Source organism: Hyla sarda, chromosome 3 (genome assembly GCF_029499605.1).
Source record: "Hyla sarda isolate aHylSar1 chromosome 3, aHylSar1.hap1, whole genome shotgun sequence".
In the NCBI taxonomy this organism is placed as follows: domain Eukaryota; kingdom Metazoa; phylum Chordata; class Amphibia; order Anura; family Hylidae; genus Hyla; species Hyla sarda.
The window spans coordinates 256,312,836-256,384,924 of record NC_079191.1 but is presented as its reverse complement, the minus strand read 5'-3'; the positions used below and the strand labels follow the sequence as shown (position 1 = coordinate 256,384,924).

Here is a 72,089-nt window from a genome sequence, read left to right as displayed (position 1 = left end):
TCCTTCTTCTGTCTAGACAATTCTACCTCTTCGAGTAGGAACAGAATACTTGATGTAAATTTCCCTTTTAGGGTGGACAGAAACAGTTTTGGGATAACCTCCTGAATGCTGCATGGTGGCTCCATGATCATAAACCCAGAGCTGACTCAGGTGAACTTTAGCAACAGGAACTGGAATTGACTTGTTTGCTAAGCCAAGGCTTGGTTACTTGCTTCGCAATAGGTTTTGGCTGGAAAATGAGAGAGACTGTACCATACCTAATTTTCATCCTGAAAACTAGCAGGAGGCAGACAGGCACGTCTGCACACTATCCTATGCTAAGCTCTGACTGCTTAGGCAGGTTCCTGACCTCTAGGGAAAGAGGGTTGGACTCGGGAGACTTCTCCTTCAGACTTTCTAGCAGTTTTTACATAGAAACTAATCTGAGGGTTGTCATGTGACCAATCTTCTATATATTCTCACATACACAATCCACTAGTAGGGATCAATACATTTAACGTATCTGCTTTTATTTTCAGACATGCACAGTAGCAAGATTTGAAATAAATTCTACTTTATAGGAAAAATGTATACATTTTTAAGTAAAAAAAAAAAAAAATATATATATATATATATATATATATATATATATATATATATATACAGTGACCCCCCCGACCTACGATGGCCCCGACATGCGATCATGTCAACATAAGATGGCCTCTCAGAGGCATTGCATGTTGAAGGCAGCATCAACTTTTGTATGTCGGGGCCATCGCATAAGCGGCTATCCGGCAGCGCAGACTGTTTCAGCTGCCACCGGATAGCCGTTTATGGTGCCCCGTGTGGTCCGCTGACGATCACTTACCTGTCCTCGGGGCTCCGGCGTGTCCTTTTCAGGATCCCCTGTATCGTCGGCACTCTCCATCATCGTCATCACGTCGCCGTGCACGCCGTCCAATAGGAGCGGCGTGCGTAACGACGTGATGGCGGCGACGGAGAGCGAGGATGCCGGGGAAGCAGAGGCCTTGCCGGAGCGTCGGGGACACCCCGGGGACGTGGCAACAGCGATGGAGGGTGACATCCAGGGCAGTGGTGACGGTCCAGAGCGGCGGGGACACGTGAGTACAACCTTTAATACCAGTGGTCTTCAACCTGCAGACCTCCAGATCTTGCAAAACTACAACTCCCAGCATGCACGGACAGCCGATGGCTGTCCGGGCATGCTGGGTGTTGTAGTTTTGCAACATGTGGAGGTCCGCAGGTTGTAGACCACTGTCCTATACTTTACATTGCACGGATCCCTCAACATACGATGGTCCATTTGGAACTGATTACCATCGTATGTTAAGGGACCACTGTGTGTGTGTGTATGTATGTATATATATATATATATATATATATATACACACACCAAGGTTTACTTTTCATATATATATATATATATATATATATATATATATATATATGCAAAACATACACTAAAACATGATGTAAACCCACATGAGTTAAGTCATTGGTTTAGGTACATCATCTGTTTTTTTCTGCTAACAGTTTGACAGTTTGTCATAGGCCTGTGTCTCCTAAATCTTCTATTCTCTTAGCTTCCACAATCCACCAGAAGATTATTTTTACAGATATTTTTTGTACTGTTTTCAGCTTGTATCCTGCATAGGGGAATATGAAGTATGAAAATGTAATGATTGCTAAGGATAAATGAATTTAGAAGAATAGAATAGCACGCACATGGCTGTATAGTATTTACGGCATATTTGTGGTATGCTGTGTATTTAACAGAGACAGACAGGGCCAGATACCTCATAGCGCTAATACTTCTATTGCCACAAATATTCTTAGAAAACAAAGAATATAATCACTGAGGCAACAAAACCATCTAACAGGGAGGCTTTTCTGCTGTATCAAATAGAATAGCAAACATGTTTCATATATCCAGTATGTCTCTAAAGTACTTCCATGCTAAGATACAAGGTAACAGGCAGATAGAATAACATTGTGGTCAATCTGTCAATAACAGACAACCTTCCTAAAATAATAGTGCTTAATCTAATGCATTAAATAAATATGAAAGTACAGCTGACTGATGGGTGCGGAATGGCTTTTTTAGATATATTTTGCATTAATGCCTCTTATAACTTTTCATGCATCTATAGGCAAAAAGGAAATAATTTCTAGCATCATTAGATTTTTTTTAGTTTATGTAAATATTTGATATACTTTTAATAATATTCAATAACTGAAAATATTTAACCCTTTAACAACAAAGGACTTAAATTTACATCCTGGTGCTCTGATACTTAACGCATCATGATATACATTTACGTCCTGTACATGGAGCAAGCACAGGAGCGGCGCTTGCTTCATGCACGGCAGGTCCCTGCTGCTATCAGTTTCTAATGGCTGATCAGATCGCCCGTGGCATGACCGCGGGGATCATATCAGCCAAGATGGCGGACTGAGGTCCCCTCACCTGCCTAAGCTGCTTTTCTGGCGTCTTCTTCTCTGTTCTGCCTTCTAGCAGACAAGAGAAGTAGTTGGCCAATGATACTGATCTGTGCTATGCCTAAGCATATCACTGAACGATATTAGCAATTTAATGATTGTCCACTATGGGGAAAAAAATATGTAAAACAAATGTTGAAAAAAAAAAAGAGAGAATACGCCCCTCCCCCCAAAAAAAATTAAATCTCCCTTTTTCAGACTTTACCCAAAAAAGTGTAAACATTTTTTTATTTTTTAACGTATTTGGTATCACAGTGTGCATAAATGTCTGAATTATCAAAATATAATGTAAATGATCCCATACGGTAAAAGGCATATACGTTAAAAAAATAAATAAAAAAATTGCTGCTTTTTTGTCACATCACATTCCAGAAAAATGAAATTAAAAAGTCATGTAGTACCAATAAAATCTACAGATCTCTGCGCAAACAATGATCCCTCATACAGCCTTGTATATGAAAAACATTTGAATGTTATAGGTGGTCAAAATATGGCAATTTTAAACATACTTTTTTTGGTAAAAATAAAAAAGATTGAGTTTCTTTGAAAGCAGTACAATAATTAAAAAAAAGTAATTAAACGTGGGTATCATTTTAATCATATAGACCCACAGAATAAAGAAAACATGTCATCTTTACTGTAATGTTTACAGCGTAAATACAAAACCCACAAAATTAATCAAACTTGCAATTTTCATTTCATTACAAAGTACAATTGGTTGTGCAAAAAAAAACTCTTCATATGGGTCGGTGTATGGAAATAGGCCAAAATGGGATCCTTAAGGGGTTAAAATTTTATATATATATATATATATATATATATATATATAGATAGATAGATATATAGATATATATATGTATATATGCATGTATATGTGTATATATATATATATATATATATATATATATATATATGTGTATGCATATATCTGTGTGTGTGTTGTAACAGTGATATACAATCTATCCGTACCTCAAACATACCTTAAACACGCACAGTAACGCTATTGTGATCATGGGACTGGATTGTTTACATACAGCTATCATAGGTATCATAGCACAAAAGATGGGTAAAGCTTATTTTTGACCACAGCACATTCCTCCAACTAAATAGAAATTTTGGAAAATATCTTTCAGATCCTACATGTGGCATTGACAAACCTAAATTGTCTCAGTGGAATGTGGGTTTACCCCCCTTTACCCACTTCATGCCCTTTTACCCGATTTTTGTGAAATTTGAGCTGGGCAAAATCATCCCGCTGTTTTAGGGGTTACGTGCCAACATGAGGTCACCCATAACTCACAGGAATATTAGCAAAAATTGCACAAATGTATTGAGACTTCATTGTTACCCTATAGCTTGGGTATCCAAGCTTTGGACCTCCAGTTGTAGCAAAACTACAATGCCCAGCATGCCCGGACAGCCAGCAGTTGTCCAGGCATGCTGGGCGTTGTAGTTTTGCAACATCTGGAGGTCCACAGTTTGGAGACCACTGCTCTATAGGTTAACAAAATGCTGCTTAGTTGTGACCATCACATATAATCTGAATCTAGTCTTAAAGCATACCTGTCAAAGTGCAAAAAAAAGTGATACCGTGTTTCCCCGATAATATGCCCTAGCTGGATTATCTGGGTGGGCTGCAATATAAGCCCTACCCCGAAAATAAGACCTAGGCCAGTGGTCTTCAATCTGCGGACCTCCAGCTGTTGCAAAACTACAACTCCCAGCATGCCCGGACAGTGTATATGTGGGCCCCTCATGCTCAAGCTACTTTACAAGTACAGCGCAGCAGCTGATAATTATTTGGCAGGGGGGGAGAAGCTGCGCTCGCGGGTGGCATACGGTACGATTAGCATCCCGATGTGGGGTGCAGCACTGGGCTGATAAACTGGCGGGGGGGGGGATGTTGGGGGGCAGAGATGCGCCCATCACATGTAAATAAATAAGCCCTACCCTGAAAATAAGCCCTAGTGTGTTTTTGGTGACTAAAATTAATAGGGATCGACCGATATCGTTTTTTTAGGGCCGATACCGATAATCGGTGGAGGTTAGGGCCGATAGCCGATAACTTATACCGATATTCCGGTATAAGTTATCGGCTATTTATCCCCCCTCGACACCGCTGCAGAGCATTGATTTAAAGCGGGCGCTTTAAATCATTGCACTGCGGTGGCTTTTGCGGTGCCATAGGCCGCCGCCGCCACCACCACAACCCGCTTCTCTCCCCCCTACCTGTCAGGGTGGTCCGGGCCATCCATCCTTCCTGTAGTGTCTGGCAGCATTCCGGGTGGAGGGTGAACCGGTCCGGGCTGTCCTTCTTCTCCGGGGGTCCTCTTCTCCACTCCGGGCAGGCTCCGGCCTAGTACACTGCATTGACGCCGCTGCGCAGTGACGCCGTGCACAGCGACGCACCTGACGTCACGGCGTAGCGACGTCTATGCAGCGTACTAGGACGGAGCCTGCCCGGAGTGGAGAAAGTACAGATGTATTAGGTGAGGCTACTCTATGTTCTAAGCTGAGGTGGGGCTCAAGTGACAGCAGCAGCAGGGGGTTTAAGTTTTTAACAGGTTCCCTACTTGGTGTGAAGGATGCCCCTGGTGTGGATTGTTGTGGAAAATTATTTTAAGCGGGGTGTGATGAGGGCAGATGGCATTAACCCCTTGTATTCGTGTTGCCATGGAGTGGTTTAGCCTAAAAGCACCCGATAGTATATCGCTGGATCCTGGGCTAGGCACAGGGGCAATAAAGACTCCGACACAAAGTTAAAGACAACGGTAGCTTCAACTGTTGGACAGTTGGTAAAGTCTATACAGTTCAGCCAGGGCCCGAGGAGGTGACCAGTGATGCAGAGACCGTAAGGGCTTGCTGGGACATGTAGTAGGACTGGACAATTGAATGCAGACCACAATGACTTGACAGATGACAGGGACTGACTTGACTCATAAAGCTGTGACTTTAGCTAACTTGAAATGATGGTGGCTGCAGGACTTGACTGGGAGTCAGAAAGCTTTGGCTGTTAAAGCATGTTGGGAGTTGTAATTTTTAATTGCAACAGCTGGAGCTGCAGTGTTTATAAAGCACTGTGTTAGAGCAGTGTTGCCTTTAGCTGTTGCAAAACTACAACTCCTAGCATGCCCACACATCCTTTTGTCTGTAGTTTTGCAAGAACTAGAGGCACACAATTGGAGAATACACAGCTCTTAAACAGTGTTTTACAAAGATTGCACCCCCTGCTGTTGTAAAACTACAACTCCCATCATGGAAGTTGTAGTTTAGGAACAGCAGAATGCTGTAGTGGTACAATGGTGATCTTCTATACTGGATACCAACACACCGGTATTCAGCATGCTGCCAAATACAGAGTAGTCTGTCTGCATAAAAACAGATGACCCCTAGTGGTGGCTATTTTAATTTTAGATTTTTTAGTAAAATGTATATTTTATTTATGTACGCTTTGCCCCCTGCATCGCCCCATCATCAAGCACAGAGCCAGTTTGCTCTGTAGTGATGGCGGCGAGGTGGCGCTGCAGAGATCGCAGGGGTCCCCAGAGGCAGGACCAACGTGATCAGACATCTTATCCCCTATTCTTTGGATAGGGAATATGATGTCTGGGGTGGAGTACCCCTTTAAAGATAAAGGAAATAATCTTGGAGACATGTGGACTGCATCCACAGCAGAGCCTGCAGAACTAGGGCACACATTTGCCATTTGTGGTGTTTCTGTTATGGGTTTTGGAATTTCTGCTTACTGGGCAATACCCATGTTGAAGTGGCATTCTGTGTCAGCTTCCTGTGTCAAAGGGCTGCTTTGTAGTCATCATTAGTGTTGCTCGCGAATATTCGCAATTCGAATATTATTCGCGAATATCGCATATTCGCGAATTCGCGAATTTCGCGAATATAGCGCTATATATTCGTAATTACGAATATTCGTTTTTTTTTTTTTTTTTTTTTTTTTTTTTTTCACAGTACACATCACAGTGATCTCCCCTCTCTGCTTCCAGCTTGTGTGGTGTAAAGAAGGCTGTAACTGTGTGAGACTGGCGCGTGAAAATTCGCATGTGCGAAAATTAGCATATGCGAATTATCGCGAATGATAATTTTCCCATATGTTGATTTTCGCATACGCGAATTTTCGCATATGTGAATTTTCGCATATGTGAATTTTCGCATATGCGAAAATAAAACGGTCATATAACAAATATGCGAATATTCGCGAATATATGACGAATATTCGTCCATATATTCGCGAATATTCGCGAATTCGAATATGGCCTATGCCGCTCAACACTAGTCATCATGTCAGATAAGTTTGTAATACTTCAGAAGTTAATAGAATTGTCAGGGAACAGCTCCCTCTGCTGACAGAGAAATGGAATTAATCATCTAATGAATATGACAATTTTTTTCACTTTAATTTGGGCATTCTTTACAAGCATTCAAAGATATTTATTTCTATAATTATCGATTCATTGTTTTGCTTACATTGTTTTATGTTGTTGTTATATTGCAGCAGTCTACAACTTAGCCCTTTCCAGGCATAGGCAAGTATGAGTCTCTTTTGGGAGTTGCTTACTTTTTTACCTGTGCTTTATATTGAGAATGTTCACCCAAATGACAGAATACATAAAACAGCAGTTCCTTGATACGTTAAGCTAAGGCTATGTTCACATGGACAGGGCAGAATTTCCGCATTGAAAATGGAAATCCTGCATGTGTTTAAAGCCTATTCACTTCAATGGGATTCCGCAGTCCCATCCACACAGCAGAATTTCCAATGTGGACGTCCTGCAGCTAAAATTCCGCATTCAGCAAAAATATGTCATGTTTTATATTTTTGCAGAATTCGGCTGCGGAAGCCCATTGAAGTGAATGGGCCTTTTTTCTCCGCCAAATTCGGATTTTTCAAGAGTTTAAAGGGGTGCTCCGGTGGAAAAGAAATGTTTTCAAATCAACTGGTGCCAGAAAGTTAAACAGATTTGTAAATTACTTATATTTCAAAATATGAACCCTTCCAGTACTTATCAGCTGCTGTATACTACAGATATACTACAGAGAAATTTGTAAAGTTTTTTGCAGTCTGACAACAGTGCTCTCTGCTGACACTCTGTCCATGTCAGGAACTGTCCAGAGCAGGACATGTTTTCTATGGGGATAAGCTAATCTGGACAGTTAATGACATGGACAGAGTGTCAGCAGAGAGCCCTTGTCAGACTGGAAAGAACTTTACAAATTTCTCTGTAGGAAATCTGTAGTATACAGCAGCTGATAAGTACTGGAAGGGTTCATATTTTGAAATATAAGTCATTTACAAATCTGTTTACCTTTCTGGCACCAGTTAATTTGAAAAGATTTGCTTTCCACTTGTTTCCACTGGAGTTCCCCTTTAACTTTTGCAATAAATAAAGGCACTTCTTTAACGTGCACTGTGGATTCATAGGGAATTCATGGGGAAATTCTGCATGAATTCTACAGAAATTCCATATAGATTCCAAAAAAGATTGGGAGATGCGGAATTTCAGCCATATTAATGCAGCCACAGAATTCAGGTATCTATGCAGAGTTTCTGCCATGTGAACATAGCCTAAATACCTGATCATGGAGTATTGTACTACTAAAAAAGCAGCAATATAAGGCCTCAGTAAAGTTATTTTTATGTATATGCAAAACTAATACACTTTGACAGCTTGCTAATATTTGTTTCATTTCTTTAAAACTTTATAAGCATGGTAATGCACAGAAATAAAAGGGCCCTATAGAGTGTAGTTCTACCATTATTATTTTACATTTTATTTACAATTCTCTGCTGATTCGTTTCACTTAGTTATCTTAGGGACTACTCAGTTGTTTGCTTCTGTATATTAATGCATGTCATATGGATGTTGTATTGCCCTGTGTCATATACGCTGTTTAAGGAACTTTGTGAAGGGGACAGGCAGCAGGATTTGGCAATGTCACCAAACTCCACCACATTCGATGACAGGGAGGCTAATTTGTCAATAAGTTGTGGGATGTTTTGAGTGGGTTACTAGGGATGGCATGTGCCCAGAAGAGGGCTGGTGCTGTTAGGGAGGTGTATGGTACACCATGTCGGCATGTCACAATACCAGAGGGAAGAGATGTGAGAGTGGACATAGGGCTATGTTCTTGGTACCAACAAGGAGTGTCTGGTTTGCCTTAAATGGGCACTTTCATAAAAAAATGTTTTCCTATTGCACTCCTTATGGTAAATAAAAAATCTTTCTAATATACTTTGTTTAACCCCTTAAGGACTCAGGGTTTTTCCGTTTTTGCACTTTCAATTTTTCCTCCTTACCTTTTATAAATCATAACCCTTTCGATTTTCCACCTAAAAATCCATATTATGCCTTATTTTTTGCGTCACCAATTCTACTTTGCAGTGACATCAGTGGGAGAGCATGGTAAGTGAGCCATTACACCTTGTTCACACTGGTGTAGTGCTGTGCGGTGTCCGTTACTGCCGTGGCGCCGTGTCTGCGGGGGGGTGCGGCCCATAGACTGGTTTGAGTGGCATTGGGGCAGCTCTGCCAGTGGGTCGTTCCCCCCCCCCCCGAGGGCATTGGTGTCGCGGCGGTGGTGGTCGCCGCTCGGTGCTGCGCCATTTTATGCTAGAGACGTTAGGGACCCACTCTAAATAGGTGGCCTTGACGTGGCGAGTGGGCTTGTACTTTTTGATAAAAAATGTATACTAACAACCTGTTAGTTTTTGATATTATGCTGAGAAGCAATCAGATCATTATACAACATTGTAGATGTGCACCATGTCTGTTTTTCTTCCCGAATTCACACTGTGATTTCTATCCCCTCCTTTTTTTTTTTTTTGAACATGTGCTGCACTCTTCCCCACCCCCTCAGCCCAACCCTATATAAGTAGTAGTTAGCTACACATGGGTCATTTCTTTCCTAGCAGCCTCCCAGTCTGACTGGGAGAGCATGGTAAGTGAGCCATTACACCTTGTTCACACTGGTGTGGTGCTGTGCGGTGTCCGTTACTGCCGTGGCGCCGTGTCTGCGGGGGGTGCGGCCCATAGACTGGTTTGAGTGGCATTGGGGCCGCTCTGCCGGTCAGTCGTTCCCCCCTGTGGGCATTAGTGTCGCGGCGGTGGTGGTCGCCGCTCGGTGCTGTGCCATTTTATGCTAGGGACGTTAGGGACCCACTCTAAATAGGTGGCCTTGACGTGGCGAGTGGGCTTGTACTTTTTGATAAAAAATGTATACTAACAACCTGTTAGTTCTTGATATTATGCTAAGAAGCAATCAAATCATTATACAAGATTGTAGATGTGCACCATGTCTGTTTTTCTACCCGAATTGACATCAGTCATTTTACCCAAAAATTCACGACGAAACGGGAAAAAAAATCATTGTGCGACAAAATCGAAGAAAAAACGCCATTTTGTAACTTTTGGGAGCTTCCGTTTCTACGCAGTGCATATTTCGGTAAAAATTACACCTTATTATTCTGTAGGTCCATACGGTTAAAATGATACCCTACTTATATAGGTTTGATTTTGTCGTACTTCTGGAAAAAATCATAACTACATGCAGGAAAATTTATACGTTTAAAAATGTCCTCTTCTGACCCCTATAACTTTTTTATTTTTCCACGCACAGGGTGGTATGAGGGCTAATTTTTTGCGCCGCTATCTGAAGTTTTTATCGGTATGATTTTTGTTTTGATCTGACTTTTTGATCACTTTTTATTCATTTTTTAATGGTATAAAAAGTGACCAAAATATGCTTTTTTGGACTTTGGATTTTTTTGCGCGTACGCCATTGACTGTGCGGTTTAATTAACAATATATTTTTATAGTTTGGACATTTACGCACGCGGCGATACCACATATGTTTTTTTTTATCCAATGAAGGGAAGAAGGGAAGGGGGCTCCAGCTCCACAAGGCGCTAAGTAAAATTTAACCTTTAATGATACATGGTTAAAAAATGTCCATGGTCCAAATAAACATAGAAAAAGACAAAAGTGCTCAGGGAGTTAAAACCCACGTCAACCAACGCGTTTTGGACCAGCTAAGGGTCCTTAGCACCATGACTAAGGACCCTTAGCTGGTCCGAAACGCGTCGGTTGACGTGGGTTTTAACTCACTGAGCACTTTTGTCTTTTTCTATGTTTATTTGGACCATGGACATTTTTTAACCATGTATCATTAAAGGTTAAATTTTACTTACCGCCTTGTGGAGCTGGAGCCCCCTTCCCTTCTTCCCTTCATTGGATCAGTTTGCTTCACCGAGGATATGGCTCGGCCTTCCTGCTCTCGTGCTCCCTGCAGATGTATCTCCTTGACTCAATGAATCACGGTGAGCTGGAGTCCTTTTTGTCTTTACTTATTTTTGCTATGTTTTTATTTACACTGTTTTATTTTTTTTATGGGAAAAGGGGGGTGATTCAAACTTTTATTAGGGAAGGGGTTAAATGACCTTTATTAACACTTTTTTTTTGAAATTTTTTTGCAGTGTTATAGGTCCCATAGGGACCTATAACACTGCACACACTGATCTCCTATGCTGATCACTGGCGTGTATTAAGACGCTTGTGATCAGCGTTATCGGCGCTTGACTGCTCCTGCCTGGATCTCAGGCACGGAGCAGTCATTCGTCCGTCGGACACCGAGGAGGCAGGTAAGGGCCCTCCCGGTGTCCTGCAAGCTGTTCGGGACGCCGCGATTTCACCGGGGCAGTCCCGAACAGCCCGACTGACTAGCCGGGATACTTTCACTTTCGCTTTAGAAGCGGCGGTCAGCTTTGACTGCCGCTTCTAAAGGGTTAATACCGCACATCGCTGCGATCGGCGATGTGTGGTATTAGCCGCGGGTCCCGCCCGTTGATGAGTGCCGGGACCGATGCGATGTGATGTCGCGGGAGCCGGCGCAGGACGTAAATATACTTCCTGCGTCGTTAAAGGGTTAAAAAAAAAAAAAAACAAGTTTTCTATGTTTTATTTGTGCTTTAAAAGGCTGCCACTAGGTGTCTCCCTACTTGTCCAGAGCACATTTCCCCCCCATCTTTTGCACAGACTTTGGACTCCTGCTGGCCTGGCAAAAGTCCAAAATCAGGAAATGCATTCTGGAGTGCTGAGGAGGGGGGGGTGGGGGAGGGCGTACAGCCTTATCCAATCATAGTTCCTCTCACACACTGAACTGCTATGGGCTGTGTGTAGCAGAGTGAAGGAGGAAGTTCTCCCCTGTATGGCTTCAGATGATGTCACGCCTGCTGGGGAATGCCCCTTTCCAGTCTGTGAATCTGTGGGACTGAGCAGAAATACAGAGGTAGAAAACTAACAAATAATAAAAATAAGGACAGGGGTGGTTTATCATAATATGGGCAGTGAACTGGGAGGATTATAAAATGTAACAAGATCATGACAGGTACTCTTTAAAGCGATGTCTAAGAAGCCTACTATTGATCTGCAGCCAGAGGCTGTGTCCCATCTGTCCTAGATTCAGCGAGACATTCACTGCCCATGTGTCTCGCTTAATACTGAAGCATCCTGAGACAGATGGGAATGGATGGTCAGCGTTGACTGAGCTGCACAGTGTGACACAGGCCCCAGAACTAGGAGAGGATCACACTGGAGGCCGGGCAGTGAAAGCGGAGGCACCAGGGGAGGGTAAAGAGGTTTATTTATGCTTGAAAATATCGTTAAAAATATGCTTTTCACCAGAGTACACCTTTAACACCGATTGTGTGTCCTAACCGTAAGAAGAGGCATAAGATCTACAACACATAGGATGAGGATGCTTGCAGAATAAGTATGTACACTGTGACTGCTGCCAGATATCATAAGCAGCCATCATTGCTTTTTGCCACCAGATGAAATATATCAAAATTCATAAAGGAACTTGGCTCCTTCTCAGCAGAATACTACTCACCATTGAATATTTGCCAGAAATAAAATAAAGAAAGAGAGTGGAATGTATTATTAAATTATAGATAGAAGACTGATAAATGATTCCTTATGGATATGCCTAGTATCAATTGACAATAATGATCTTAATCTCAGATATACTGCACACTTCAGTCATAAATCTATTAATTTTTTAGATATTTCCTTATCCAATAAAGGATCAGAAATAGTGGTCATCCCTTACAGGAAAGAGACAGCTACAAATGCAGTTCTGATGTCATCTTCATGCTATCAGAGACATGTGGTCCGGAACATACCCTTTGGAGAGATGTGCAGGACCAAAAGAAATTGTTTGGATGCATTACATCTCAACAAAAAGATTGGGGACCTCTCTGGTAGACTCAGACAAAGGGGGTAATCGGAGGACTGTCTGGCCAGGGCACATAGTAAGGTAGATCTGATAGAATAGGATATAAGATTTTTTCTATCTCACAGACGTATACAGAGACACCAAAATAATAAACAGAGAAAAATAGTTTTTGTTACACCACACATTGCCCAATTTGATCAGATTAAAAATATTATCAAACAATATACCCCAGTGTTAGAAACTGACCCCATCCTAAAGGAGGTGGTAAAAATTGGGATTCTTTCAGTTTCAAAAAGAGTTCCCTCTTTGCGTTCACTTCTGTCCCCTAGTTTATTTAATAGTGCACACAAAATAAAAAATAAACACAAAACCAAAGAACATAAAGATTGGATCAGTGTAACTGGGAACAGGGGGTGTGGCCATACCAAATGCATCACTTGTAAATATATGTGTTACGCCGAGCGCTCCGGGTCCCCGCTCCCCCCCGAAGCGCTCGCAGCGTTCTTTTATTCGCAGCGCTCCGGTCAGACCTGCTGACCGGGTGCGCTGCAATATTGCTCCCAGCCGGGATGCGATTCGCGATGCGGGACGCGCCCGCTCGCGATGCATATCTCGGTCCCCGTACCTGACCCGTTCCCCGTCTGTGTTGTCCCTGTGTTGTCCCCGCTCCTTAGGGCGCGCGCGCGCCGGGTCTCTGCAATTTAAAGGGCCAGTGCACCAATGATGGTGCCTGGCCCAATCTCCCTGATTAGTTCCACCTGTGCACTCCCTATTTATACCTCACTTCCCCTGCACTCCCTGGCCGGATCTTGTTGCCCTTGTGCCAGAGAAAGCCTTTCCTTGAGTGTTCCTAGCCTGTGTTCCAGACCTCCTGCCGTTGCCCCTGACTACGATCCTTGCTGCCTGCCCTGACCTTCTGCTACGTCCGACCTTGCTCTTGCCTTATCCCTTGTACCATGCCTATCTCAGCAGTCAGAGAGGTTGAGCCGTTGCCGGTGGATACGACCTGGTTGCTACCGCCGCTGCAAGACCATCCCGCTTTGCGGCGGGCTCTGGTGAAAACCAGTAGCTACTTAGAACCGGTCCACCGACACGGTCCACGCCAATCCCTCTCTGACACAGAGGATCCACCTCCAGCCTGCCGAATCGTGACAGTAGATCCGGCCATGGATTCCGCTGAGGTGCCGCTGTCACAGTGATCGCCCAGCAATCCCTAATGATCACCCAACGAAATCACCAGCTGTCATACTTGACCACCGTGACACAGCAACTTCAGTCACAGATACAGCAGCTGCTGCCGCAGATACAGCAACTTCAGTCACAGACACAGCAGCTGCAACAGCAACAACCATCTCCTCCGCCGGCTCCTGCAACTCCTCCGCAGCGACCGGCCGCTCCTAACCCCCGCTTGTCCATGCCGGACAAATTTGATGGGGACTCTAGACTCTGCCGTGGTCTCCTGCCTGGGAAGGCCCTGCCATGTGACACACCGCTCGAGGCACCTCTCTCACAGTATCCTTTGCAATCCACCCCTGTGCCTCCCGCCGAGGAGGCTATGCAAGTGGATCGGTCTCGCCTGACCCCTGAAGAGAGGACTCGCCGCAGAAAGAAAGATTTACGTCTATACCGCACTGTGCGTTACCGCACAGAACCTCTGCTCTTGAGCATGGAACTGTATCTCGAAAAAATTGAACTTTTTGTTTTGCCCAAATGCTCCTCTGAAGTCCTCCTCGGTCTGCCATGGCTCCAACGCCACTCCTCTACCCTTGTCTGGACCACCGGGGAGATCAAGAGCTGGGGTGCTTCTTGCCACAGAAAATGCCTCACGTCTGCTCCCAATCCCGTCAGTCAAATCTCTGTGTCTCCTCCTTTACCTGGTCTCCCCAAGGCCTATCTGGACTATGCTGTGTCTCCTCCTCACAGCCCCCGTCCTGTTAACACTCTGCCCCGTGCCAAGCTTTACCCTCTTCCCTCCCTCCCCACTCCCACGCCTTCTTGTGTGCCCGCTGTTGATGAGGTTTCCCGGGGCTTCGCCACCGTCTGGAAAAAGACTCTAAAATCCCTCATACTAGCCTCATCCCGGGTGAAGAAGCTTGCCGAAGAAAAAAGAAGAACTCCTCCTGTTTTTGTGTTGCTCTCCACCAAGTATATCCGCTTCCGTGTCCCCAGTTTTAATCTGGGACCACGTTATCTTGGACCCTTTGTAGTTAAGTGCCCAGAGGAGAGATCTTGGGAACCTGAGGACAACATCCTGGACAAAAGTCTTATCCTCAGGTTCTCAGGCTCCAAGAAGAGGGGGAGACCCAAGGGGGGGGGGGTACTGTTACGCCGAGCGCTCCGGGTCCCTGCTCCCCCCCGAAGCGCTCGCAGCGTTCTTTTATTCGCAGCGCTCCGGTCAGACCTGCTGACCGGGTGCGCTGCGATATTGCTCCCAGCCGGGATGCGATTCGCGATGCGGGACGCGCCCGCTCGCGATGCACATCTCGGTCCCCGTACCTGACCCGTTCCCCGTCTGTGTTGTCCCTGTGCGCGCGGCCCCGCTCCTTAGGGCGCGCGCGCGCCGGGTCTCTGCAATTTAAAGGGCCAGTGCACCAATGATGGTGCCTGGCCCAATCTCCCTGATTAGTTCCACCTGTGCACTCCCTATTTATACCTCACTTCCCCTGCACTCCCTGGCCGGATCTTGTTGCCCTTGTGCCAGAGAAAGCCTTTCCTTGAGTGTTCCTAGCCTGTGTTCCAGACCTCCTGCCGTTGCCCCTGACTACGATCCTTGCTGTCTGCCCTGACCTTCTGCTACGTCCGACTTTGCTCTTGCCTTATCCCTTGTACCATGCCTATCTCAGCAGTCAGAGAGGTTGAGCTGTTGCCGGTGGATACGACCTGGTTGCTACCGCCGCTGCAAGACCATCCCGCTTTGCGGCGGGCTCTGGTGAAAACCAGTAGCTACTTAGAACCGGTCCACCGACACGGTCCACGCCAATCCCTCTCTGACACAGAGGATCCACCTCCAGCCTGCCGAATCGTGACAATATGACTCTCCCAAAAGAAATCATCTCATGCTCTACCAAAAAAGTTTACCCTATACGTGATTACTTAAATTGGAATACCAATATGTTGGTTTATGTAGCAACCTGGATACAGTGCGATATGCAGTATGTAGGTTGCACCTCCAACACCTTGAAAACACGTATCAGGAGACACATCTCTGACACTAGGGGTAACCAAGTTGGCACTTCCATGTTGTCCCGCCACTTTAGGGATGTACACTTAGGTAATATGGATTCCTTGCGAGTGTCTGGTGTAGAGAGAGTTAAATTGGGGATCAGAGGATATTGGATGTTTTTATTAGACATCAGGCACCCATGAGGTATGAACAGGAGGCTTGATCTCATTATGACATGTCCATAGTGTGGTTACTATCGGTGAGCAATCTGTAGAATATACACTAGAATATAGAAAAGCATACCTTTTGATACATTTTTACTTTTAGTCTTGTATATAACTACGGTCTGATTAGACATATATGCATATAAAGTAGGTGGATCAGGCTTTGCATAATACAATATTAGCAATTAACTATAGCATTTACCATATATTTATATGTGCGTCTTTACTATTTTCTAGTTAGACGCACTTAGTGGATCGGGAGGATATCCACTAAGGTTATTTTTAGTAACATGTAATTGTTAGGTAATTTTTTACTATCTCCCACCAACAGACATATCACAATTTAATGCCCCTTCTCCTGTAACAACGCTTGTGCATATAAGCCGTAATTCAGACCTGAAGTGTGAAGAGACCTCATGTTCCTGGTTCCAAAATGTATTGCTTAAATATCCATGTCTGGTTTTCCCTGTGCTTTCACAAGGTTTTTATGTTATGACGTAACAAGTCATGTGACCATATACCTGGTTATTTTAACTGCATGTTGTATTCAGGAATTTAGTCTACGATTAAGCACCTGACGGTGCGAAACGTGTCAAACGTTCCTGCGTTGTGTTGTGACTCCTTGCCAAGCCAATAATAAAGCAAGTGTTTTATGCATACCTAGTGTCAGACATTCTCCTTTCAAATTGACAATATTGTTATATGGGGTCACAAGTGTAGATTCTGTTGCACACGTGTGAACTTAAACTACTTTGGGGGGTCCAGGTCAAAGTGATTCCTAATACATGGTATTGGTATGACCACATACAGTACAGACCAAAAGTTTGGACACACCTTCTCATTCAAAGAGTTTTCTTTGTTTTCATGACTATGAAAATTGTAGATTAACACTGAAGGCGTCAAAACTATGAACTAACACATGTGGAATTATATACATAACAAAAAAGTGTGAAACAACTGAAAATATGTCATATTCTAGGTTCTTCAAAGTAGCCACCTTTTGCTTTGATTACTGCTTTGCACACTATTGGCATTCTCTTGATGAGCTTCAAAAGGTAGTCACCTGAAATGGTCTTCCAACAATCTTGAAGGAGTTCCCAGAGATGCTTAGCACTTGTTGGCACTTTTGCCTTCATTGGGTTCAGCTCTGGTGACTGTGGAGGCCAGGTCATCTGGCGCAGCACTCCATCACTCTCCTTCTTGGTCAAATAGCCCTTACACAGCCTGGAGGTGTGTTTGGGGTCATTGTCCTGTTGAAAAATAAATGATGGTCCAACTAAAAACGCAAACAGGCTGGAATAGCATGCCACTGCAAGATGCTGTGGTAGCCATGCTGGTTCAGTATGCCTTCAATTTTGAATAAATCCCCAACAGTGTCACCAGCAAAGCACCCCCACACCATCACACCTCCTCCTCCATGCTTCACGGTGGGAACCAGGAATGTAGAGTCCATCCGTTCACCTTTTCTGTGTCGCACAAAGACACGGTGGTTGGAACCAAAGATCTCAAATTTGGACTCATCAGACCAAAGCAAAGATTTCCACTGGTCTAATGTCCATTCAAGTCCAAACAAGTCTCTTCTGCTTGTTGCCTGTCCTTAGCAGTGGTTTCCTAGCAGATATTCTACCATGAAGGCCTGATTCACACAGTCTCCTCTAAACAGTTGTTCTAGAGATGTGTCTGCTGCTAGAACTGTGTGTGGCATTGACCTGGTCTCAAATCTGAGCTGCTGTTAACCTGCGATTTCTGAGGCTGGTGACTCGGATGAACTTATCCTCCGCAGCAGAGGTGACTCTTGGTCTTTCTTTACTGGGGCGGTCCGCATGTGAGCCAGTTTCTTTGTAGCTCTTGATGGTTTTTGTAACTGCACTTGGGGACACTTTCCACCTAGAATATTTTCAGTTGTTTCACACTTTTTTGTTATTTCTATAATTTCACGTGTTCATTCATAGTTTTTATGCCTTCAGTGTGAATCTACAATTTTCATAGTCATGAAAATAAAGAAAACTCTTTGAATGAGAAGGTGTTTCCATACTTTTGGTCTGTACTGTAGATGAGCACCCCAGATCTCTGCTTTCTGACACTAGGAGGATGAACTTAATGGAGTTATCCAAGGGGAAACCTCTCTGATGGCTCATATGCTTTCGGCTTTTCCTGGCATTATTTTTAGACGATGTACTGTGTGTCAGTATGATTTAAATAATACAATTTTCAGTGAAAATTACACCTAATCTTTATTCTGTAGGTCCATACGGTTATAAGGATACCCAATTTATGTAGGTCCGAGACAGCTCCATTGACCCTTACCCAGTGAGGGCACGGGTTCCACCTCATGATCACATGATTGATAGATCTGAACGACTGACCAATCACGACCCTGCTGTGCGGTGATCGGGCTGGCGATCATAACGGCGATCGGGGCCAGCGGGGGTTTCTTACCTCTCCCTGGTCCGGCGGGGGTCCCCTCTGGTGCGGCGGCGGCGACAGGAGCAGCAGGAGCGGTGGCAGCAGGAGGTGAGGGCTGTTCACCTCCTGCTGTTGCTTAGCAATGACTCTCAGCATGCACAGCCAAAGGGCATGCTGGGAGTTGTAGTTTTGCAACAGCTGGAGTTCCAATTAGAACTCCCAGCATTCCTTTTGGTAATCTGTGCATGCTGGGGGTTGTAGTTATGTAACAGCTGGAGGCACATTTGTTCTATGAAAAAGTGTGCATCTAGCTGTTGTATAACTACAACTCCCAGCATGCACAGACTACCAAAGGGCATGCTGGGAGTTGTAGCAGTGGGCATCCAGCTGTTGCAAAACTACAACTCTCAGCATGCCCTTCAACTGTCAATGCATGCTGATTGTTGCAGTTTTGCAACAACTGGAGACACATTGGTTGTGAAACAGAGTCTGTGTCCTAACTCAGTGTTTTGCAACCAGTGTGCCAAAAAATAAAATTCACAGTATGCATTGAGAGCCTGTACATGCTGGGATTTCTAGTTTTGCAACAGCTGGAGGCACACTGGTTGCGAAACACTGAGTTAAGTAACAAACTCTCAGTGTTTCGCAACCAATGTACCTCCAGCTGTTGCATAACTACAACTCCCAGCAACTCCCTGTCAGTGCATGCTGGGAGTTGTAGTTTTGCAACAGCTGAAGGTTTGCCTCCCCCATGTGAATGTACAGGGTACATTCACACGGGTGGGTTTACAGCGAGTTTTCTGCTGCAAGTTTGAGATGCGGCAAATTTTCCGCCGCAGCTCAAACTCCCAGCGAGAAACTCACTGTAAACCCCGTCCATGCGATTGTACCCTAAAAACACTACACTACATTTACATACACCCCAACACAGTTCCCCCATCCCCGCCCAAATAAAAACGGCACTGTTTCCAAAACGGAGCCTCCAGCTGTTGAAAAACAACAACTCCCAGTATTGCTGGACAGCCACTGACTGTCAAGGCATGCTGGGAGTTTTGCAACAGCTGGAGACACCCTGTTTGGGAAACACTGCCGTAGGGTATTTTCGTGGCGGATGCAAATCCCCAATGCGCATGGTGCTCTCTCACTTTGGAGCCCTGTCGTATTTCAAGGCAAGTATTTCCGTACTCGGGAGGAATTGCGTTACAAAATTTGTAGGGCTTTTTCTCCTTTTACCCCTTATGAAAAGGTAAAGTTGGTGTCTACACCAGCATGTTAGCGTAAAAAAAAATGTTTACACTAACATGCTGGAGTTGCCCCATACTTTTAATTTTCACAAGCAGTGAAATCAAAAAAAGACCCCCAAAATTTGTAACGCTATTTCTCCTGAGTATGGAAATATCCCATATGTGGACGTAAAAATGCTCAACATGGCTCAGGGGTGAGAGAGCGCCATGTACATTTGAAGTCTAAATCGGTGATGTGCACAGGGGTGGCTGATTTTACAGCGGTTCTGACATAAACGCAAAACAATAAATACCCACATGTGACCCCATTTTGGAAACTACACTGCTCACAGAATGTAACAAGGGGTATAGTGAGCCTTAACACCCCACAGGTGTTTGACGAATTTTCATTAAAGTTTGATGTGAAAATTAAAAAAAATATATGTTTTTTTTTTTTACTAAATTGCTGGTGGTACCCGACATTTTCCATTTCCACAAGGGAGAATAGAAAAAAAGCCCCCAAAATTTGTAACCCCATTTCTTCTGGTTAAGAACAAACCCCATATGTGGATGTAAAGTGCTCTACGGGCACATTACAATGCTCAGAAGGAGTGCCATTGGGCTCTTGGAGAGATAAGGTGTCCGAAATTGAAGGCCACGTGTGTTTACAAAGCCCCCATAGTGCCAGAACAGTGGACCCCCTCCACATGTGACCCCATTTTGGAAACTCCAGTGATATGTAAAAAAAGAGGAAACAGAAAAGAGAGCGCACTAATGTGCCATGATTCTGTATGTATGGGAGATACACAGGTAAACAAGGACTGCTGCGCTCACCTGGGGGTGTTGTGTTACAGACACAACACCGTTGAAGGCTTATTCCCCAGATCCCTGGGAGGTAGCGGTGGAAGAGCTGCTGGGCACCCGTTCGTCTCGGGAACTGGTCCTGGACGTCTGATATGAGGAGAAGAATAGTGGAATCCTGGTTCCACGAAGAAGCGGTGCTTAGGTAGCGCTCGTTTCCAGCGGGAGACGAAAGATTGTAGTCCACGAAATCTTCTCTGTCTTCTTTCAGTGCAGACCTGTGTCCTGACAGAGCAGGGGGAGGGGAGATCCACTATTCTTCTCCCCATTTTGGAAACTACACCCCTCATGTAATGTAATAAGGGCTGCAGTGAGCATTTACGCCCCACAGGTGTTTGACAGATTTTTCTTTTGCACAGCCCACTGTTCCAAAGATCTGTCAAACGCCAGTGGGGTGTAAATGCTCACTGTACCCCTTATTAAATTCTGTGAGGGGTGTAGTTTCCAAAATCTAATTTTTCATTTTCATGTCCAACTTTAGGGGAAATTTGTCAAACACCTGTGGGGTGTTAAGGCTCACTATATCCCTTGTTACGTTCCTTGAGGGGTGTAGTTTCCAAAATAACATGCCATGTTGTTGTTTTTTCTGTCCTGGCACCATAGGGGCTTCCTAAATGTGACATGCCCCCCAAAAACCATTTCAGAAAAACTCACTCTCCAAAATCCCATTGTCGCTCCTTCCCTTCTGAGCCCTCTACTGCGCCCGCAGAACACTTTACATACACATATGAGGTATTTCCTTACTCGAGAGAAATTGGGTTACAAATTTTGGAGGGCTTTTTCTCATTTTACCCCTTGTAAAATTTCAAAAATTGGGAGTGTAAAAAATGAAGATTTTGAATTTTCTCCTTCATCTTGCTGCTATTCTTGTGAAACACCTAAAGAGTTAACACACTTTCTGAATGTAATTTTGAATACTTTGGGGGGTGCAGTTTTATAATGGGGTCATTTATGGGGTATTTCTAATATGAAGACCCTTCAAATCCACTTAAAAACTGAACTGGTCCCTGAAAAATTCCAATTTAGAAAATTTTGTGAAAAATTGGAAAATTGCTGCTATACTTTGAAGCCCTCTGGTGTCTTCCAAAAGTAAAAACATGTCAACTTTATGATGGAAACATAAAGTAGACATATTGTATATGTGAATCAATATATCATTTATTTGGTATGTCTAATTTCCTTATAAGCAGTTGTTTAACAGTTTTTTTTTTTCAGTATGAAATACTGAAAATTTTCTAATGAAAGCAATTGCAAGACCTATTATACATGCTTTACAACATATCAAAAGTTTTTGTATCTGACAGTGCCCATTTAAGGTGAAAATGGGCTTGGTCCTTAAGGGGTTAAAATTGTCATCTTCTGGCCACTATAACTTTTTTTATTTTTCTGCAGACGGGGCTATATGAGGGCTCAATTTTTGCGCTGTGGTCTGTAGTTTTTATGGGTGCCATTTTTTTTTTGATGGACTCTTTGATTGCTTTTTATTAGTTTTTTATGATATATGAAGTGACCAAAAATGCACAATTTTGGACTTTGATATTTTTTTACATGTACGCCATCAATTTTAATAGTTCAGATATTTACTTTATTTACACTTGATTTTTTTTGTTTAAAATCATGCAATCTTTTGATTGGTTACACTGATCAATGCTATGCCATAGCATAGTATTGAGCAGTGTTCTCAGTGCTCTAAAGGGTTAATGCTGGGCATCGGCCTGATCGGCGGTGCCCGGCATTAGCTGTGGGTCCTGGCTGCCCGTAGCAACCGGGACCCACCGGGTTTAACCCGTTCTCCACTCGTGAGAACCCCGTTTAAACCCCGTTAACGGGACCAGGGCATACATGTACGCCCTTGGTCCTTAAAGGGGTACTCCGCTGGAAAACATTTTTCTTTAAATCAACTGGTGCCAGAAAGTTAAACAGATTTGCATATTACTTCTATTTAAAAATCTTAATCCTTCCAATACTTATCAGCTGCTGTATGCTCCACAGGAAGTTCCGGGTTTCCACGGGCGGTGCTAAACGCTATGGAAGTACTCTTGGAAAAATATAATCACAAGAAGATAAGCGTAGCGACTCACCCTTTAGTAGAAAATTGTCAGTTGCAGATGTGTCACTCCGATGGCATCCGATGACCAGATGGAGGTAGGAGCAGGGAGGCAGAAGATGTTACGGGGGAATCAGGCGTCGGGGCAAAAATGAGCCGACAGGACCGAACTTTTCACTGCGGTCGGCTCATTGAAATGAATTACATACGGGAGCTCATAGAAAGGCATACGGGAGCGCAAGATTTTAGCTCTCCTCTGCCATATGCGCTCCGGTATGGGGGGAAACATAATGGGAACCCAGCCTTAAACTGTAAGATAAGGAGGAGGGTCTCGGCAGTACAGTGGATGGGAGACCGTGCGGTGGTTCGAATCCCAGGGTGGGACGGAGTGTTACAGTGTTGTGGTCAAACTTTACTTTCCTGGAAAAGCTGTTGAGTTGCCCATAGCAACCAATCAGATCGCTTCTTTCATTTTGCAGAGGCCTTGTGAAAAATGAAAGAAGTGATCTGATTGGTTGCTATGGGCAATGCAGCAGCTTTTCCTGGAAAAGCTGCTGAGTTGCCCATAGTAACAATCAGATTGCTGCTTTCATTTTTGAAAAGACCTCTGAAAAATGAAAGAAGCGATCTGATTGGTAGCTATGGGCAACTGGACAACTTTTCCTTTGCACAGGTTTTGATAAATCTCCTGTCCAAAGGAAAAGTTTCTGAGTTGCCCATAACAACCAATCAGATTGCTTCTTTCATTTTTGAAAAGGCCTCTGAAAAATGAAGGAAGCAATCTGATTGGTTGCTATGGGCAACTCAGAAACTTTTCCTCTGGACAGGTTTTGATAAATCTCCCTCTATGGGGGAGATTCATCAAAACCAGTGTAGAGGAAGAGTGGTGCAGTTGCCCATAGCAACCAATCAGATTTCTTCTTTCATTTTAACAAGGCCTTTGAAAATTAAAGAAGCAATCTGATTGGTTGCTATGGGCAACCTTTACTCTGCACAGGTATTGATAAATATCCCATTATGTTCCTTAACCTCCCATTCATTCATTAATACCCAGCCTTACACATTACATCCAGTTTCAATTAACCCCAATACCCATATTTGGTACCCCATTAACCCACTCAGTTAATTGCCAATTGACCTAGCCTAGTTCCCAGGGTTCAAAGGCTTTCTTAATTGCCAATTGACCTACATTTGTCAATCACGAGTAAAAAAGTTAAACCACAACACTGTAACACTCCATCCCACCCCGGGACTCGAACCACTGCACGGTCTCCCATCCACTGCACTGCCAAGACCCTCCTGCCTATCTTACAGTTTTACATACCATGAGATCCCCATTGACCACAATGGGCCTATTGGTTTCAATGGGCAAAAAATTACAGAGTTAATGCACTAGTGCAGTGGTCTCCAACCTGCAGACCTCCAGATGTTGCTAAACTGCAAATCCCAGCATGCACGGACAGCAAACGGCTATCCAGGCATGCTGGGAGTTGTAGTTTTGCAACATCTGGAGGTCCGCAGGTTGGAGACCACTGCACAAGCCCATTAGTTCCCTATACCATTAAAGAAGGGAGGGCTCAATATTCGCGAATATGCGCATATGCGCATATGCGAAGAGCAGAGAGGGATGATCAGTGATCACTTTGATGTGTACTGTGAACAAAAAAAAAGCTAATATTCTGTGCTATATTTGCAATATTCACGAATTTGCAATTAAAATTCGAATTGCGAATATTCGCGAGCAACACTAGTGCTCAACACAATTCCTGACGTCACGCCCCGCCCCCTCCAATACATGTTTATGGGAGGGGGTGTGACAGCCAGCATCACCAGTCATCGGGCACCGAATGACAGGGGTGCTGCAGCGGAGATCGTGGCAGCCGGACCCCCGCGATCTAACGTCTTATCCCCTATCCTTTGGATAGGGGATAAGATGTTTATAGTGGAGTACCCCTTTAGGGTATGTTTACACTACAGAGTGCACAGAATCTCCGCTCGCAGAATTCCGCAGAAAGCCTGGTAGCCGACGGCGGCGGTAGGACTGCACGGCACTGCGCCGTCACCATTGACAGCTATGCAGTACTCAGGGACTTCCGCGCAAAGAATGAACATGTTCTTTCTTTGCGCAGAACAATTTCAGCGACGGAATTGTCCGTTCGCGGAGACCCATTCATCTCTGCAGCTTCAAATCCTGCGCATCAAATATGCACAGGATACTGTATCTATGAATAGACCCTAAAGTCAGAATCTGAGTGACAGACCACTTTACCGATGTGTAGGTATCGCCAGGGCGGTAACGCACTTCTTTCCCCAGGGACTCAAAAGCGTGGTGTGAATGCAGCCTAATATACAGTTTAAATACACAGGTCAGGAGCGAGAACTGCTTACAATGGACAGCTACTCCATATATCCCATACACAGCCCCGCCAGTATGGTTACACCAGTGGTCACCTGGCCACCCCCTGCGGACATGTGATTGGTTACTTGGCACTTGGGGGAGGGGCGAGTGCTGTTCGCCGCTTCCTGTGTACAGTGGAGCTTTGCATGGCGGGTGCCGGGAGCGGAGCGGGGAAGAGCTTGCTGCACTTCATGAAGTTCGTGGGGCAGCTGAAGGTAAAGCCGTGCCCGGTATAGAGGAGACTCGAGCGCCGGGTGTTATTCCTGTGTATACACACTGCAGACTGTGTGTGGGAAGATAAAGCCTCCGCAGTACTGTGCCCCCTGTGTGTGACACAACTACAGCGCCCATGCAGCTGGCTGTCTGGGAATGCTGGGAGTTGTAGTTTTACAGTAGTTGGGAATAGTGTAGTGAGGGGTCAGGTTGGCTGGAGCTTGGCGCATAGTGATTACCGAAGCTGTAGAGACAGGAGACCTCTCTGTAGCGCCCCCTATACACTGTTTCCATACTCCTATGGGTCCACTGACTGACTACAGAGTCCCTAATCGTGAGATACACCTAGAGTAGTGGTCTCCAAACTGTCCCTCCTGATGGTTCAAAACTACAACTCCCAGCATGCCCAGACAGCCGATGGCTGTCTGGGCATGCTGGGAGTTGTAGTTTTGAACCATCTGGAGGGACACAGTTTGGAGACCACTGCTCTAGAGCATTTTTTCAGAACTGTGTATTGCAAAATAGGCACCTACATGCGTGAACAGGGCGCTATGCGATGGAGCTTCTCACTGCGTCTCCATTGTTGTGAGACACAGCGCCATAAAATGACATTACACTGTGTCTGGCTGCTATGTGGTAACACAGCGGGAAGGTCTGTCTAGTACTGCGCAGCAATATGGAGAAAAGCCCCCTGTTCAGGTATTTAGGAGCAGATTTTGTAATGAATTGCATTTAGACAAAGGACTTGTTGATCGTGCACAGTGCTGCATGAGAGCTGCATGCTTTTTATAACATCTTAAATGGGTACTCACATTAAACATTACTTTTAATATAGATTATGCATAAACAACAATCTTTAATATTTTATAAAAAAAAAAAAATGTACCTTTCATACTTTTTACATTTGAAATCCTGGCCACTAGGTGTCACCCTACATGGTCCAAGAAGCATCCCACCAACCCCCCCCCCCCCCCAATGAAGGCACATTTGGACCACTGCTGGCCGGGCATCGTGGTCCGAAAAGCGCGTCCTCGGCTCGCTCTCTGCCTGTATATGAAACAAGCAGAGAGCAAGCACAGTGCTCGTGTGCGTGCGGCACACCTAATTTACATATCCCCGCCCCCTGCACCTCCCCCTACTACTCATTGCAGCTCGAGCTGCAGTATAGATTGTAAGAGAGAGGGGGGGACGCAGAGAGGAGAAATCTGCACCACACCCCCATCGGAGGAAGAATCATATTTAGGTAAGTATAATCTCATATGTGTAGCTATCTATATCTATCTATATCTTTATCTTTCTCTATCTATATCTAGCAACAGGACAATACAGCAGCACACTGCTAGCACAAAGATATAGATGAAACATGAGAATATAGATAAAACATGAAAAGCTATACAGCTGTAACGCAACAAATGAAAATATGAAACAGTGAGGTACTTAGCTTGCAAATTTGGCGGCCAAATAGCTTGGACCGTCCCACCACGGTAAGGTGACCTTATTTTGGGACGGACCCTACACTATGAATATGCCTCTGTGTGAACAGTACAGCAGGCATGCAAGGTCTGAAACATCCAAGGCACCTTATATACACCTGATAGAGGTGGGTGGGGTGCAAGAGCCAACATGGAGGTAGCCACTCCCCTGTATGTGTAATACAACCAAAGGATAAATTGGCCAGCACTATTGATCCAAGCTAATATATACAGCTGGCTTACAGGTGTAGGCTGCTGGGCTAAATATACAGGAACAGGACAATACAGCAGCACACTGCTAGCACAAGGATATAGATGAAACATGAGTATATAGATAACACATGAAAAGCTATACAGCTGTAGTGCAACAAATGAAAATATGAAATTATGAAACAGTGAGGTACTTAGCTTGCAAGTGAGGTACTTACCTGTAAACCAGGTCCATTTAATAGTTTTGAATCAATAGTGCTGGCCAACTTACTCTTTGGTTCTATCTATATCTATCTATCTCTATATCTATCTATCTGTCTCTATCTATCTATCTACATATATTGAGCCAGCATGGTATGTATGCTCATTTTCATGTAATGAGCCAGCATACTATGCACGCTCAATATCAGGTCTTGAAACAGCATGGTATGCACGCTCAATATCAGGTATTGAAACAGCATGGTATGCATGCTCAATTTCATGTATTGAGCTTGCATAGCATGCTGGCTCAATATATGATAAGCGTGCATAGCATGCTAGCTCAATACATGTAATGGTATGCATGCTCATTATCAGGTATTGAACCAGCATGCAATGCACGCTCATTTTCATGTATTGAGCCAGCATGGTATGCACTCTCATTGACAGTAATTGAGCAAGCATGCTGGCTCAATACATGAAAATGAGCGTGCATACCATTCTGGCTCAATAGCTGATATTGAGCGTGCATAGCATGCTGGCTCAATACATGTAATGAGCCAGCATGCTATGCACGCTCAATTTCATGTATTGAGCCAGCATGCTATGCACACTCAATATCAGCTATTGAGCCAGCATGTTATGCACGTATTGAGCCAGCATGCACGCTCAATTTCATGTAATGAGCCAGCATGGTATGCATGCTCATTATCAGAAATTGAGCAAGCATGGTATGCACATTTATTTTCATGTATTGAGCGTGCATAGCATGCTGGCTCAATACATGATATTGAGCGTGCATAGCATGCTGGCTCATTACATGTATTGAGCCAGCGTGCTATGCATGCTCAATTTCTGGTATTGAGCCAGCATGGTATGCACGCTCAATTTCATGTAATTAGCCAGCATGGTATGCACGTTAATTTTCATGTAATGAGCCAGCATGGTATGCACGCTCATTATCAGGAATTGAGCAAGCATGCACGTTTATTTTCATGAATTGAGTGTGCATAGCATGCTGGCTCCATACATGTAATAAGCAAACATGGTATGCACGCTCAATTTCAGGTATTGAGCCAGCATGGTATGCACGCTCATTTTCATATATTGAGCGTGCATAGCATGCTGGCTCAATACCTGATAATGAGCGTGCATACCATGCTGGCTCAATACCTGATAATGAGCGTGCATACCATGCTGGCTCAATACCTGATAATGAGCGTGCATACCATGCTGGCTCAATACCTGATAATGAGCGTGCATACCATGCTGGCTCAATACCTGATAATGAGCGTGCATACCATGCTGGCTCAATACCTGATAATGAGCGTGCATACCATGCTGGCTCAATACCTGATAATGAGCGTGCATACCATGCTGGCTCAATACCTGATAATGAGCGTGCATACCATGCTGGCTCAATACCTGATAATGAGCATGCATACCATGCTGGCTCAATACATGTAATGAGCCAGCATGGTATGCACGCTCATTAACAGGTTATAATTATTATGCATATTTTTGCATGAAACAAATTCACGGTTATCATCACCATCTATACTGGAAGGCTGCAGTTTTACCTTCTACATAAGCTTACTAGGTAAAACCGCAGCAATACAGTATAAATAATGATGAAACTAGAGAATTTATTCCATCCAAACTATAAATGTATATTATGTTTTGACTTTCTTCCTGCAGGGCACGGCAGCGCTGTACTCCGACATTCCTCCACTATGTATGGAGGAGACACAGAAGCTGCCGTCCCTGCCTTGTACTTAGCCTGTATGCGCGCTCCCGAGAGTGAGAGCAGCATACAGGAAGAAGGGCGGAAGCCAGCCCTGTGAAGCCTCAGATGACGTCTAGCCTGCCGGGCCACGCCCACTTCCTCCCTCACTGAACCACCGATGATTGTGCAGGCTGATAAGCCTGGAAAAGAGGTACAAGGGGGGAAAATGTTATGTTATTTATGTTGAACAAAATAAAAGCCAGGATTGGTGTCAAGGTTAGTCAGGGACATATGCTGGAGGGTTTTAGGGACAGATCAGTTTATGATAGCTACTCTTTAAAGGACACAGGGAGTACACTTACGTCCTGTGCCCGCCCCCATTGTATGAAGTGCGGCCATTAGCCAGCTAATGCTGGATATTACCAATTAGGATTATGTCTGGCATTAAAGGGGTACTCCTGTGGTAAACACTTTTATTTTTTATTTATTTTTTTATCAACTGGTGCCAGAAAGTTAAACAGATTTGTAAATTATATTAAAAAAAACTTTATTCTTCCAGTACTTATTAGCTGACTTATTGTCTGTCTGACCACAGTGCTCTGGACAGTTCCTGATACAGACAGAGGTGTCATCAGAGAACAATGTGTACAGAAAAAAAAATCCCAAAACAAAAGAACTTTCTCTGTAATATACAGCCTCTAATAAGTACTGGAAGGCATCTAAAAGCAGTGCAATTAAGTTGCCGATTGTCTTGGGGGGGGGGGGGGATAGGGTGTTGATGATCAGCTCGGGGTCCCCTTCAGCTGATATTACGGCTGGAGGGTCCTCACCTGTCTCTGTGCGGTCTCATCGCCTCTCCGCTTCTGTAGTTTGGCTAGGCAGGCTGGAGAAGCACAGAAGAGATAACAAAGATGAAAAAAAAAAGCCAGATATGCTGATTTTTGATCACTTTAAATGTTAGAAAAAAAATCACTAAAAAGCTAAATTTCATTTAAACAAAAATAGTCCTAATAAAAACTACAAATCACAGTGCAAACAATGAGCCCTTATACAGTCCAGTACGAATTTTTTTTTATAAATAAATAAATATATAAAAATTGGGTTACGCTCTAATTGTATTGACCTACAGAATAAAGATAACATAATTTTTCCTAAAAAGTTCACTGCATAGAAATAAAAACCTGCAAAAGCTATATGGCCATGAAGGTAGAATAGTTATAGCTATTAGAAGGCGAGGAGTAAAAAATGAAGTCTTTGCATCCCTAAAGGGTAACGGACAGCCGGTTCACCCACACTGAACTCAATAAACAGGGTTATAGTGCAGGTAAACCTAAGCAAAATAATGTATTACTCACTCTGATCCATGGTCCTGTTGGAGATTTGCTAATATGCTCCTTTGCGCAATAGAAATGGGAGCTGCCCCTCTGATCTTCCTGTCTCCATCCCCTCTACCATATGCCCACCCATCTCTGAATATGTATATCTTCTTTAGAGCGTTCACGTTTTAATGACATGAGGACCTATGAGAGCCTATGCCTATGTGACCGCTCTGAAGAGTATATGCATATATATCCTGTCCCTCCTGTCTCAGTAGGCATATTTGAAATCAAGCACAGGGAGGAAGTGGGGTGATGGGGAGTTAGTAAAGGTAATACCTATTTTGCTCCCCAAACAAGTAGTAAGGAGTTAGAAGATATTGGTAAAATTAGCACTTGTGACTGTAAGGCTACCATTCTATATATTACAAGTCATTCCCTATGCATAGAATAAATCAGTCTTTCATAAACAAAGATATATCTGTGGAAGAAGTCCGCCATGTAATACAATCATTGCCATCTGATAAAGCATCGGGGCCTGATGGCTTCGTAAATTCCTACTACAAAAAATTCAAGGATCTCTTGTCCCCCCATCTGTGCGTCTCTTGTCAGGCAGCGGTCGCTGGAGGAATCCTCCCGGCTGAAAACTTACAGGCCATGATCGTCACCCTCTCCAAACCTGGTAAATCCCATGACCTACCCCAGAATCAAGATTTAAAAATATTTGAGAAACTGCTAGCAACTTGCCTCTGCAGTCCTCGCTTCCTTGATAAACGTAGATCAATCTGGCTTTGTAGCTGGCCACCAAGCCTCAGATAATACCAGGCGCCTTTTTAAACATTTTCTCACATCTCGAGCACACTAAATTGCCTGCATTAATCATGGCTCTTGACACCGAGAAGGCATTTGATCGCCTTAGGTGGTTGTACGCCTTTTTGGTTTTGCACAGGATGGGCTTATCTGGCAGCATCTTATCAGCTTTGACATCATTATACTCCCAACCCAGAGCTCGGATACTCGCTAATGGCTCTCTTTCGGATATATTTCTGCTCACCAATGGATCCTTACAGGGGTGCTACTTATCTCCTCTCCTGTATAGCCTGTCCATGGAACCGCTAGCACAAACACTCCGTTCCGAAGCACGGATATCTGGCGTTGTGATTGGGAACACCAAACATGTTATCTCGTTATACACAGATGATGTTATTCTGACACTCACGAACCCTCTAACCTCCCTGCATGCGGTCATGGACAGAATATCATATTTCGGCCTTCTCTCATATTACTATCTGAATCTAAAACCCAAGCCCTTCCCGTTAATCTTTATGCTCCTATTACCTTCTAATTAAAAACAACATACCATTTGGCAAACTGACTATCTCCACTATCTAGGGATCTCTCTTTCTTATACACACAAGACGCTATATAATTTAAACTATAAACTGCTACTAACTGCAATAGCGGAAGACATAGACAAATATAAGAAGTCCAACATATCCTGGGTGGGCAGAGTGGCCACTTTCAAAATGTTTCTCCTCCCCAAATTCCTCTACTTATTTCGTACTCTTCCTATCTCTCTTCCTCTCGCAAAGCTCAGTCTCTTTTCTTATCTTTTATTTGGGCAAATCAACGCCTGAGACTCTCCGCTCCCATCCTTGCTAGGGTGAAGCCTGCTGGCGCACTAGGCTCTCCTGACCTCAGGCATTATTACACGGCTACATTGGTTGGCTATGTTAGGCGTTGGTGGAGTGACTCCATAGATTTACTCTGGGTAACCATTGAAAGTTTGTCTATAGCTCCATACACAACCAGGGACCTTTTGTATGTCCGATTCTGGAATATTTCGCTACCGCACATACACAACCCCTTGGTAAAAGCCTCTTATTATGCTTGGGTAGTATTTGCTGCCCACTCGCCTTTAACATGTGTGGCTAATATTGGAGATATCTCGATCATACAAGCTTCCATTCCAAATCTAAACCTAACTGAAAGGGTAGCTCATGGTATCACACACTCCCACATGTTATAAGAGGCCTCCAAACTCAGAACTTTTCAAGCCTTGAGATCCAATTACTCCCTACCGTCTGCAGATTTTCATAAATATCTACAAATCCGCCATTTCCTACACAACCTATCCCCACATCAAACAAAACAGATTACAATGTACTGCCTCCTCTCCTCCCCTCTCAAGGGTTTGGAACTTCTATACCATAACCTGGCGCAGGACAACTCTTTTCCTAACTCACACCCACTGCGATATTGAGAGAGGGATCTAACCTGCGTATTTTCAGATGCTGAATGGCAACATGCCTTTAAATCTATACATGCAGCTTTCCAATGTTCCTCCCACCTGGAATCGGCTATCAAAACCTTCTACAATGGTACTACACGCCTGACAAGTTGTTCCGTATTTACATAGGTACTTCTAACTTGTTTTGGCGTGGTTGCTGTGCCCGAGGCACTTTGCTACGCATACTGTGGGAATGCCTAGTGGTTGGTCCCTTCTGGACTTTGTGCAAACAACTATTAAGGGAAGTCAAAGGTATGGAGATTCCCTCGACTCCCCAATCAATGCAGCTCTTCCTTAACATCCAGATTATACCAAAAAACCAGAGCGACCTATAGTGCATAATCTGTATACTCGCCAAAACTGCTATAACAGGCCACTGGAAAACCCCAAAGATTCCTTCTCGTGAATCGCTTGCACATAAAATAAATACAACTTATGCATTTGAAAAGTTTTTAGCCCTGGGTTCGGGTAGGTACTCGGTATTTGCAGCTAGATGGGCTAGATCACCCTATTGTGATATATTTTACTAACCTGTCCTTTTCCCACCCTCTCCCCTTATCCCCCCCCCCCCCCAACTCAAAAACCCCCATTCTCCGTCCCACCCCCAACTATTCCTTCACCCATAGCTAGACATAAGACCACTTATTGCAGATTCTTACTGATTGTAGAATTGGCACCTTGTTCTGAATTTCCTACTATAATTGGTGTTATTACGGTACTGATACTGCTACTAACAATTGGTCCAATTATGGACCTATTTGACTCACCACCTATTGTTATTTTTTGTTTTTATGCTCGAAAGGACATGCATATCATATACTGATGTTTAACTTACCGACACGCCCTTTGGGCTTCTACTTAAACATGTATGTACCTGTTTATGTTTCGAAAAACTTGAAAAAACTATTTTGGGGGGGGGGGGGAATGAATGTAGAGGTTCAGGAAACTGCATGGGCATATGCTATGCTGCATGTAAGCAGAACATAATATGAATGGGTCAGAACTGTTGCTGCCAGTGTAACTTTGGAATTCCAGAAATAATAGTTGTTTGTTCTTTTGTTTTCCCAAGAGAGTCCCAAGAACAGGATGGGTATACCGCAAAGTGGAGAAGCCAGAGAGCGTGTCCGATCACATGTATAGGATGGCAGTTATGGCAATGTTAACAGAAGACAAGAAACTAAATAAGGATAGGTATGGTATTTTCAAATGTTTCTCACTTTGATGGGGATACATTATCATGAAACCCACACTATTGATGAAGTCGCCCTATGTGTATGGGGATTTATATGCATCACCATTGCACACAGGATACAATCTGTGTTGAAAAATAAGGCCAGCAATTGTCTGTGAGTCCTGCAAAACTTAATGACAATCTAATTTTTTTTTTTTCTTTTTTAAGTGAAAAATGTACTTATCTTTCTTTTAAGGGGGGGGGGGGTTGTATGCAACTACTTGAAGTGGCTAATATAATGCTTTGGGATACATAGTGCTCCTGCTCTAACACCATATTCAGCCCTTTGCAGAAGCTTTTCCCATACCGCTCCTCTGAAGATAACAACTCCAAGAATGCCTAGGAGAAGGAGGAAGTTGGCTCGGCAAGCAAAGCTGCCTAAATTGTATTTCTCGAAAGATGCATATCCGATCCAAGATGGCAGCGACAACGAGGGAGCTTGGTCTCCTGTGCACTCAGCAAGGAAACAGACTCCCTGTTGCTCTACACTGCAGTTGAAGGTCAACATTGGACCCCACGCTTTTGTGCCTACCTGATTTGGAAGTATCTGCTGCTCACTCCAGTTGGAGACAACTCTCCGGTTGCAGTGCAAACAATGCCAGTCAAAGCCCACATGCCTCTCCACATGATGACTCAGTGCGGCCTACTCCCTTTCCTGCAGCCCCTTGAAACCACAGCCTTGCTTGTCAGCTGCAGGCATACAAACACACCAATCATCTTGACACATCCCAGCCTTACCGGATTCCCGAGGAGAAGATGTTCTTTTTTTCCCCCTGCCTGTATGTAATGTTGTCCTAACGGTCCTAAGTCCTTTCTCCTACATATGCATTATCTCAATAACACTCTGAAAACCACACTGGATGATCTGAGAGAGGTTTAACCATATAGAGTTGAAGTTTGGCAATTTGATTCTTCACGCAACACTCCCATTAATTCACACAATGTTTAGAAGATGAAGTAGGCGCTCTGTGGGCCAAGATGTGAAGGGAATGACTGTATGAAAGGAGGGGAATGGCTATGAGGCGAATTGGCAAAAGAAAGTAAGAGGGAACGGCTATATCGGGGGTGTGTGGGGGGTGTGGGGTGGCTATATATCAGGGGAAATGGCTATGTGAAATTTATATAGCCATTCCCCCCCCCCCCCTCATATAGCCGTTCCTCCTCATATAGCCATCCACCCCCCCAATAGTCATTCGCCTGCTCATATAGTAATCTACAGTACTGTGTAAGCAGGAGTGCGGAGGACGTCTGCTGCACGGTCATAGCCACATCTCACCCATAACAATCCTGAGCTGCAGTCTGTCTTCTCCAGGGCTCAGGGGTGGTGGCTCCTCCCCCTGACTCTAGTTGGCTTTGCCTCCTAACCTCTACACACTCGTTTGCCGTGAACCCCAGTGAGTGCTGTTTTTATCTCTTGCTGCCACTGCCAGAGCCATATATATATATATATATATATATATATATATATATATATAAATAATTCACCTAATTTTGACAAGTGCCAAATCTAAAGATAGCAATCCGCAATAATTTCATTGTGATTACAATATATTGGGCAGGCCTACACCCCCACCCCCCTAGTTACTGCTGACGAATAGCGATTCTTAACCTCTCCATGGCGGCTTTGGCTTAAAGGGGTACTCCGGTGGGAAAAACTATTTTTTTCAATATCAACTGTCTTCACAAAGTTAAACAGATTTGTTAATTACTTCTATTTAAAAATCTTAATCCTTCCAGTGCTTATCAGCTGCTGTTTGCTCTAGAAGAAGTTATTTTCTTTTTGAATTTCTTTTCTGTCTGACCACAGTGCTCTCTGCTGAAATCACTGTCCAGAGCAGGAGAGGTTTGCTATAGGGATTTGCTTGTACTCTACAGAGTAACTCAGAGTATGTCATCTGCTAGCTACAAATTAAATGTAAGGATGCATTCACACCACGTTTTTGCAATTTGGTCTCGGGCTGCATCCCATTTATTTGAATAAGCCAGATGGAGTCAGATAGTGACTCCGGTCGGTGTATTTCTGGATCTTATCCTGTTTAGTTGCCAGACTGAAAACCGTGGTAAGGGGCTGAGAGTACGTTGACTCTTAGCTTCTTTCCCTGCTACTGCTGACACCCAGGCGCTTAGATATAGCATCTAGAGGTGCTACGTACGTCCACCTTTTTTTTTCTTTTTTTTTTGCATGTTGAGAATCTGATTTATCTGAAGCTGCCGCCCTCTGCTGTTGGTAAATCTCCAGGGCAATATGTGAACCTTCTTATACAAAAAGGAAAGCCCAAACCTGAAAATGGTGAAAAAGCTCTGACAATAAATCTCACCATGTGCAGAAAAAAAACATATTTAGTTGGATTTAATAGTACATAGGCAGTACTACCTAGAGCCTAGCTCTGTCTCTTGATATAGTACAGACAATCATGAAAAGTTAGCAAATGTTTGTTAGTTATGTACAACTGGATTATGAAGTGTTTTTCACCCCTAATTCTGTCTGTCTTAGGTGTATAAAACTTGCTCTTGTGCATGATATGGCGGAGTGCATTGTGGGTGACATAGCTCCTGCTGACAATATCTCCAAGGAGGAAAAGCACAGGCAAGAAAAGGTAAGTGATGTTACAGGCATCGCAGATGTATGGCTTAAAGGGGAATTTCAACCCAAAACACTTCTCCACTGCTCCATTCTTTTGCCTATGACCACCGGTATGGTAGTACAGCGAACACAATGTAATTGCTAGCTCACCTCCAAAGAACTGCAGGGATCTGCCTGGACCATGTCAGCAAGAGGAATACGAGAGAATTATTATTTCCCAAGCAAACTTCCAAATCGAGATCTATGTAAAGCCAGTGTTGGCTTTGACATACTCTCCTCAATTAAATCAGGACTGTGGTATCCTTTTGAGACATTTAAATTTCCTCAAACGGGACCCCATTTTGGCATATATTTTGTCTGAAGGCTTTATGAGCGTATCTAAGAAGGCCCATTCTCTAAGTGACTGCATAGCCTCTAATAGCCCTAGTAACAGTTCACACACTTCTGAAACATGGTTGCATTGCAGTGGGTTTTACAAGTGTATCAGACATCCGGGTCACACTTATAATTATACAAAACCGACCAACTCTTTTGTCAACTCGACAGGAGACAGAACTTTTAAGATCAAGCAGTTTCTCAACTGTTGCTCTACAAATATTGTCTGTCATTGAGTGTACCAGTTGTGTATTGAAATGTGTTGGGTGTACCAAACAAAAGTTCAAAACAAAAATTTTGGAGCATCTCAATGACACTGGCAATCCTTCTAGACATACCCGATCAGCTGCATCCTCTCACTTTGCACATGTACACCGCAGTTCACATGAAGTGTTTGTAGCATATGCAATTCAAAAAATTTAATCACATGTCCGCGGAGGTGATTTGCATAGAAGACTCCTGAATCGAAAAGCCTTCTGGCAATTCACCTTAAATAGTGTAGAGCCTTTCGGTCTCAACATTTGCAAATAATTATTTTTACATTATTAATAGTATTCCATTCTATTGACAAAATCTGTCTTTTTCATGCCCACAAAGTGGCTTTGTATTAATCTATTTTCTATCAAGAAGCCCTCTAGTGGAGTTATACTGCACTATATTATTGTACTACCAATTCTAACAAACAATGAAGAATGTATACCGTATGGTGAATTTTGTGCTACCATGATGTAGCAATTTTGCATATCAAGTGGCCTTGAGGTTTCCATTGATGAAGAATGGCCCCACTATCTTTGTACCCCATATACCACACCATACCATCAATTCTTGTGTTCCAACAGTCTTGGAAGGATCTATCCAATGTGGGTTAGTGTCAGACCAATAGTGGTGGTTTTGTTTGTTAACTTCATCATTCACATAAAAGTTTGCCTCATCACTGATCAAAATCTTCTGCGTAAACTGAGGGTCCTGTTCCAATTTTTGTTTTGTCCATTCTGCAGCACCTAAAACTACAGATACTGGAAGCCTGTGCTAGCATTTCTCCTGCGGTGTTGCTATCAGTGTGAAGAGTGGGAGGAGAGAGTTGCATTGACAATCCAACACATTTTATAAGTGGTCATAAACTTATAAATAACTCATGAAAGAATAAAGTTACGTTAAAACCAAGCACATCATTGTTTTTCTTGTGAAATTCCCAATAAGTTTGTGTCACATGACCCTCTTCCTATTGAAAAAAACAAAAGTTGGATTCAAAATGGCCGACTTCTAAATGGCCGCCATGGTCACCACCCATCTTGAAAAGTTTCCCCCCTCACATATACTAATGTCCCACAAAGAGAAAGTTAATATCACCAACCATTCCCTTTTTATTAAGGTGTATCAATATAAATGGCCCACCCTGTACATTGGTGCTCCGTTTGAGGAGCCTCGTTGCAGAATCTGTTTAAATAGCAAGACCCGAACTACAAGCAGTGAAGGACTGTGTAATGCAGGCCCCAACAGGAACCTCTGATGCAGATGTGAACAAAGCCTAAGGGGAATACTTAAATGGCCACTATCACGGTCACCTAAACTATATTTTTAAAAACAATAGAGCCATAGAAAATAAGTATATCTCTAATATTTCTTTATTTATTTTCCCCACAGTTTCCCTTAGAAAACTTATTTTATAAAAGTGGCCACTAGAGGTCCTCATAAAATGTCCCATACCTGTTACTATGGTCTTTCCGATGTTAGCAACATCAGCTTATTAGTTGGAGTACAGGAAGTGAGGGGGAGGCTTTACATGCCTGTGTGCGCTCCCTGTGTGAAGATCTCCGAACACAGAGAGCTGGGGAGAGCTGGCAGTGTGTGAGCGGCTGTGATTGGTTGAGAGGAGGCCACACCCCCTCACACCTCCCCAGCTCTTGAGTGAGAGAAAAAGGATTCAGTGCACATCTGGTCCATAGCATTGAGAAGTAGCAAGTGTGACCGCATGTTCATCTTCATACAGCAATATGTACCCCAGTAGTAAGAAGATGGGGAGGGGGTTTGTTACAGTGTACCAGCCCAGTATTAAAGAGATTACATGAGGAGGACAGCTCAGTGACACACAGTGAGGGAGGAAGTTTAACCCCTTAACGACCATGGACAAATATTGACGTCCTTGGCCGGCTCCCGCGATATAACGCGGGGTCACGCAGTGACCCCTTGTCAAATCTGGTCGGTCCCGGCATGTAACTGAAGCCGGGACCCGGTGCTAATAGCGCCCCACCCATTGAAATGCCAACCCACACCATTATTGACCCACCACCAAACTGGTCATGCTGGAGGATGTTGCAGGCAGCAGAACGTTCTCCACAGTGTCTACAGACTCTTTCACATGTGCTTTGTGTGAACCTGCTTTAATCTGTGAAGAGATTTCTGATCGTTTGAGTGGACACATGCACATTTGTGGCCTGCTGGAGGACATTTTGCAGGGCTCTGGCAGTGCTCTCCCCTCTCCTCCTTGCACAAAAGTGGAGGTAGCGGTCCTGCTGCTGGGTTGTTGCCCTCCTATGGCCTCCTCCTCGTCTCCTGATGTACTGGCCTGTCTCTTGGTAGCGCCTTCATGCTCTGGACACTATGCTGACAGACACAGCAAACCTTCTTGCCACAGCTCACATTGATGTGCCATCCTGGATGAGCTGCACTACCTGAGCCACTTGTATGGGTTGTAGACTCAATCTCATGCTACCACTAGAGTGAAAGCACCGCCAGCATTCGAAAGTGACCAAAACATCAGCTAGGAAGCATAGGAACTGAGAAGTGGTCTGTGGTCACCACCCGCAGAACCACTCCTTTTTTGGCGGTGTCTTGCTAATTGGCTATAATTTCCACCTGTTGTCTGTTCCATTTGCACAACAGCATGTGAAATTGATTGTCAATCAGTGTTGCTTCCTGAGTGGACAGTGTGATTTCACAGAAGTGTGATTGACTTGGAGTTACATTGTGTTGTTTGTTTTTTGTTTTCTGAGCAGTGTATAACTTTATTTTTTTTTCTGTGATGATAGGTACGCTTTAAATATCACACATTAGAGGTATTGCTATTTTAGGGTACTTATTGTGTAATGCAAGAACTTTTATAGCAACTAGGCACCTAAATATTTTCCTATGGTAGTAATGGTAGTGGGAAACTCTGACAGTAGATTAGTTTACACAGACTGTTACAATCCAAAAAGTCAATGTGGAACCAAAGACTAATAGAATGTCAGTGGCTCTTATTACAAGCACGGCTCTGATAACTGGATGAAGTTATCCAACTGTGTGAGCATTCCATAAGCTACGAAGGTTTACACTTTTCTTTATATGATCATGGGGTAGCAATCTTGCTGGACTTGCTTCAGCAGCACTTTTACAGTAGGAACATGCATGCAATAAGGGTATGTTCACATGTACTTAATCCGCTGTGGATTTCACACTGCAAATTTGATGCTGTGTGTTTAATCAATATAAATAAACAGCAGATTAAAGGGGTACTCCGCCCCTAGACATCTTATCTCCTATGCAAAGTATAGAAGATAAGATATCTGATCGCGGGCTTCCTGCAGCTGGGACCCCGGCGATGTCTGTGCAGCGGGAGTCTTGACATCACGCCACTCCCCTTCAATGGAAGTCTATGGGAGGGGGCATGGTGGCCGCCATGCCCCCTCCCATAGACTTGCATTGAGGGGGAGTGGTGTGACATCACGATGGGGCGTGGCCATGATGTCACAACCCCCACCTCCCTCTCCAAGCATTCGGAACAAAATGTTCAGAATGCTGATGCAGCAGATTATCTCTTTAAGTTAATGTGAACATACCCTAAAACTGTTCTGTGTGCATGCTCTGTGACCTAAGCGGAGGTCACTGTGGAGAGAGAGGGAGGAGATCTGAAATGAGCCATCACCTATGATCATGAGGTTATTAATTCTTTGGATAGAATAATCACATAATTTAGTTTTCTTCTTTCTCTTTTAAGGATGCTATGAACTATTTATCAAATCTGTTACCAGATGATATGAAGAAGGAGGTGTATGAACTGTGGGAAGTAGGTGTGAAAAGTCCTTTTTTTTTTCTGTCTGAATATCATTGCACACTTTGTTCTAAATTATCATCTAGATATAGTATTATTTGTAAAGGTAGTAGATAACACTGCTCTTACATATTTAATATATATGATCCATGATGCTGTTAACATTTGGAGAACTGAATACCTTATCTTTCATTTTTATTATTCCTTAATACAAAGTAACCATGGTTTAATAGCTACTTTGTTTCGAGGGAAGTATTTATGAAAAATGTAAGACTATGCGTAAATTAAATTTGGTGTGACATTTTCATGTACATGCATGCTAATAGATTAGGCACAGATTGTTATTTGAAATTCTGTGTAGGGTAATTTTCTGGTTAGTTTCTTTCTTTGTATACATTTTTAAAATGCCTATTATTACTGATCCCATTTAATGTTGTGTTTACATGTGCGTATATTGCTGCAGATTTTCTGCTGCTGATTTTCCTATCCATTGAATGGGTATGAAAATCAGCAGCAGAAAATCTGGTGCAAAATATTTACGTGTGGATGCACTCTAATTTAGGAAATACTGTAAGCCTATACATGTGGGGTTGACATTGGGCACAAACAGCAAAGTTTTCTTCTCTGTACATTCAAAGGTAAGAGATGAGGGTAACAATTGTTTTAATGTGCTTTATCCATTCTACATTAGCGTCGGTAAAGCTAGCCATATGCAATACGTGGCTATTGACTGCTGTCTCTCCCAAACCCCAGTGCCATACACACAGAAGCATCTTTCAGAATCCTCTGGAGACAGCTTATTTCTTCAGAGGTGTTGAAATCCACCTGCCTGATCTGTTGTTTTCATATAATTTTGATTTTGATTAAATGCTATTATATTATTGCTATGTCCGTCCCTCCTTTCTCACAATCTAGGGGTTTTGCTATTTGATTATCTGGTGGGCATGAACTTAAACGGGTTGTGCAGTGAAAAGTAACTTGCCCCCTATCCACAAGATAGGGCATAAGTGTCTGATCGTTCCTTAACAGGCCCCAGCTCTCTGAGAGGAGCGCATGCTAGGGAAGACACTCTCCATTAATTCTCTATGGGCACACTGAAGACTCCCAAATGCTGTACTCGATTATTGCAGCACCTCCTGTCCTCCCATAGAAATAATTGAAGAGCTGAGGGGGTGTAAATCAAGCTCAGGTATTGTCATTATGAAACTGGGGGATATAAATTCTGCTCCTGGTGTGTGAAATATGAGGCTGAGGGGGCATGACTCTGGCTCAGGTGGTATGAACATAAGGCAGAGGTGGCTTAAGTCAGGCTCAGGGGGTGTGAGTATGAGATTTAGGAGTCAGGTTTACATCCCCTGAGCCTAACAATAGCACCCCTTTTTAAAAGCTCCCTGCCCACCTTACTTTTCAGCGGGCAGATAGCAAAATCCCTATTTCTCGGTCGCCATGACAGTACCACCTGAGAGAGGGACTCCGCCCCTAGGGACAGGAAACCTGAGGATAAAAAGAACCCTCCTCCTCGGCTTCAGTGTGTTTCCTGTCCCTCGAAGCCTGTCTGAGGTATGAGTCCCTGTCTCAGGTGTTTGGATAGATATGCTGAGGGCGCTACAAGCACGATAGTCTCTGGGTACTGGCGGTCCTGATTACCTCCCTGGTGAGTCGTGACAGGGTTTCCTGTGCCTGATTCCTGGCCTGCTGCGAGGCGAATGCTACTCACGGATCGCACGTAGTGCGGGGCGGGCAGTGGAGGAACAGCTGTTAGTCTTCCTGTTCCGCGTGCATCTCTATGGTATGACGTGGAATGGAGGGGCTGGAAGTACGTCACGGAGTCACTTGACGGGCTGGATCTGACGTCGGATGCCGGCGTCTCTGCGGAAGTGCGGCCCAGTAGTATTTGGGCTGCCTCTTCACAGTCTCTCGTTCTCCAAAGGAAGCCAGCCAGCAGTTACAGCCTGTAGCAGCATGAACTCTTCCAAGGAGGACCCCAGACGGGACCCGGCTGAATCATCAGCAAAGACTTTTAGGGGGATGTACCTAGAAAAGCATTAAAAAAAAAGCTAATCATCTTGAGTGTAATATGTGTAAATCCAAGTTACCACAGGGCTATGAGAAGCAAACTTGTCCGTCATGCGTAGCAAAAGTTTTTTCTGCTGAAGTCCCATCTCTCCTATAATACATGCAGGAAAAGATTAGGTTGGAGATACAAAATTCCTCGAAATCGGCCAGTGTTTCTGTACCTGTCATTAATCCTACTATCCCTGATCCTCCTGCAAATGCTGTTGCTCAGGCTGCAGGGTTAGAGGAGGAAGGAATTATTGTAGATTTAGCAGAATCGGATGGAGATTCCTCTTCAATAGAGGATGCTACCTCTGGAAGACCTTTCGTTCAGGCAGAGGACACTGATGGCTTTGTCAAGGATCGACCGGGGATAGGCATTCAAATGTGAGTGACCACTGCTGCATATGGCTGAGAGCCGGCACAAGAGATTCACACCAGACACAGGATGTTGGTATAATATCTCCTTTCTCTTAGCATACTTCCTAAGGAGCTCTGATTTAATCCAGGAAGTACAGTTGGTTTTTACTTTGTACAAAAAAGGAGGTTTAGTTATGTCATCACAATTAGCATGTTACAGTTTGATTGGTTATTAGATTATTGTGTCCGTATATATTAGCATATTTAGTATTTTATTTCTTTCTGGGCCAAAGTTCATTTATGCAGCCCTCTCACTCTAATACTGGAAAATTCCGGACTAGGAAACCTTCCAAAATTGGCAAAATTGCAGATTTCTTTTTCATATCCCCACACAAATAGTATTTTTTTTAGTTTCGCCATGCATTTCATGGTAAAGTGAGTGATGGCATTACAACAGACGACTGATCGCGCAAAAAACAAGCCCTCATACTAGTCTGTGGATGAAAATATAAAAGTTATGATTTTTTGAAGGCAAGGACGAAAAATGAGTCCTTAAGGGGTTAAAGGGGTACTCCGGTGGAAACCATTTTTAATAAATGTGCCAGAAAGTTTAACAGATTTGTAAATTACTTCTATTAACAAATCTTAATCCTTCCAGTACTTATGAGCTGCTGAATACTACAGAGGAAATTATTTTCTTTTTGGAACACAGCTCTCTGCTGACATCACAAGCACAGTGCTCTCTGCTGACATCTCTGTCCATTTTAAGAACTGTCCAGAGTAGGAGAAAATCCCCATAGAAAACATATGCTGCTCTAGACAGTTCCTAAAAGGGACAGAGATGTCAGCAGAGAGCACCGGAGTACCCCTTTAAGTACGCCTATATCTTCCAGAGGAAGAGTGCCTTTTCTAGAAACCTTAGAGAGAGCCACATACATTTTTGGAACTTTTTCCCCATTCTGTCAGTACTGTACTGTCAAAAGGATATTTTATTTTTAGTGCTCTAGGAAGAAAGGCTTTTCTTTCATGGTTTTCACATTCCTTCTTGATCAATTCAGATATAAATCTATGAACAGGGAAAGATAATTTCCTAGGTTCCAATCCCTCGAACATAATGTCCTGGACAGTTTTAATTTCTCTGGGATCTTCAATATTCATGGATAAACGTACATTTTTTTTATTAACCTGATAGGGATGGCTCTTATGTTTCTGATGACTGATCAATATATTAATACTAATATGCCATTGCTGATGCTCGAGGAAAATATTTAAGCTACCCTTAACCCATAAACAGTTTCTATTTGCTTTCAATTGTCATATATAATTTTTTATTTATTTATTTATTTTTTAGGGTCGATACCGATATTCTGTGGAGGTTAGGGCCGATAGCCTATAACTTATACCGATATTCCGGTATAAGTTAACGGCTATTTATCAACCCCCCCAGCGACACCACCCAGCGCACCGCAAACCCCCCCCCCCGCAAGCCTCCTCGTTTAATAATTACCTGTTCCCGGGGTGCGCTCTACTTCGGTCTCCGGCGCCGTCCTCCTGAGCTGTCACTGTGTGCAATGAAGAGGACGTCACTTGTTGCTGTGCAGGACGCGCAGCCAGAAATAGCGTGGACCCCGGGAATGGGTAATTATAAAACCGGGGATGGGGGAGGCAAAGGGGCAGCGGCCAGGGCGGGGCGGTGGGGTGGGGGGTGATGCTATGCACCATGTTCCTGAGTCCTTAAAACAGTCTTATTATTGGCAGTCACTACAGCCAGGAGGGTAGATTTGTCAGCCTGTATAGTATAGAATCGTACACTAAGGTTTTAGACTATATTATTTTTCTTCCTGATCACCTTCCGAAGGTAGTTTCTACCTTTCATATGTCCCAAGAGATTACCATCCTTTTTGTGCCAGCCCCTCAAATGAGAGAAATCCTTTAATTCCCTTGATGTTAGAAGATGTGTCCTTCAGTATCTTGATAGGACTGAAGTTTAGAAAATCTAATACTCTTTTTGTTCAGTTCACAGGTAAAGATAAAGGGGGAAAAAGGCAAGTAGTGATACTCTGTCTAGGTGGATTAGACAAGCTATCAGTCTAGCTTACTCGGTGTTGGGTGTAGGGCTTAGGGCCCATTCAACTAGAGCTATAGCTGTCTCTTGGGCTGAGAGGAGAGTTGCTTCTATAGATCAGATCTGCAGAGCAGCCACCTGGTCTTCACCACATCCTTTTTTTTTTCTCTCGTCACTACAGGGTGAACATTGGGACCTCTTCTTCTTCTTTCTTTTGGTCGCAAAGTTTTGCAATCTGTTATCCCACTCTAATTGGTTATCTCTGATATTTCTCAGTTGGTGCTGTCATGGCGACCAGGAAAGCCGATACTTACTCACCGGTAATTTTGTTTCCCCGAGCTGCGACAACACCAGGGCATTCCCACCCTATATTATCAGTGTATTTTCTTGCACTTGGTGGGTGTTCACTACTTTTAATGTTTAATTGATATTTGGATATTTTATTGTGAATGTTTATTAAGAAATCTCAGTGAGGCCGAGGAGGAAAGTTCTTTTTATCCTCAGGTTTCATGTGCCTTGGGTCGGAGTCCCTCTCTCAGGTGGTGCTGTCATGGGTCAGGGAAACAGAATTACCGGTGAGCAATTACTGGCTATCTTGGGAACTGGTGGTGGATGAATAACAACAAAATAAAAACTTCATTAAAATCATAGCACCTGAGGCTAAATTATTTTTTTTTTGTACAGACCAAATGTCTTCTTTAAGAACCACCATACTATGTCTAGTGTGACTAAGGGCAAATAGAAATAATATGCCTTGTGTCAGTTATATTGAAGATACAGAAATAAAAAGGACTGTACACTGTTAGGGTTAAAAAAAAAGGCCCAAAGGGTTGTAGTGGCGCTTTATTGAAGTGAGTGGGGTTCAGTGGCAATACATGGTACACCTGTTCTACTGTTTTTAAGCAGGAGTAATATTTTTGTACTGTACCAAAAATGAGTTTGTTGTTTTATATATCCGCTTACAACCTTTGGTGCCATGATTCCAACTGTTTATTTCTGATCGAAAGAAGTAGGGAAGAGGCACTCCAATGTAGCATGAAAGTGTTTTTTTTAATTTTTTTATTTACCCATCCATGTAACAGAGCTATGTTTCGGTCTATCAATGAGACCTTTCTAAATATACCTTTTTCATGCTACATTGTAGTGCCGCTTCCCTACTTCTTTGGATTATGTGAGACGGGGCTTGGAGTCTAGCCTTGAGTTGCAGAGCACCCTTTTGGACCAGGAGTGCATTCACAGTGCTGATTCTGGCTTACATGGTGTTTATATCTGAGATGTAGGAGTATTACTACTCAGTTGATTGTGCACTTTTCACTGAATAGTCAGAAGAGCGAAAAGTACCCATAGGATATACCATATTCGTCTGATATATGTAGGTTCCTACCTATTAAACTCAGAGACCCTTCTGACCTGCTTTTAGCTGCCTGTCAATCTCTAGTTGCTAAAAACAGGCAAGCCAACTGTTTTACAAAATTTGCGTAGTAGCTGAAGTTGTGTAAACAGTAGCAACATGCACTACGATGTTTATATAACTTCTTAGTCATGTAAACGGCATAGGTCATAGGTCCCAGAGAGGGGGTCTCCCGCTATCAAACATTTTTGGCATATCCTTTGGTTATGCCATAAATGTCAAAATAGGAATATTCCTTTAATTAATTCACCTGCTAATTCTGATTAGAGAATTTTCCTAATCCAGTATCTGTATAGATGGCAAAGCTGACAAGTGATCTACAGAAAACACAAGTTAAACAGATTTGTAAATGAGAAAAGTCAGTGCAGCTCACAACTTCCCAGCCGAGGTATAGTGATTTTACACCTACACCAGGTTAGTTATATATGTGAAAGAAAAAAGAAAGTATAATCACCACCTCAAGGCTAGTATCAGGCAACCTGATACATAAGCAAAAGGAATTAGATAAAATACGTGCTTCAATTTTTTGATGAAAGAATTTACAAAATGTATTCAATGACATAGAAAGATTAAAAATCCATAAACAAATAAAATAATGCATCCACAAATATAAAACCATGCAATAAATGTAATGATATATGGAAGTTTCTGCCAAGCCTATTACCACAGGGCCCTTGTGGAATGGTATAATGTTCCGCACTGAAAATGTATAATTTTTTGAATGGTGAAGTGATAGTTCACAATATTGATCAATGTCTCCCAGTCCAGCATCTGGACTATTTGGACTGGGAGATATTGATTAATATTGTGAACTGTCACTCCATCATTCAGATCTATCAGATGCCGGACTATCAAACTAATTTTGTATCAGGTTGCCTGATACTAGCCTTGAGGTGGTGATTATACTTTTTCTTTTTTCTTTCGCATTTGTAAATTGCTTCTATTTAAAAATCTTAATCCTTCCAGTACTTATCAGCTGCTGTATACTACAGAGAAAGTTATTTTCTTTTTTAATTTATTTTCTGTCTGACCACAGAGCTCTTTGCAGACACCTCTGTTTGTTTCAGGAACTGTCCAGAGAGCACAGTGGTCAGATGGGAAAGAACACAACTGATAAGTACTGGAAGGATTAAGATTTTTATATAGAAGTAAATCTGTTTAACTTTCTGGAACCAGTTGATTTGAAAACATTTGTTTTCCACCGGAGTACCCCTTTAAATTTTTGATCCTTATTTGTGTAATTCTTTGTATAATGGTCTACTGGGGGACTAACATGACATGCTTACTTGTTTCCGGAAGTACCTGTTCTTCTGACTCTTCTTGTTTTTTTTTTTTTTTTTTTTGTAATGTAAAGTTTACACGGAGTGTCTTTTGGAATATTTTGTAATATTTTAAAATGATGAGTTTTCTACTTTATTTTGGTTGTGATGTTTTATTTACTTTCAATTCGGCAAGTTCATAAAATAAAAAACAAAAATGGAAAAATATCTATAGTAAAAACTTTATTAAATGATGATGCATTGCTTTTAAAGGGGCACTCCAAAAAATATTTTGGTTTTTAGGTGCTACTTTTTAGTCACCACACTAAACTTGGCACAAAGCAATGGTACAAGCGAATATAATAAACCTTGTAATATATTTTTCTCCAGACTACCTCATGCTTCCCCTCCTTAACCCCTTAAGGACTCAGCCCATTTTGGCCTTAAGGACTCAGACAATTTAATTTTTACGTTTTCATTTTTTCCTCCTCGCCTTCTAAAAATCACAACTCTTTTATATTTTCATCCACAGACTAGTATGAGGGCTTGTTTTTTGCGCGACCAGTTGTCCTTTGTAATGACATCACTCATTATATCATAAAATGTATGGCGCAACCAAAAAACACTATTTTTGTGGGGAAATTAAAACGAAAAACGCAATTTTGCTAATTTTGGAAGGTTTTGTTTTCACGCCGTACAATTTCTGGTAAAAATGACATGTGTTCTTTATTCTGAGGGTCAATACGATTAAAATGATACCCATTATTATATACTTTTATATTATTGTTGCGCTTAAAAAAAATCAAACTTTTTAACCAAATTAGTACGTTTATAATCCCTTTATTTTGATGACCTATAACTTTTTTATTTTTCCGTATAAGCGGCGGTATGGGGGCTCATTTTTTGCGCCATGATCTGTACTTTTTTTTGATACCACATTTGTATATAAAAAACTTTTAATACATTTTTTATAATTTTTTTTTTAATAAAATGTATTTAAAAAGTAGGAATTTTGGACTTTTTTAATTTTTTTTCGTTCACGCCGTTCACCGTACGGGATCATTAACATTTTATTTTAATAGTTCGGACATTTACGCACGCGGCGATACCAAATATGTCTATAAAAAATGTTTTTTACGCTTTTTGGGGGTAAAATAGGAAAAAACGGACGTTTTACTTTTTTATTGGGGGAGGGGATTTTTCACTTTTTTTTTACTTTTACTTTTACATTTTTTTACATTTTTTTTTACACTTGAATAGTCCCCATAGGGGACTATTCATAGCAATACCATGATTGCTAATACTGATCTGTTCTATGTATAGGACATAGAACAGATCAGTATTATCGGTCATCTCCTGCTCTGGTCTGCTCGATCACAGACCAGAGCAGGAGACGCCGGGAGCCGCACGGAGGAAGGTGAGGGGACCTCCGTGCGGCGTTATGAATGATCGGATCCCCGCAGCAGCGCTGCGGGCGATCCGATCGTTCATTTTAATCGCGAACTGCCGCAGATGCCGGGATCTGTATTGATCCCGGCACCTGAGGGGTTAATGGCGGACGCCCGCGAGATCGCGGGCGTCGGCCATTGCCGGCGGGTCCCTGGCTGCGATCAGCAGCCGGGATCAGCCGCGCATGACACGGGCATCGCTCCGATGCCCGCGGTTATGCTTAGGACGTAAATGTACGTCCTGGTGCGTTAAGTACCACCTCACCAGGACGTACATTTACGTCCTGCGTCCTTAAGGGGTTAACTTGCTCCATGCAGCAAGTATTTCTCTAAACAGTGCTGAATTCACAGCTTGCACTGCTTACTACTGCTCTATAATGGCCCCCATGCTACTGCTACTTCTGAGGATTTGCTGTAGTGACACAGGGGGTTTTAGACTCTCCCACTAGTTCAGGAACAACTGAAAATACAGGCAAATGAACTCTGTATGGATCCTTAGATGCGCAGTGGTTCTGCCCTTCTCCTTATTGTGCTTTGTGTCATCTGTCTGTATTCTTCCTGCCACCCTGGCACCAGACCTCAACATCTACTAGTGTTTGAGGGAAAGACATTTAGATTGACAGGAGGCTGTAAAAGCAGATCCTTCTGCAGTGCAGGGTCTATAATGTAATCTGTTGGACCACTAGGTGGCACTAGGTGTCAGCACATGTTTGTTTATCCTAGTTTGTCATGCGTTCTTACTATATTCTAGTTGTCAAATTTCCGATATGTTGCTTAAGTGGAGGGACTATAAATATGTTTTGCCACGTTCAACTTCTAAAGATCTTTAGAAATTAATAGAGCTGCAACGGCAAAAATTTGCATAATAAATAGTAAAAACAAAACTGGCTGAGCTGGAAGCATATATGACAGTAGTGTTTGCAGTTAGTGTGATGTCATTTGCTTGTTAGCTTTCAGATAATATCACGGTAGCCTACAAATTAAAATGCAGGGTTGCAGAATCTTTACAAATGATAATGAAGTATTTCAGGATCATGCCCTTTAGAACATAGACCTATATGTGAAATGTATGATTGATAATTATAGGATTCTGTGCTCAGTCCTGTATACGTGGGCAAATACAGCTGCTGTATTTGAAGTAAATCACAATTAAAATGCCCTTACAAACTATGTGGCATATACTATATGATATGCACAGAGTAAGATACAGTATAAACATTTTCTCATTGCAAGATATTAATGTATATTAGAACTTCTGTAGTATGAGTGGAAGGGACAGCAGGTAAGACAAAGTTTTGACACCTTATCTGTTTTGGAGGCTTGTTTGGGGCCTTGGTCTCCGATTCCATTCTGCATCGGCAAATGGAGCCTGCCAGTCTGGTGCACTATAGATACCAACAGAGTCCAACAGACCCCATTGACTTTAATCAGGTCTGTCAGGTGTCATGCTCCTGGATTTATTTAGCTGGATTTTAATGGGACAAAAATATTACATGCAGGGTGTGTTTGTCCGTTATTTAAGCAGAATCTACAAAAGAGGCCCTGGTTGGAGCCACCGACACAGATATGAACCTAGCGTAAACCTACACAGTAAATGAGCAGGAGGTGGCCTCTGCTTCTATCTTTGATTGTCAAAAGAGGATTCATTTGTTGAAGTTCTTGATGTCCACATAGTCATCCTCCTTTTAACAACACTTCTTCCAAACTCGAGTCCTCTACAGCCATCTCCTTAAAGAGGTTTTCCAGCCTAAGACAGCTTATCCCCCATTCAAAGGATAGGGTATAAGATGTCTGATCGCAGGGGTCTAGCCACTGTGACCCCTTACAATCTCTGTGCAGCACCTGGTGTTATGTGCTAGGGGTGCTGCTCCCGAGACAGAGACATGACATCACGCCACGCCTCTTGTGATGTCACGCCATGCCCCCTCCATTCATGTCTAAGGGAGGGGACTTGGAATAAGGGATAAAACGGCCTCTGGATAGGTGAGAAGATGTCTAAGGCCAGAATACCCCTTTAAATGATCTTGCCTGAGAAAACAATTTTATTTCCACTTTCCAACTGGACTCCACAATATATAAAGTTACCCCTTTTTGATGTAAGGAATAATTGCTGAACATGTTCCCCCAATCGCCTACAAAGTGATTTTCTTTTAATTCATGAATTGAGAGAGATGTGGTTTTACTTACGGTGGTGTAAAGATGCATCCTAGCTTTCCTCTGATCCCCTGATTTCTTTTACCACCTGAATCCATCTCACCTGGCATGGATTCCTGGCTCTCATGATGGGGAATAAATGGCTCCATTGCACAGTTCTACGGCAGCCAGGCTGCCTCTGAGCATGACACCTCTGGGTTCAAGATGGTGGTTGCTGCAGGGGCAGGTCCTCGGTGTTCAGCACAGGCAATGCTGGCACCGCCCACCCAAGCCTCTCTGTGCTCTGCCTCCTAAAGACTCTGAGGGTGAGTGAGAAATCATATAGCAAGGCCTTTCCTACTGAAAAGAAAATGTGGACTTGAAACCAGGTATAAGAAGGAAGTGGAGTCTCCTAAAGGGAAAATGCACCATCTTGGTCAGCACATGGTGGAGCTTGATAACAATATGTGCTGCATGACGGGCTGGACATCCACTAGAAGGTTCTGCAAGAGTATTCTACTAAAATCATTGATCTTCTTTACATGCAGGTCATTGAGAACTGCCACTACCGCAACAAAATATGGCTGCTGGGCTGTTCTACTCTGCTATGAGGCACCTACTGCTATTGAATTGGATGATGGAATTTCTTGCTCTCTTGGCTCTAAACAGTCTGATAATGCGCTTGATATTATATGCTGTGCACACTCTAAGAAAATGCACAAAATTATGACAGTTGCGCACAGATCATGGCCTTGCCAATTTAGAATGGAGCATCCATTCCACTCCTGCCTAAACTTGCTAGGTGTACCTTGCAAGCAGCTATGTTGAACCCTAAAATACTTCTGGAGGTGCTACTTGAGAATGAGATCCCCAATAGCTCCCCTTTCAGCTCGTGGTCCTCTTTAAGGGCAAGACCGCTATATTCCTGCACTCTTGGGGATCTACCCAAATTCATAGCTCCTCTGGAACTTCCCATGGAGGCTCTATCGGACTGGTCATTTCCTTTCTTTCTCATTGAACCACGGAGACGTGAGAAGTGGCAGGATGTTCTTCACAAAAGGTCCCAAGGCACTTCCATACTGGAACTGTGATTTACCTTTTTATTCTTTTTTTTCCCCCCCACCAATTGTACTACTACTATTACTACTATACTATTTTGCTGTTTGGGTATGTTGTCACTGGGTTGTCCTTGTTTTCTCGAACAGCATTTCTGTTGGTGTTGCAGAAAAAAAATGCATACCATGAAGTATACCTTTTCCGATTTTGACCCAGTGCTGTCATATGACATTGTGTGGCTATACAGTGGCGTACACTGGGGAATACTCTTGATGTCTTCTTACAAAGTATAGAACAAACCTGGTGTGAATGTCTTACACACTGAGCCACATACTTCAGGATAGTACCTTCATATTTACTGACTATGTGCAGAGTTCCTGAAAATGGTGAAGAATTGCAAAAAAAAGGTTGTTATAACTTTTTATATTTATACTTTATACAATAATTAAGATTTGGTCATTGGAAAACCTGTTAAGGAGCACTTAGAAGCGCTAGAGTAAGCATTTGCGAAATGTTTACTGCTCCTCATGAAAAGATAGTTTTTAAGGCAAAATATGTTTTTTGTTTTCTCATGCTGAAGATCAAGGTTTATATATTTTGAGTGTGCTGGTCTGAAAATAATCTTACCTCGTTGAGCTTGAACACTGACATCCTGCGCCTGTACATAGCGGGTAATCAGTAGTTTCTTCGCTGACTTCATTGCAAGGCCATTTCTATATTTTATGCTCTTTGCTCCTCTCGGTTAGCGTTTTGTTCATTGGCATTTTAAGTGTTCTGTATATACATGCTTCTCCAGTTTGATGAGTTAGCTACCTGTGACTGTCAGCAGCTCTGTCAAGAGAACAAAGATGTTCCTATTCCACTGTGCAGCATAATCTTCTTTTGATTCTGGAGAACATGCCATGGTTTCCAAGGTGACTCGCTTTTCTTTTAAGCCTGGATTCATAGAACTGTTTTTGCCTGTTCAGAAAAAAACTAATCCTGGCCTTTCTAAGTTACAGCTGTGTAACAGTGCTTCAAGGAAAGGGCCATAACTGTAGGTATCTATATCAATATGTCTGGTTGTCGACCACACCTCTTCAAAAGGCTGCATTGTTTTATGGTAACCAGTCGTTTTTTTTTGTTAACCTTTTGTAAGGAATATAAGTTGGTAAGATATAAAATTTGGATAAATGTGACAGTTTTCCTCTTCCTATTCTCATAAAGCAATGGGAAAATAAACATGCATTTATACTCCTCCAGTACTGGCTGACACATACTGGAAAATGTCAGAATGATCTAGAATGGACAAAACTGCAGTCAGGGGTTACTATCATAAAAAATAACTTGACATGTTGCCCACACAAGTTTGGATTGCATCGTTTTTTCACTTCTGAGACCCTCTATGATCGCTAGTTATAATCCAGGAAAGCATACAGAAGCACGCTTGACATCCCAGCCGCCAGGCAGATTGATCTTACCCAGATGCATAGACTTGTAAAGAGTCTGATTTGATTGACAGCCGGGGAGTGAGCAGTGCACTGCTGCTTGCTACCCCTGCCTATGACTGGTGATAACGGGTCTCGGGACCAGGATCAAAACTTTTGACCTATATGGACAACATGTCGTAAGTTCTTTCTATTGACCGTAATCATTCAAGCAGTATGGTTTAAAGAGGCTTTCCCTTTAAGATAAATATATCTAAATTAATGCATTATGTGAAATGAAAATTATTTTTGAAAATGAACTATTTGAGAGAGAGTGTCTGTTTAATTTTGACCTATTACCCTTGGTTATGACCACCTCATGGAATCCAGTAAGGTCACACATGCTCAGTTCAATCCTGTGTCCAAGGCAGTGGTGTAAAGTATTTTACTTAAAGGGGTTCTCCGGTGTTTAGACATCTTATTCCCTATCCCGTAGGCTTGCATTGAGGGGCGGAGCGTGACGTCACACGGGGGCGGAGGCGTGACATCACACGCCACCGGCCCTGTGGTCGCCGGTAATCAGACCCAGAGCGAACACGCTTCAGGGACTGATTACAAACGGGGTGCCGCGTGCAAGATCACGGGGGTCCCCAGCGGCGGGACTCCCGCGATCAGGCATCTTATCCCCTATCCTTTGGATAGGGGATAAGATGTCTAAGCAGCGGAGAACCCGTTTAAAAGAGAGAGAGAATTCCACAACTGCAGATCATGTATGTGATATGCATCTAATTTTACCAACTTTTCTTAATAAATGTGCATATGGAGAGAGCTATCACTTAGGTCAAAATGATCAGAGATTTACATGAATAAATTTGAAGCTATCCTGGAACTTTTCCCGCAAAACTATATATTTGGTCTCCTCCTGCTCTATAACGTGCAGCCTGCAGATTTTCACCATGATGGGTTTCCCTCTGTCAAGTAGTTCATGTATATGAAAGTGCCCACACAGTAAATGTTCGCTTAATTATATATGCCATATATTTTTGTTTTATTGCCGGTGCCTTTTTTTGCTAAAAAAAAAAAAAAAAAAAAAAAAGAGTAGTCAAGATCGTCAGAGGCGTGACTGAATCTCCCCTGTGATCTCACACTTGCTGCCTCTTTGGTGTATACGGCCTGCCTGCTATCTGCCAGTTATGTCCTGTGAATAGGGATTTTGGCACATGCCTGGCGAGTCAGACAGATTAGGAATTGTACTTGCCATACGTGTGCTGCAATGCCCATGTGCGGGACTTCAACACACAGACGAGCCCTGTGTGTCAGAGAGATAGTGGGTGTAACATGACAAGGGAGAGGTGTTGTGGCCCTGGGGCACAGCAGACCCCTAACCAGTGCTGTGGAGTCGGAGTCGAGGAGTTGAATGACATTTTGGGTACCTGGAGTTGGAGTCAACAAACAATGCACCGACTCCTACTAAATTTAGATTGGAATAAAAAAAAAAGCAAATTTAAATGTCCCAATTCACAAAAAGGTATAATTGATGACTTCTCTACTGTAAGAATAAAGACCAATGCATGCAGTGCCTCACGTAACCGCAAAACAAAGATGTTAAGTGACCGTGGAGAAGCATGCTTTTCATGTGCTTCACTATATGGCACGCAAGGCACAATTAGGAGCGGCAATACTTCTATATTCCATAGTGTTGTGTTCTGCTGTTACAGGGAACCCATGGGTAACCTAGCCTCTCACTGATAATGAATTATCCCTGATAAGGGATATGTTTTTTGCAGGACTAGACACTTGTATAAGTGAAGGGAATGGAGGGTTAATAGTTCGACTGAAGCTGTAAACCATTGGAAAACTGCTGCCATTCAGCTAAGGCTATAAAAACTTGTAAACTCCAATTGTTAGCTTAAGCTTTAAACATGACAATGGGATTCTACTAGGGAAATCATGTTTTATAATAAATGCCCCTTACTGGATCCTCCCACTGCCCTATCTTCAGCAGCAGATCAGCACACAAAAAGGAGAAGGCAGCAGCTTCTGCCCAACTACCCCTCTCTGCTAGAAGAGCTTAGAAGAACTTGGTGGAACAGCTTCTTGGATTCAACTGTAAGTGTTTATAAATACATTTGCATATTAATACAGAGGAGTCGGGGAGTCTGAGTCGGAAGTACAAAGAACTGCGGAGTCGGAACATTTATCTACAGACTCCATAGCCCTGCCCCTAACCACGCCCCTTTGGCACTCTGGGCCCCCATAAAAGTGGTTTTGTTTTGTTTTTTTTTGAGTAAAATAAGGGCACAAGTGGCTTATATAAAAAAAAAAAGTATGCAATGTATCATTAGCCTAATGTCTTTGACTGTGCTGCTGGTCTCTTGTGCATAAACTAATCTGACAGATCCATTTAAGTGTATATGTACAAAATAAAGCTTTCTAGACTGAAATATTATTGGAATATGAATATTAGGGAAAAATACATTTCTTGGACACAACAGAACCTTGACATGTAAGAAGAGAATTAGATGGTAAAATAAGCCATTCTGTTCTATGCTTGGAGCTATGACAAGATACCGCTGATCTGTGCGGTCCAGATGATGGATACTTTGACAGGCAGTGAAAATGTGATACCATCTTTACTTCACTTATTGCACAGACTCCTCTGCTGTGAGATGCTTTCCTTGATTTACCCAGCATGTCATATTACAGGAGAAAGCCAGGCTAAGCAGTACTGAGAAATGAAGTATAATTATGTGGAAGAGGATTAATGCCGCTTAGCCTTTGTAGTTTGGCGGTGTGAAATATTTTATGACTAAGCGGCGCTTTAGGTTTGTTGAGTTTCCATGGAAATAAGAACTAGTCTGTGTGATGGATAATGTCTGACGTGTGGATAATTTTCTCATTATACAGATAACGAACTCACAATTCCTTGTGTACAACAGGCCATGACAGCCCTTTACCCTAAAGCTAGAAGTGTAAAAGTTCATGAGTGGATTGTACACTAGAATTGGGTATTTGGACTGAACCTTATTGTTGGAAAGAGTTGGATTATGCCCAGAAGCCAAGTGGCCAATGCAATTAAACATATAACTGTGTAGTATTTTTCATTGAGGTCTCTTAGGACAGAGAACTAATAAAAAGGCAGACTGGCTTCTGGAGATTTGTACTGGTTTCTATAATCTACAGAATGGTCCAGGTTTATCAAACAATGTGAGAGTAAAAGTGGAGTGATTTTCCCACAGTAACCAATCACAGTTCAGCTTTCACTTTACCAAAACACGTTAGCTGAGCTGTGATTGGTTGTTGTGGGAAAATAACTCCAGTTTTTCCTCTCTCACAGTTTGATAAATCTGGGCCAATGTGTCCATCCCTGGTAAAGTTTTTTTTAGTTAGGAATTAGAAGACATACCGGCTTATGATCATAAACTGAAGGGGATACATTTATTCAGTATTAAAAAGGGATTTATACACCTTCAACAGCTGTCAGCTAAAGGTTTGTTTGGTTGATCACTGTCTAAGTATTAGGGATTTTTTTTTAGGGCCGATACCGATATTCTGTGACCTTTCAGGCCGATAGCCGATAACCTATACTGGAATAGCGGTATAAGTTATCGGCTATTCCCCCCCACCGGCCCCGCTGAAGCCGCTGCAGATTAATGATTTAAAGTGGGCGCTTTAATTCAATGAACTGCAGTGGCTTCTGCCCGCTTCTCTCCCCCTGCCTGTCCTGGGGTCCTCCCTAGTCCAACCACCACCGCAGTCCCATTGCCTCCCCCATCCCCGGTTTTATAATTACCTGTTCCCGGGGTTCCGCGCTACTTCTGGCTCCGCCGGCGTCCTGAGCTGTCACTGTGCGCACTGGCGTTGAGGAAGTCACTCGTCATTGTGCAGCGCACAGCAATAGCGAAGGACGTCGCAGGAGCCAGAAGTAGCGCGGACCCCGGGAACAGGTAATTATAAAACCGGGGATGGGGGAGACAATGGGGCGGCAGCGGTCTCGGAGCGGGGGTCGGGGCATTATCGGCAAGCTAATTTCCGATACCGATAATGTCCAAAATCGTGAATATCGCCCAAACAGATAATCGGCCGATCCCTACCAAGTATGAATGTTCCACACAGCCGAACATTCATGTCTTCTCATTAGAGAGGGGAGGGGTAAGCTACTGCAGAACAACTCTGGCAGAAGTTTGTCTCTCTCTGAGCACAAAAGAGCCAGGCAGTTAAACTGGAGTCGGGTTCATCTGAATTTTCACTAAAGTATATAGGGACCTTTACACCAAGTTCCCTTGAACTTTTAAATTGATTTTAAAAATTAGATATACATGAGACATTAGGGTTATTGTTACACTCTGGACCTGTCCTTGGTACGTACTCTTAACGGGAAACTGTCAGGCTGTTCACCCGCACTAAAACCAATACACTGGTTATAGTTGCGGCTGAACAGGAGTACAAAGAGCTATTACTTATTTAAATGAATACACCCATTTTGAATCTATGGCCTTTAGTGCTATAATGCTAAATCTTTTTAGTGCGCGATAGAGGTTCCAGCCTTCAGCACTTGAGGGGCTTGGGAATGCCTCTTTGACTCTTTGAAAAAGATAATAAAGTATTTTTTACATTATGGATGCAAAGACAGATATATGAAAGGTACCATGTGTCTCCCGGGGGGGGGGAGGAGGATAATGTAGAATTTTTCTTTTTGTGTGTGTGTGTTTTTAAATATTTTTGTTAAATAGACACCTGCTGTCCTTTACCAACATCAGTTGTGTATTATGATTCCTTGTGAGTGGGGATTTTGTTTTTTAAAGTTAATAAAACTATTTCATTCTATGCATCCAGTTATTTTAGTTTGACAGTTAATGTTTCCATGTAAGATTTGTCTTTCAGTGTTCAGTATATGTGAAATCTATTTGTACTTTACAGGAATATGAGCATCAGTCCAGTCCTGAAGCTAAGTTTGTTAAAGAACTGGACCAGTGTGAAATGATCCTCCAGGCTCTTGAGTATGAAAAGCTTGAAAAGAGACCAGGAGAACTTCAGGACTTCTATGATTCAACTGCAGGTATGGAATATATAGGCCGTGACTTCAGCTCTTGTTAAATCTCTAAATTGAAGATGTTTACCTCGAGTCTGTTTTTTTTTTTTTTTTTTTTTAAACTTTTTTTCTCCTTTAAACATGTTTAGCTGCTTGGCTTAAATAGGTTGTCACATCAGCAACACTTCACAGTGGTACTTTGGTTTATGACCATGTTTCCCCAATCCAGAGCAAGTGTCTTAACTGCTGGGACCCTCCCCAATCTCCTGCATGGCGCTCCGGCTCTGCTCATGCACAGTACTTAGGAAAAAAAAGGTTGTCCTCATGAGCCAACCTCTTAAGGACGGAGGTCGTACCCGTACGCCCCTGTTTCAGAGTCATTAAGGACTGAGGGCGTGCAGGTATGCCCATGGGAATTTCGATTCCCCCATTCTGCCCACCCACAGCAGTCTGGGTAGAACGGGGTGGCCTCTAAACTGTAGCCCTCCAGATGTTGCATAACTACAACTCCCAGAATGCCCAGACAGCTGTTTGGGCATGCTGGATTAGTAGTTTTGCATCAGCTGGAGGGCTACAGTTTTGGAGATCACTGTGCAGTGATTTCTAAACTTTGGCCCTCTAAATCTTGCAAAACTACAACTCCCTTCATGCACAAACGGCTGTCTCGCCATGCTGGTAGTTGTAGTTGCGTACCTCCAGCTGTTGCATAACTACATCTCCCAGCATGCCCTTCAGCGATCAGTACATGCTGGGAGTTGTAGTTTTGTAACAGCTGGAGGCACACTGGTTGGAAAATACTGTGTTAGGTAACAGAACCTAACTGAAGGTTTTCCAACCAGTGTACCTCCAGCTGTTGCAAAAGCACAACTCCCAGCATGCACGGTCTGTCAGTGCATGCTGGGAGTTGTAGTTTTGAAACAGCTGGAGGTTTGCCCCCTCCCCCCCAATGTTAATGTACAGGGTACAGTCACGCGGGCGGGTTTACAGTGAGTTTCCTGCTTCAAGTTTGAGCTGCAGCAAATTTTCCTGCGCATCTCAAACTCCTAGTGGGAAACGTACCGTAAACCCCCGCCCGTGTGAATGTACCCTAGAAACACTACACTACACTTCACTAACACATAATAAAGGGTAAAACATAACATATACACCCCCTTACATGGCGCCCCCCCCCCCCCCCCCCCCAAATAAAAATAAAAAACATATCGTACGGCAGTGTTTCCAAAACGGAGCCTCCAGCTGTTGCAAAACAATGACTCCCAGCATGCTGGAAGTTTAGCAACAGCTGGAGGCACTCTGTTAGGGGTATTCTACGCCAGTGATTCACAATGTCCACTCCTATGCAATCCCTAATTTAGTCCTCATGCGCATGGCGCTCACTTCGGAACCCTGTCGTATTTCAAGGAAACAGTTTAGGGCCACATATGGGGTATTTCCATACTCTGAAGCAATTGAGTTACAAATTTTGAGGGGCTTTTTCTCCTTTTACCCCTTATGAAAAGGAAAAGTTGGGGGCTACACCAGCCTGTTAGGGTAAAAAAAAAAAACACAAACATGCTGGTGTTGCCCCATACTTTTTATTTTCACAAGAGGTAAAAGAAAAAAAGACCCCCAAAATTTGTAATGCAATTTCTCCTGAGTACGGAAATACCCCATATGTGGGTGTAAAATGCTCTGTGAAGCACAACAAGGCTCAGGAGTGAGAGCGCACTATGTACATTTGAGGCCTAAATTGGTGATTTGCACAGGGGTGGCAAATTTTACTGCGGTTCTGACATGAACACAAAAAAATAAATACCCACATGTGACCCCATTTTGGAAATGACACCCCTCACCGAAAGTAACAAGAGGTAGTGAGCCTTAACACCCCACAGGTTTATTAAAGTTGGATTGGAAAATTAAGAAAAACATATTTTTTTTTAGCTAAAATGCTGGTGATACCCTAAATTTTTCTTTTTCACAAGGGAAAATAGGAAAAAGCCCCCCAAAATGTGTAACCCCATTTCTTCTAAGTAAGAACATACCCCATATGTGGATCTAAAGTGCTCTGCGGGCAAACTACACAAGAGACGGAGCGCCATTGGGCTTTCGGAGAGAAAATGTGTCTGGAATTGAAGACCACGTGTGTTTACAAAGCCCCCATAGTGCCAGAACAATGGACCCAACCCCCCCCACACACACACACACACACACACACACACACACGTGAGCCCAATTGCGCTCCTTCTCTTCTGAGCATTGTAGTGCGGCCACAGAGCACTTGACGTCCACACATGGGGTATTTCCATACTCAGACTATATGGTGTTACAAATTTTGGGGGGCATTTTCTCCTATTACCCCTTGTAAAAATGTGAAATGTGGGGGGGAAAAAAACAGCATTTTAGTGAAAATTTTTTTTTTTTCATTTGCACATCCGACGAAAAGTAGTCAAACACCTGTTGGGTGTTAAGGCTCACTTTACCCCTTGTTACGTTCCTTGAGGGGTGTAGTTTCCAAAATACTAAACCATGTTGTTTTTTTTTTTTTTTTTTTTTGTTGCTGTTCTGGCACCATAAGGGCTTCCTAAATGTGACATGCCCCCAAAAACCATTTCAGCAAAATTCACACTCCAAAATCCCATTGTCGCTCGCTTCCTTCTGAGCCCTCTAGTGCACCCACAGAGCACTTGACATACACATATGAGGTATTTCCTTACTCAAGAGAAATGGGGTTACAAATTTTGGGGGGGATTACTCTCCTTTTACCTCTAGTAAAAATTAAAAAAATGCCTCTACAAGAACATGCGAGTGTAAAAAAAAAAATGAAGATTTTGAATTTTCTTCTTCACTTTGCTGCTATTCCTGTGAAACACCTAAAGGGTTAACAAACTTACTGAATGTCATTTTGAATACTTTGAGGGGTGCAGTTTTCATAATGGGGTCCTTTTTATGGGGTATTTCTAACAAAGACCCTCAAATCCATTTCAAACTTAACTGGTCCCTGAAAAATTCAGATTTTGACATTTTCGTGAAAAATTTGAAAATTGCTGCTGAACTTTGAAGCCCTCTGTCTTCCAAAAGTAAAAAAATATGTCAACTTTATGATGCAAACATAAAGTAGATATATTGTATATGTGAATCAATATATAATTTATTTGGAATGTCCATTTACCTTTACAAGCAGAGAGTTTCAAAGTTAGAAAAATGCTTAATGTTCAAAACTTTGACATTTTGGGATTTTTCACAAAGAAAGGATGCAAGTTACGACGAAAATTTACCACTAAAATAAAGTAGAATATGTCACCAAAAACTCTCGGAATCAGAATACACGGTAAAAGCATCCCAGGCTCAGTCCTTAAGGTGAAAAAGGGCTCAGTCCTTAAGGGGTTAAGGACCACGGGTTTTTGTTTTTTTACTTTCATTTTTTCCTTCTCACCTTCTAAAAATCATAACGCTTTCAATTTTGCACCTGCAGACTCATATGAGGGCTTATTTTTTGCGCCACCAATTGTACTTTGTAGTGACATCAATCATTTCACCATGAAATTTATGGCGAACCCAGAATAAAAGATTTGTTGGGCAAAATTGGAAAAAACGCTATTTTGTAAGTTTTGGGGGCTTCCAATTCTACGCAGTGCACTTTTTGGTAAAAATGATATCATATATTTACTCTGTAGGTCCATACGGTTACAATGATACCCAATTTATATAGGTTTTCTTTATTTTACTACTTAAAAAAAATAACTACATGCACCAAAATTAGTATGTTTAACCCTGCACTTTTGTTTTTTGCTCCTTGCCTTTAAAAAATCAGCCATATTGCCCAAAAATCTACGGTGAAACGGAAAAAAAAAAATCATTGTGAGACAAAATTGTGGAAAAAAAACGCCATTTTGTAAATTTTGGGGGCTTCTGTTTCTACGTAGTACATTTTTCGGTAAAAATGATACCTTATCTTTATTCTGTAGGTCCATACGGTTAAAATGATACCCTACTTATATAGGTTTGATTTTGTTGTACTTCTGGAAAAAATCATAACTTCATGCAGGAAAATTAATACGTTTAAAATTGTCACCTTCTGACCCCTATAACTTTTTTATTTTTTCGTGTATCGGGCGGTATGAGGGCTAATTTTTTGCGCCGTGATCTGAAGTTTTTAACGGTACCATTTTTGCATTGATAGGACTTTTTTATTTTTATTCATTTTTTCATGATATCAAAAGTGACCAAAAATGCACTATTCTGGACTTTGGAATTTTTTTTGCGCGTACGCCATTGATCGTGCGATTTAATTAACAATATATTTTTATAATTCGGACATTTCCGCACGCGGCTATACCATATATTTTTTTTATTTTTATTTACATTGTGGGGTTTTTTTATGGGAAAAGGGGGGTGATTCAAACTTTTAATAGGGGAGGGGTTAAATGATCTTTATTCACTTTTTTTTTTTTTTCACTTTTTTTTTGCAGTGTTATAGCTCCCATAGGGACCTATAACACTGCACACACTGATCTTTTACATTGATCACTGGTTTCCCATAGGAAACCAGTGATCGATGATTCTGCCATTTTACTGCTCATGCCTGGATCTCAGGCACTGAGCAGTCATTCGACTATCGGACAGCGAGGAGGCAGGTAAGGACCCTCAGGCTGTCCTGTAAGCTGTTCGGGATGCCGCGATTTCGCCGCGGCTATCCCGAACAGCCCACTGAGCTAACCGGCACTTTTTACTTTCACTTTTAGCCGCCTGCTCAGCTTTGAGCGTGCGGCTAAAGGGTTAATAGCGCGCGGCACCGCGATCAGTGCCGCCCTATTAACGGTGGGTCCCGGCTTCACTATGATGCCGGGGTCACCGTGGGGCCCGCGTTATATCACGGGAGCGGGACCAAGGACGTACTCATACGTCCTTGGTCCTTAAGGGGTTAAAATTGTCCTAATTGACCCCTATAACTTTTTTTCTTTTTCTGTATACGGGGTGGTATGAGGGCTCATTTTTTGCGATGTGATCGATACCATGATTGTTTTGATTGCACTTTCTGATCACTTTTTATAAAATATTTTAGGGTATACAAAGTGACCAAAAATACACAATTTTGATTTTTTTTTACATGTACGCCATTGACCGTGCGGTTTAATTAACCTTATATTTTTATAGTTCGGAGCATTTATGCACGCTGCGATACCACATATGTTTTTGTTTTTATTATGTTTATATATTTTTTATATGGAATTTGGGAAAAGGGGTGTGATTAAAACTTTTAATAAAGGTGTTCTTAAACTTTTTTTTTTACACTTAGTCCCCTTAGGGGACTTTTAAGAGGAATCATTAGATTTCTCATACAGATCAATGTGGTTCCATAGAACCACATTGATCTGTGTTCTCTGGGCTCGATTGATAAAGCCCGGTCCTGCCAGGCTTTATCATTGTCGGAGCTGCAGCTATCACAGGACGTGAGGTAAGCCCTCCGGCTACCTCAGCAGTGAATTGCTGTGGGGGGGGGCGATCCACCCAACTGGACCACCAGCTATGACACGGCGATCTAAAGGGTTAATAGCCGGCCACGGCGCCGCATGTCAACTATTAACACCGCTATAAGAATAAGCAGGGGGGCAGCTGGTATGACGCAGGCTCGAGTCGGGAGCCCGCGCCATACCTGCTTAATGGTGCATGGACGTGTATATACGTCCATGGTCGTTATGGGGTTAAAGCTACCCTTCCACTGATATAAACACATTTCATTATTGTTTTATTTTTAACTCCACTTTAACAGTTTTCAGAGTTTGTCATCTTGTTGAGCAATGTATACTAATATAAAGTTAGCAATGTCCTAATATCTACTAACCTAAGAATAAATGCTCTTCCATACTTACCGGCACTCGACCCACCGCAATGCAGTGAACTGTAGTATGGTTCAATTTAAGTGTGTGGTGCTGGCTGCGTTTCCCTGCTCAGCTGATAACCAACTGTTTGGGGCGCTTAATCAGTATTGCAGCCCCCTTTATTCTCAGGATCAATTGAGGTGACTTTATGAGATGGAAATAACCCTTATTGATCTCTTTTCTTATTTATTGAGAGATTATATATATATATATATATATATATATATATATACTGTGAGACAGGGACAGGAGCGTTGGCTATCTATGTATTTCCACAAGGTACCTTTTGTATGTAAATACCAGGTTTCTGGAAGTGCATTTCTCACCCAGGGAAAGCTAGAAAATCTAGAAATGGGGCTAAATCCCTGATGAAACTTGGCTTGCTAGTAACTTTAAAGCACCAAAAAAGGGGGAGGAGATATGCTCATAGATGTATAGGGTCCTGTGGTAAATACTCTAAATATGAAACCAAAAGAAAAAAACCACTTGAGAACGGACCATGTATAAACTAAAATGAGTTTTATTGAGAATAATATCAAGACATATAATGATTACACACACAGCGTGGACAAACAAAAAGTGGGAACCAGGGAGCAGGGGGAGATAAAAAGAAAGTAACAATAGTATATATAGTGTCCAAGTGTGCTGAACAATTTAAAGTGGCAGCAACGTGCCATGAGTAAATAGGACCAATATCTTAAAAACGCACACAAAACGGATCACAGAGAAAACTAGATATAATAGTGGCATAAAACAGTAAGACTCCCTCCGCTCCCCAGTTACCCACCAGACCTCCAACGCGTTTCACCCAACGGGGCTTTATCCAGGAGCTTTATCCATCACTCCTGGATAAAGCCCCGTTGGGTGATATTGGTCCTATTTACTCATGGCACGTTGCTGGCACTTTAAATTGTTCAGCACACTTGGACACTATATATACTATTGTTACTTTCTTTTTATCTCCCCCTGCTCCCTGGTTCCCACTTTTTGTTTGTCCACGCTGTGTGTGTAATCATTATATGTCTTGATATTATTCTCAATAAAACTCATTTTAGTTTATACATGGTCCGTTCTCAAGTGGTTTCTTTTTCTTTTGGTTTCATTGCTAGTAACTTTGGCAAGTCGTGTTATCGGGCCGGAATTTTTATGGGATGAAAGACAGGTTTGCTAGTAAGGCCTTTCATCCCCTTTCTGGGCCACTACAGATTTTCAGACAAGCCCAGATCAGCTCACCACTGGGCTTTAAAACTAGGTGAAAGTTGGCAAGATAGACTTTGAGGAACCTGCACCATCTATATGATTTTGAACTTGGAGGTTTGCAGCCTCAAAAAGTCTAGTGAGAAACAGCTGCCCTCTATACACATTGCACCGCACTGAGGCATCTCACCTCTTGATGAAAGTCTTGTTCGTATTACTTCATCGTCCACATTTTAATGAATAAAAGAAGAATTAGTTCAAACCAAGAGTTGCTGCTTTCTTCTTCTTTGGATATGAAACTATGACTTGCTATGAGCGTAGCACCACCAAACAGGACCCATATTTCATGTATTAGGCTCTATGAACACAATCCATATCTGTGTAGGTTGGGAGTGATAGTGCCAACTGCTCTTTTCTCCTTATTTACATGTGTTTTTCTTTTTGTGTTTTAGGAAAGTTTAAACATCCAGAAATTGTTCAGATGGTTTCTGCAATTTATGAAGAAAGGGACTCCAACATAGCATCACAAGGAAGTAGCTCTCAGCTGTAAAGTATTTTATTTCATGCTAAAAATAAACTATTTATGGTTCTTTTATACCAGATTTATCTGTTGATTTATTTATTTGTTTTGTGTTTTTGGTTCATTGTAGGTTTTGAGTGTGAGGAACTTGATCTATTCAGCCGAGAAAAGTGGAAAGTGTATTTACTGCTTACAAATACAATGAGAAGCTTGATCTTGCTATGTTTAGTATCTGGCTTGTGCTTTCCATGTGCTTCAATAATTTGTAACCTTTTCCACTGAAGCCAGACTATTCTAAATTTACTGAAAGGGACTATCATTTATTCACAGGATAGGGGATAACTAGCTAATCAGTGGGGGTCTGATCGCTTGGACACTATCCATCCTGAGAATAGAGGTCCGTTGTCCCCCAAACAAATGGAGCAGCAAAACGCACGCTTGGCCAGCACTTTTTATTCTTTATAGGACTTAAGAACATTAACAAATTCAGTGCTTGACAATATTAAGAAGCCCTATAGAGAATTCATGGAGTGCTGGTCGCACATATGCACTGCCGTTTCTTTTGGAGGAACACTTGATCTGTCTTCCCAGTAATCTTGTGGATGAGGGATCACTTTTTTTTCTCGGGATATCACCTTTAATAATTTTATGTTCTGCTCACACAGGTTTTGTTGGGTGGGCTTTTTATGTTGTATTAGTAAAGGAAAGAACAGTTAGTCGGTAGTCTGGGACAAGAGGATTTTGCTGTTACTGCATACATCTTCCAGATTTAAACAATGAATGTTTCCCTTCACAGCATTTAGTGGAAACTTAAAGAGGAAGTCTAGTATCCGCAGTATAAGGGATAATTGTTAGATTGTGTGTGTGTGTGTGTGGGGGGGCTGACCTCTGGGACCCCTGCGATCTACCACCCGGTGCCCCAGGTCTTGACCACGGCACGGAGCGGTGGCTGACATGCCCCCTCCATGCATCTTTATGGGAGAGTTGGATATACCTGAATGCTGTATCTCTGGCTCTCCCATAGAGATGCATGGGGGAGGTGTGTCAACATCTCTCCATTCATAAAGAGAGCCGAGCGCCATACTGTAGATCGTCGGGGGTCCCAGCAATCATCCCCCAGAACCCATATAACACCTAAAATTGTTAATTTTAAGGTGCAGCATTGCATCTTTACTGTACAGTAATGATTTCTGTGAATGAATTTACCACTATGTTTACTGCTTGCACCACAGTGCAGACATTACAAAATTGGAACATAAATGTTTAGCTGTGTATAATGCATAGGTCACACACCTTTATTTTAAGCCATGGTTATAAAGCTGGACAAGAAAGTTGATTTAATTCACTGAAAGATAAATGAAGTAATAAATGTCTTCAAGCATTTATGCTTTAAACAAAACATTGCTTAGTGATGGCACTCAATGATCGTGGAGTTATTACACTAATCCTCTTTGTACAAAGCCATTCAAATACTATTTTTTTAAAGCCCCTAGAGGTAGAGTGTTTGAATTATGACTGCAAATGCATTCATCAAAAAAAATTCATGCAACAAAGAGTAATGAACTAGCGAAATATACTTTCAGCCAAATACATTTCCCTATAAAATCAACACAAAAATGCAGATATTTTCTTCTGCTCAAATGGTTAATGCTTCTTATTTATGTTTCAAAAAGAGTTAAATGAGAAGCAGATTAAAGTGGTACTCCCGTGGAAAACTTTTTCTTTTTTTTTTTTTTTTATCAACTGGCGCCAGAAAGTTAAACAGATTTGTAAATTACTTCTATAAAAAAAAAAATCTTAATCCTTCCAGTACTTATCAGCTGCTGAATACTATAGAGGAAATGGTTTTCTTTTTGGAACACAGAGCTCTCTGCTGAATCACGAGCACAGTGCTCCCTGCTGACACCTCTGTCCATTTTAAGAACTGTCCAGAGCAGCATATGTTTGCTATGGGGATTTTCTCCTACCCTGGACAGGTCTTAAAATGGACAGAGATGTCAGCAGAGAGCACTGTGCTCATGATTCAGCAGAGAGCTCTGTGTCCGAAAAAGAAAACAATTTCCTCTGTAGTAGTCAGCAGCTAATAAGTACTGGAAGGATTACGTTTTTTTTAGTAGAAGTGATTTACAAATCTGTTTAACTTTCTGGTACCAGTTGATTAAAAAAAAAAATAATAATTCCACGGGAGTACCCCTTTATCCACATGATTTTGGCACACCTACAAGTTGGCACATGTCACAATGTAGGGAAATAGGTATGCAGTTGTCCATACCTGTATAGCAATCTCATGTCACAAAGGCAAGCAATAGCCTAGAAAACCCACTCGGGTCACAAAGATTAATAGGCCCCTCTGCTATTCTCAACGCTGAGCCCACACTATATGAGAAACAAGAAAATGAATGAATAAAGGGGAAACAAAACATAGGAAAATATGTTGCACAAACAAAATAAAAATAAACCAAGGATAAAGATACTGGAGACAGTAGTAGGACAGTGGAGACAGAGGAACAGACCGGTGCCCCAATAGGACCCTCTGTTCTCAGGTGTAATAATCCAAAACACACAGCTAAAACACTCAAGAATGGCTAAGATCAAAACATTGGACTATTCTGAAATCTCCTTTTATTAGCCATCTGTGGAAGGAGCTAAAACATACAGTCTGGAAAAGACACCATTCAAACTTGCGACAGCTGGAGCTGTTTGTATATGAGGAGTGGGCCAAGATACCTCTAGACATGTGCAGAAGTCTCATTGAGAGTTACAGAAATCTCTGGATTGCAGTGACTGCCTCAAAAGGTTGTACAACAAAATAGTAAGTTCAGTGGACCCTCCTTTTTGTCCAGCCCAGTTTACTCATTGACTGTAATGGGTAGGAAAATATGCAGCAAAATACCCCATGTGGGATCCTACCCTAAATGCTTTAAAGTCTCAAAAACAGCCTGTGAGTCCGAATTTTAGAAGTTCAGTAAGGTCAGTATTTTGTAAGGGTATATGAGGTTTATTTGTTTGAAAGATGTCACTTTTAATAGTAATTTAGACCTTCACAGGTAAAGTTTCAAATTATATCAGTTGTTACTTGGCAATGGTTTTTAAACTGCTGCTCTGCCACACCCCATTCAAAGCCTTTGTTGCAAATATTTCCAGACTTAATAGGTAGAATAGCACTGTATGCCGTCTGTTAAATGACCAACACAACATTAGACTCCATGTTAAGTCAGTGGTGTCCATTGGGCTCCAGTTGTATCACTCATATGACCAGGGGTCAGTGAAATGACAATAGTTCAGTCAAAAGCAAAATCTGATGGCCCAGCTGTTGATTTAAAGGACAACTGCAGCGGTATGACACTTATCCCATATCCACAGGATAGGGGATAAGTGTTTGATTGCGGGGGGTCCGACCGCTGGGACCCCCCGCGATCTCCCTAACGGGGCGCCGCCATTAGCGCTCATGGTGAGCGCTAAGGCGCGTAGCATCGACCTAGAGGTCGACGGTGACTCCCCGTCTCCTCCCCGTCCCCATACAGTTCTATGGGGGAGACGGGGAGGCACGAACGCTGCCTCCCTGCCTCTCCCATAGAGATGTATGGAGGAGGCGTGCCGGCTGCAACGTCATGCTGCGGCCGTCATGCTGCGGCCGTCACGCCCCCTGCACAGGACGACCGCGGCCCCGTACAGGAGATCACAGGGGGTCCCAGAGGTCGGACCCCCCCCGCGATCAAACACTTATCCCCTATCCTGTGGATAGGGTATAAGTGTTAATCACGCTGCAGATGTCCTTTAATTGTTTTGAAAAATATAATTATCGCATGTGCCCCAATTGCTCAAGCACATACCTGACTGTTTTTGGAGCACTCGGGAACACATTAAAGTGTACCTGTCACATCCCACAAAAAAATGTTTTGTTACTCAGTACCTAATTCTGACAATTTACCTCTATCACCTATAATTATTATAAAAATCCCTCTTTTCATTGTTAGAAATCCTCTCAGGGGAGGTGGTTTGTCCATCCCCTGTGGTGGTGGTGGGAGGTGATGGGTGTGTCTGCTCATGCAGCCTTGTGCATGAGTTATCTCTTGTCCATGACTCATGGACAGGCCTGATGCTTCTGTGGGACTGGTTAGTGTCCCAGAAGGTATGTGGACCCCTAGTAGTGGAATTTTCAGGAGCTGTTTTCTTTATTAAATATTCAAAAAAATCTTTAATTTTCACCAGTAACAACATATAAAAAGTTTTGGGATCTGACAGTGCCCATTTAACAGCAACTTTTTTTTTTTTTTCAGACGAAACATATGGACACTGAGCTATCGGTTTCTGTTTTAGACTGAGCCACTATAGTTCTGCTCATATGACTGATCCAAAACTGCATTATGGTTTCTGTTATAAATGGAACACAAATGTGATTAGAGGATTAAATGTCATGCAGATACTCAACAAAAGTTAACCTATGCTTTATCACTGTAACAACCCAATATAAACTGTAAGAAACTCAAACGTGACACACAATGAAACCAGGAGATCTTTAATAAGAATATTCATTTTGTATACATAAAACTATTTATCTAGTAATTTGCTTGTCTATTTTATAAAATGCTTTTTTTGTATCCACACTGACACAACATAAGCATACTACATGTCACATGATTTGATGAAGCAAAAACAACTCTGATCAGTTTCAAGTAACTTGTATACAAACACAATTTAGAAAGATCAGTAACACAATTTCCATGTATATGTCCTTATTTATAAATGCTAAGCTATTTATGTTCTCAAGAACTTTACATTATTTTGTCACATTTTTGCTTTTTGGCACATAAATATCCTAATAGACAATCAGTGGTTTGGCTTCTTCTCCAAACCACTGATTGTCTATTTCTACTATTTTCTGGAGTGCTGAGAGGGTATCACTCCTTGGCTAAATTCTCGGTCAGATTTTTGTGTGGTAGATAGAGTACCTCCATGCTTTAGTGTTTCACATAAATATCCTATTAAGGGTCAGGTGAAGAAAATAAAAAAGCTAAATATTGTTTTAAAACTGAAACTTTTAGTGTACAGTATCATACATTATATGGCAGATAAGAAGTTTTTCTTGAAAAACAAATTTACTAATAAATTAGTACAGTACGTATCTATGAAAATGTAAACTTGCTGGCGTTCTATATAATTTTTTTATTTTTTAGTATAACATGAAATAGCCCATGTTTCTAGATGTGTGAACAAGCTTTGAAATACTTGGAAAAAAAATCCTAAAAATGTAACATGGACTTTCTAGGGTTAGGGCTACATGGCAATGTCTCTCATGATAGAAAATTACATCCAAGTCGCATGGCAAAAATACTTTTTTTTGGCTTTCTGTCACATGATTTCATTACAGTTTGGCTGTACCTAAAGTCACCAAATTGCAGAGAAATTGTATGCAGGTTACAGTTGCATGCAACTTGTGCTGGGAAAGTTGTGTGCAACTTGTGGCCAGCGACTAAAGAACTGTCAAACTTGGATTTTGGGCAGCTGTTGTATCACAGTCGCATTGTATTGCAAGTTACAGTACGATTACTTTGACAATCATTAGAATCAATGT

General features: G+C 42.5%; 1 protein-coding gene across 2 annotated transcripts; it reads left to right on the top strand.

The window, feature by feature from the left end:
• The first annotated feature begins 25,178 nt into the window (after positions 1–25,178).
• Positions 25,179–66,611, top strand: HDDC2 (HD domain containing 2). 2 transcript variants are annotated; one of them, XM_056566474.1, is made up of 7 exons: positions 25,225–25,284; positions 28,861–29,099; positions 33,564–33,685; positions 36,220–36,322; positions 40,661–40,729; positions 58,828–58,966; positions 66,447–66,611. In XM_056566474.1, the coding sequence occupies exons 2-7, from the start codon at positions 29,067–29,069 to the stop codon at positions 66,542–66,544; spliced, it is 564 nt and encodes a 187-aa protein (XP_056422449.1). In that variant the 5' UTR covers positions 25,225–25,284; positions 28,861–29,066; the 3' UTR covers positions 66,545–66,611. The 2 variants fall into 2 exon arrangements, with proteins under 2 accessions (XP_056422448.1, XP_056422449.1); XM_056566473.1 differs by lacking the exon at positions 28,861–29,099 and having other exon boundaries at positions 25,179–25,284.
• Positions 66,612–72,089: the final 5,478 nt, after the last annotated feature.

Bases quoted from the DNA above. Each gene is read 5' to 3' on its own strand.
- HDDC2 (XM_056566473.1), top strand. From the start codon at position 25,216: ATGGCGGGTGCCGGGAGCGGAGCGGGGAAGAGCTTGCTGCACTTCATG. The intron at 25,285-33,563 runs GTAAAGCCGTGC...TGTTTTCCCAAG, and splicing joins AGTTCGTGGGGCAGCTGAAG to AGAGTCCCAAGAACAGGATG. The intron at 33,686-36,219 runs GTATGGTATTTT...TGTCTGTCTTAG, and splicing joins AAGAAACTAAATAAGGATAG to GTGTATAAAACTTGCTCTTG.